Below are 72,089 nucleotides of genomic sequence, written 5' to 3' on the forward strand. Positions count from 1 at the left end.
GCTTGGGAAATGAGGACCAAGACCATTTCTGGTTCGTCATGAAAGCTGTATGGGAAGCTCAGGGCACTATAGATGATAACACGAAGAAGGCAACCCTAGTTAGTGCTCTACTTGATTGCGTGCTAACCTAGAACATCAAGTATACTAATGATAACCCAAATGTTGGAGTGGAAGACATCCAAATCGTGTTGAACAAAGAATTCAGTAGGCCTAAATCTAAAGCACAATCTATTGTGGGGTTCAAGGAAATCACAATGAAACTGGGCGAGACACCTTTGGAATTAGATCAGAGGTTGAAATAAAAAATCCATGAAGCTAATATAGAATTGGCAGATGGACAACATCATGAGTGGTTTGTGGCTTCACTACTGCCACACTTAAGGGTTGCGCTATTGCAACAGAAGATAATGACTCAGGCGGAGGCCTTGGAGACTGCAATGAGACTGCATGAGACCCCGATGCAAGATCCAAATCTGGGGGTTCAACAGATCCATGCACAGTTGAAAAATGTTTGCCTTGAGATGCAAAGTTTGAAGTAGGATAGAACAGTCCAACCAAAGGTGCACGAAGATGTATAGTGTTTAAAATGCAGGAGTCAGGGCAATGACAACGAACATTGTCTAGTCATTGTGAACTATATTACAGGAGGAGGACCAATTCCTTTGAGGCCAGAAGCTCAAGCAGGACCAAATGCGGGGCCTGCATTGCGGTGCGATATATGTCAGGTAGCAGGAAAACATGCCACAGATAACTGTCATTTGTTGCAGAAGTTTGTACAACACCACAACAATTGTTCTACAACTTCTATAGGTCAATAAGGCATGATGAGTGTAATTTTAGAAGTTACGAATTGATGATGGATAGAACTCCCTCCTATAGGGTCCAGGCAGAAACAAGACCCCCTGACCAGAGCATGGGGATGCCGCGTAGAATTTAGGAGGACCTAGCAGAGGTCAGGGATAGTTTATCTGCTACAATTATGGAGGACTAGGACACTATTCTCGTGATTGCACTAACCCAACACATTCGTTGTGCAAGTATTGCACTCTGTTTGATCATGAAACAGAAGACTGCCCTACGCTAATAGCAAGAATATGTGATAAGGGGGCGCTCCCCATTCAGCCAACTCAAAAACTACAGATGATGAGGTCTGAGCCGGCGAAGAGGATCTGAATGTGAATATAGTGCTCCGAAGTGGAATCACAAGAGGAGATGACAAGAGGAAAGGACCCGAAGACAGTGCATGGGTTTGTAAAGCTCTAGCAAAGGAGACTGAGTTTGATTTAGAGCATGCACATGAAACATTCATGGAGGCGAAGAAGAGCTATGCTGAGGCCTCGACCTTAGGAAGCAAGGATAAGCCTAATCAAGAGATGGAGCCTTCTATGCTTACAACTTTCCTGGAGACCTATATGAAGTTACTCTGCGATAGTAAGGCTGTGAAGGGGTTACAAGAGCTCATAAATAGATGCATCGGAATCGCTTTGGGTGAGCCACATGTAGTGTGAAAGATTGGTAAGCATAAAACAAGAATAAGATGAGAGATGAGACTGACCACGCAGATAAGAGAGTATGAAATGGATCGGGTTATTTTGGACCTGGGGTTAGATGTGAACGTCCTACCAAAGCAGACTTGGGAACGGATGGGGAGACCCGTGCTATAATGGTCTCTGATTCAGCTAACAATGGCGAATCAGTAGAAGATCATCCCCACGGGGCTTCTGTAGGGGGAGACTGTAGATATTGAAGGTGAGAGCACGCTGGCTGACTTTGAAGTAATAGAAACTGTGGATGACAGCAACCCCTATGCTGCGCTCCTGGGAATTGATTGGGATACTGATATGAATGGGGCAATCAATCTAAAGAAGTGAAATATGATATTTGAGAAGAAATCGCTCCACATAATAGTACCCCTAGATCCTGCTGAGGGATCGCGTTATACTGAACCAATCTGCGATTATGAGAGGGATGACGATCTGGACTGTATCTATAAGACAACAATGTGAGACAAAGACTAGGTGAATCAAACAGTGGATGGAAAAATTATGTGGGATCACGAGAGTTCATGCACCTCGAACTCTGATGAAGAACTAGAGTGCTGGCAGAATCGGCTGCATGAGGTGACTGCACTGAACTGCAACATGATGACCCAGTCGTTGCACCGTGTGTCGTCAGAGGTAAGAAATATGCCTACTTATGATGGCCTGAATGATGTAGGTATCTTTCTAGATGCATTTGAGAGGGAGGTACTAGAAAAGTAGCACTTCTAGTCATTGGAATGGGCAATGCATGCTATGCCTAGAAGATGGTGGGGTGTGCATTAGGGAAACTTTGATGATTGGTGCAAATGTAGGAGGATCATGAGAACCCACTTCGGGAAGCTGAAGGTATGAATAACTGACAAATATGAGGGGTTGGAGAAGAACTATTCCAAGGTGGAGAAGAACTATTCCACCACGGAGTGTGAAGGGTTAGCTAGGGTATATGCACTCCAGAAGTTTAGGCACTACTTGCTGGGAGGCCATTTTAAGATGTACACAGATCATTCCATGCTGAAGTACCTGGTCAATAACCCTGTGTTGGGGGGGAGAATCTGTAGATGGTTGTTACTGCTCCACGAATATGATTTTGAAGTTATTGTGAAGCCTGGACAACTGAATGCAGGACCAGACCATCTTTCACGCATCAAAACAGGGAAAGGGAAAACTAATTTGGAGGAGCGATTGCCTGACGCGCATCTATTTGTAGTGTGCATCATGGATGGTCATTTTGAGGATATAGTACACTTCCTAATGATAGGAACTTCCCAGGAAGGATACACTATCCAGCAGAAGAATGAATTAGTAGTGTGCGCGGCAAATTTCTTTGTCATTGCTAGGCATCTATACAAAATGGGGTATGATGAGATATTGCGATGATATGTATCTGAGTTTGAAAGAAGCAGCATCCTCATAGACACTCATGGGGGCAACCCAGGAGGACATTATACAGGAAGAGCAACTATGCAGAAGATTCTACGTGTAGGGTTGTGGTGGCCAACGTGTTATCGGGAAAACTAGTGTCCATTCAGAGCTGCTAGTCCCACTAAGACGGGTAGCTATCTTAGAAACAAACAAACCAAAGTTATTTGTGTTTTCCTTTATGAGAGATAGATGAGAGAGAAGTAGAGAGTACCAACCTCAGTCTTTCACTAGTCTCCTTGCTTGTTTCCTCTCTCCCTTGATAGAGCTTTCACCACTCCTTTCTCACTTGTTCCGCTTCAATGAACACCTGTAGAGTCAAAGCAACAAAATACCATCAAAGCATAGAGATCTATAACCATAAGCAATATAGGATTAGATGTACATTAACCATAAAAATGCATATACAAATACAAGATTCATAGATATACAAGTATATGGAGGAAAACTCAAATAGCTTTATTGATAGAAGTAGTAGAAGAGAGGATTACAACCAAGCTATCTGATCCAACATCATCCTCCCAACATCAAAGCCCTCTTCACCTCATAAAAAGCAAGATCAACCAGCAATACAATGTCTCAAAGAGAAACTAACAACACTTCCTTACAAATTACAAAATTCTAGCCTCTGGATCTTTAGGACGAGGGACCCATATATAGATGTTTACAGGAGAGTGATTTAGCTTCTGGGATTTTGATTAGTGTCATTTTACTAATATTTCTTGGTTCCACTTGGAGATTTCATGATCTCTTACTCATCCCTGGGCGAATTCAGAGAGGCAAGTGTCATATGAGCAGTTTCTAGGAGATTCTTTGAGTTTCGACCTAGCAAACTGCCTTTGCCATTTGTTTGCTCTTGCTCATCGCACCCTATAGAAGGGATTTTTAGTATGCATCGCACCCTTTCTGTGTAGCAGGTGAGATGCATTGCACCCTCAACATGGAGTAGTCTGTATGGTCCAGTTTTGACCAGTTCTGAGCAGTTTTTCAGGGAGAACTTCTGGGAAATGATGTAATCAGTTGACCTTGATCCTTTAGGGTATGAAACAAAACTTTTAGGGGTTTGAGAGCCCTTGGTTTATTGACATATGTGATTGTGGTCGCAGTGCCCAAATATTTCTATAACAATTGCCCCCTAAAGCATGAGGTCGTAAATCTTCTGATGTTGGGTGAAATGTTTTATCATGAGGATCCGAGGTTTTTTGAACTAGAAAGTGACCTGTAATAAAATACAATACATTATCTTCATAATATTTTCATGATCTAGCTGAGGCAGGTATTTCCATGCTTAGCTTTATAAATTCATTTTCATGTACATAGGACAGACAATCGTCTATGTGGCAAACTGATGATTCTAGTAGAGCCATCATCCCTTAGCTTGGATGATTATCTGTGCAGTTATGATGTACATTTGATGTCTTTATTTTTCCTGAATATATCGCAGCCCGAATGGATGAAACTAGATTTGGGGTCTTCAAACTCATTCAATCTTCACCTGAAGTACAAGTCGATCCATGTGAAAAGATGTTCTAATGTCGAACATGGAAAGACATCACCTGATTACCAGCCAATGACGTAAGCTGTTAATAGGCATGAGAGGAATCACCGATAATGATGATGACCCTCAAGCTGCTGCAGTAAAATTCACATGGTGTGAATACATCAGTCGATGTCAAACACCACGTAAAATCTTTCAATCGAAGGCCATTGATGTAAACCTGTCACCGAAAGTGAGAAACTTGCCATTGAGGCATGCAAGCTTCAAAGTACTGAAAGGGTTGTTACTAAGTCAACTTCTTCGATAATGAGCTGATGTCGACAAGAAGTGACCCATCATAGGAGGGCCTTAATGAATCCCACATCTACAACACAGAATGGAGAAAATGATTTTGTGGAGGTGAAAATGATCTGATGATACAAGGTTCAGGGTGGCAGTCATGAAAAATGGAGAGTGAAGGTATTGCAGCAGATGAGACGTTAGCTGGGTTGGTGAATTCTCTGAGTGACTTCTCTTGAACATATCAGCAACACTGAAGTGGATTGCTAGCATTAACCCCAAAAATGGATGGTACAGAGGACAAATGGTGATATGACCAGTGAACGGAATAACCTTACGTGACTCAATCATCGTGATGGAGGGAAAGTGTCATGTTCAAGAGCAACCTTCTACCAATGAAGTTATTCAAGTTTTATTCCCTTTTTTCCTAGTCATTGCTAATGAGTACCTCTTTATTTTGTCAAGCTTGAGGAGGATAACATATGGTTGTTCTATAATTTTCCCTTTAGGCAAACCTATCGCTATGTTTTAATGAGCCTAGCGACAGTGAAACTTGCTCTTGTCGGCATGGACAAGTTTGTCGCTATTGTTTTAACGAGTTTAACAACAAAGATAACTCAGTCCTTTTTAGTTTTAGAGAGTTTGAAAAGAGACGGAAAGGAAACTCCAGTAGTCCTTTTTCGTAATATAATCCCTTAAGTCCGAAAAAGTATAAAATAATACGAAAGAGATGACTTTTCAATAGTTTTAATGAGCCGAACAAGACAAACGCTCGATCTTTTTGTGTAATGATCCCTCAAGTCCAAAAATATTAAAATATAGAGGAGGGATGGATCTTCCAATCACTTTAATGAGCCAAAGAGGCCAATTGCTCGACAATCTTTTCATATTTTACGAGTATGAAAAGAGCTTAAAGGAGACTCGTTTTTTGAGGAACGAGTGATGTTTTTGGATAGCAACTGGTTCCAGGTAAGGTTTGGAACCTTTCAATCACAGCAGTGTAAAGAAGGTGGCTAATAGGATCACTCGTTGCAGCTAGTCCTCAAAAGGGTAAACAATCAAATGGAGGCGTATGATTGTCTAAAAAAGAGTGGAGGTGATGGTAAGAACACGACTAAGGTTCAAAAGCTGATATCTATGCGATCACAAAGGTTATTTACTGAAGGTGGGTTCATTGTTTAATGATCTTGAACTCTGGGGGAACATATGCTCATTGCTAGGTTTATTTTTTAACGAGCTTGAACTTCGTGTAAAACTGCTCATGCTAGTCGTATAATAAGGATGTCTCTCATTAGTAGGTTCATTTTTTAGGGAGCTTGCGCCATGCGAAACTTTGCTCCGGAGCCTTTTGTATGCAAGCTAGGAATGACCAACTATTGTCCTATGGGTTAGAGAACTACTAAGGTTAGGGAGGATATTATCTCGGTGGGAAACAATCTCCTTTACTTTGCCAGTGCCATTTGGCCCTTTGCAAAGGTGAATGGTTGATTAGACCAACCACCTAACTTAAGCAGTTGAAGTTAGTAAAAAATACAGGGTTAGAGTTATGCTGGTCACTTTTCACTTGTGTACAAAAGGTTTGCATGCCCCCAGGTATGAAGAAGAGTAAAGTTTCCAGGTTACCATACAGAAGTTCTTGCATTAGCAAGATTGTTTCGTCTGCATTTGCAGACAAAACACTTCCTTGGCTCTGTCTGAAATAGGCAAAGGTGAATGGTGGGAATTTCAAATCACATAACCTTTGATGGGGAAATCCTTTTCCAGTCTAATCCCATTTTCCTAAATGGATAGGTGTGTCAAACTAGTCATATATCCTACAAGGAAACACATCTTATATCTGGGGTTTTCCTTCCGAAGCAGACCAGGGCGCATGCCCCTTGGGTTTAGTCACATTCATCGAATCACTCGCAATCATCAAGTGGATGGACTGGAGATTGATGAGACATTCTTTGTGCAAAAATATCATTTATGGATGGCATTTGACTAGTAGCTATGTTTGAAGTAGGGAATGAAAGTTGGTCAACTAGTTGGACCATTCTACCTTCATACGGAAAACACATCACTAGGAAGAGTGAGGAAACAATAGCTCTCATGCTATAAATGTAGTCACACCCAAGGAGTAGATTGTAATCTAGAGGGCTTGGACTACCATAACGGTTTTCCTTCTCAAAGTTATAGGCAAGTTTGGAAGGATCCCTAAAGGTTGACTGGTTCCTTTGTTGAATCCTGACAAATTTCAAATCTCAGGAAAAAGCGATGGCGAACCAAGTGCTTTCGAAGCAGTTGAGGAAAGGATACTCATAGAAGTTCGTTCATCTATGATAGTACCAGTCATGATCATTCTGTAAGCTTATACTATGATTCGGAATGGTACATTAGATGGTAGGCAGGGTCTCCCTAATAGATTCCAATTGAAGGAAACGACTAGATTGCTTGGAGGAGGGACCAAATAAACGGCCGCATGAATCTCTGATGAACTTCCTTCCTATGGTAAAGGAACGGGTAGATTGCCCCCATGTTCAACGGATTCTGTGTTAACAAAAAGAATTTGAACGGTGTCATTCTCATTCTCTTTGGTGACTCTATCATCCGAAGGTGGACCTTCTAAAGACAAGACTAGGTCGACTGTCATCTTGACCTATTGGCTTTAGTCTGGTGTGGACTCATAGGGTTTATCTTCAATGATAGGTGCTTCGACCGACAACAAAGGTGTGTCACTTGTATTTTCAACTAGAGATGGACTCGGCAAGAATTTCTTGTATCCAGGAGGAAGTCGCTACGGTGAAGCAGGACGATTATCCAAAACTCTTTTAGCTTTGTCCAGGAAAGGACAACGGTGGAGGGCATGATCACCTTCACACAGTCTACAAGGAAATTTAGATCTTCCTTTTTGTCCATTAACTTTGCTTTCACTAGTTGATGGTGTGCTTTCAACATGATCATTAGTAGTTGAAGACACCAGATTGTGCAAGCAGGGAGACCAGTCCCTTAAGGTCTACGGGATGTAAGGACAATCTCGATGATAGTGGTCTCCTTTGAAAATGACACATGGAGATTTAGGTTTTGAAGGTGCAATGTGTGAATTTTTGCCAGATGATGCACGGTTGCCCCCTTTCACTGTTGGCTTCTTCTTCTTCTTCTCCTTCCCTTTCTTATTCTTCTTAGTTACTTGGTTTTTAGTGTTACTAGTTTCACCAAGTGAAGAGGAAGAAGGAGAGGGAGAAACAAACGAAGTAGAAGGTGGGAGAGAAAATTCAGTATCATCTGGTTGCTGAGGATTTATGGTGTTTTAAATGACAGAGGTTGAGAAAAGCCATACTGGCAGGCCAATTGTGAGTCTTGGAAGGAACAATGTAGCCATGTGTGGAGCACCAACATCTCCCCAAGAAGAGAAAGGACTAGGATTTCCCCCAAGGGCAAATCCTTGATTGGTGGACTCCATTTTCTCAACCTAAGACCAAAAAGGGAATAGTGATGTTATTCCGATTAAAATAAATTTTATGACACTTTGACACAACTTTCTTTTTCAATTTTTAAGAGTTGAGAAAAAGCTAAAGATGACTCTAGTCACCTTCGATTTTTAATGAGCCTGAAGTGACGAGTGCTCATATGGACCTTTTCTTTTAAGGAGTCTAAAAAGGAACAAAAGTGACTTCTCTGGAAATCTAGATAGAGGGATTACCAAACAAATCTCAAAACTGCAGAATACTTTTTACGGTACAATAGTCAATCTTCCCGAATGTTGTGTTAAGTGCATTGCAATCGATAGGGCGGCAGACACTGCTTCCTAAGGATAAAGGATATAACATATTATGGTCTCCCAATATATACTTGACGGTACATGGGAGCACAAATCCATACTATCACTTGTCATATCAAAGAGATGGAATCACCCAACCTATGATGAAAACAATAGTTACCAGGCTTTACGACGCCGGAATATGTCTCTAGCCTAGACTTCTATATGTTGTGTGTTAGGTTCCAAAGCGTTTTTATGTTAATTGAGGTTTATTTTATAGTTGATATTTCTTAAGAATTTTTCCTTTAAGGTTCACCATGTGATGTAGATATACAATTCCTAAACATGCAATCTGAGATGATAAACAATTGTTTACTTTCTTTTAGCAATGAAAATCCTAGCTACTAAGGAAAGAGAAATAAAATTCTTTCAACATAGAGCAAAGAGCACACACTAGATGCACTTTTCCTAAATCCGTTTCCGCATGCAGTCTAAATGCAAATGCACATGAATGTATTTGTTTTTTCAATTCTCTTAATGTGAGAATGATAAAAAGAAAACTAAGTACAACTCTGAACTATTTTCTTTCAAAGCAACAATACTAATAATTTTCTCTTTTCGAAATGAAAGGAAGACTAAGACGACAATTTGCAATTTCGAATTTAAAATTGCTTTCGACACTTTAAAGAATTGATTATTCAAATCAAATACAATAGAAAAAGTGTAATCGACTATCGGAAAGAGGATGACTTTACGAAACTCTTTTTCTTGATTGAAAACGACAGTTGCGACACTTTCAAATCAAAAGACGACAGTTCAATTAAGCTACTTTTTGCAAAGGAGAACTGTAAATGATGAAAAATACATAAACAAAATTCACAATTCTTTATAAATGGAGGCTAAATAATGCAAAGGAAGAAGGTTTCAATAGTGATATACTGATCATAGACAACAAAACTACTCAATAAAGCTGAAGAAAATGAAGAAAAAACCAAAATCTGGAGGCAGAAACAGGAACCTGTAACACAGGGAAACATGGATGCATCTCACTCGCAACACAAGGGAGGTGCGGTGCATCCAGATTGCCAATGAGAGATAGTGCGATGGTCCAGGGACGAGACTGAGCTTGGTTTTCACTCACAGTTTGCAGCTAAGTTCAAGGATTTAGGCTGAGCTAATGATAGACAGTAAACACAAAGTATAGGGGCTAATCTAATGAGGTTATTGAGCTACCACCAGGGCACTGAGGATGTTTGCAAGTCAGATGTTCAGTTCATAAACCAACCCAGAGATTGACTAAAGCAGCATTGATCTACATTGCAGTTGCATAGAAAAAGTAGTTCGAAGGCTAGTTGGCTTAACTTCAAGCTCCGTCTGTAGTTTATAAAGCAAACAACAATAACAAAACAAATAAACTATTCGCTCCCCAATGGAGTTTCCATTTTGTTATTGAGAAAACTAGTGTCCATTCAGAGCTTCTAGTCCCACTAAGATGGGTAGCTATCTTAGAAACAAACAAACCAAAGTTATTTGTGTTTTCCTTTATGGGAGATAGATGAGAGAGAAGTAGAGAGTACCAACCTCAGTCTTTCACTAGTCTCCTTGCTTGTTTCCTCTCTCCCTTGATAGAGCTTTCACCACTCCTTTCTCACTTGTCCCGCTTCAAAGAACACCTGTAGAGTCAAAGCAGAAAAATACCATCAAAGCATAGATATCTATAACAATAAAAAATATAGGATCAGATATACATTAACCATACAAATGGATATACAAATACAAGATTCAGAGATATACAAGTATATGGAGGAAAACTCAAATAGCTTTACTGACAGAAGTAGTAGAAGAGAGGATTACAACCAAGCTGTCTAATCCAGCATCATCCTCCCAGCATCAAAGCCCTCTTCACCTCATAAAAAGCAAGATCACCCAACAGTACAATGTCTCAAAGAGAAACCAACAACACTTCCTTACAAAATACAAAATTCCAGCCTCTGTATCTCTAGGATGAGGGATCCATATATAGATGTTTGCAGGAGAGTGAGTAAGCTTCTAGGATTTTGATTAGTGTCATTTCAATGATAGTTCTTGGTTCCACTTGGATATTTCATGATCTCTTACTCATCCCTGGGCAAACTCAGAGAGGATAATGTCATATGAGCAGTTTCTAGAAGATTCTTTGAGTTTCCACCCAGCAAAATTCCTTTTCCATTTGTCTGCGATCGCTCATTGCACCCTACAGAAGGGCTTTTTAGTATGCATCGCACCCTCAACATGGAGCAGTCTGTATGGTCCAGTTTTGACCATTTCTGAGAATTTTTTTAGGGAGAACTTATGGGAAATGATGTAATCAGTTGACCTTGATCCTTTAGGGTATGAAACAACACTTTTAGGGGCTTGAGAGCCCTTGGTTTATTGACATATGTGACTGGGGTTGCAGTGCCCAAATATGTCTATAACAGAACACTCCATCAGGACTCAATAGTGCATTCCAAGGTGTGTGATGTGTGTCAATGGATTGGCAAGTCATCATGGAGGGATGAGATTCCTTTGAATCCAGAGATGACGTTGAAACCCTTTGAGAAATGGGTGATAGATTTTGTGGGACCCATTGAGCCCCAAGGAAAGATGACATTGAGGTACATTATCACCGCGACCGAGTATTTGACTCGCTAGATAGAGGCACAACCTATGAAGGATTGCATAATCATTACTGCTGTAAAGTTCCTCTTTCAGTATATACTGATGTGATTTGGTTGTTCAAAGATCTTGATGAGTGATCGCAATATGCACTTTCTGAATGAGTCGATCAGTGCACTGACGAAGGAATTTGAGTTATATCACCAGAAGAGAATGCCTTATCACCCACAGGCTAATGGGATAGTGGAAGCATTCAATAAAGCGCTGGAGAATACACTGACCTAGGTTTGCAATGCTCAGTGAAGTGATTGGGACATGCGCGTACTTGTAGTACTGTGGGCTTATCGAACAACATGCAAGAAGTTGATAGGACAAACCCCTTTTAGGCTTGTCTATGGTGTTGAACCAGTAATGCCTATGGAATACATTGTGCCTAGTCTATGCATAGCAAAGCTCACAGGTATGATGGATTGCGGAGCGCTAGAGGAAAGGCTCGCACAGCTGGATGAGCTTGAGGAAGAGAGATTTCTAGCTAGATTTCATCAACAGGTCCAAAAGCAGCGCAAAAATGCCTGGAATGATTGACACATTAAGTTGCACACCTTTAAGGAAAATGACCTGGTTTTGTTATATGATAGTAAGTTTGATAACTTTCTAGGGAAGTTTAGGAAGCACTGGTTAAGGTCCTATGTCATTAAGAAGATTACCAACAGAGGAGCAGTATAGGTGGTCAAATTCAATGGAGATCCCTTCCCAGGAAAGCTAAATCGAAGTTGATTGAAACCATACACCGACGGTCTAGCCATGTGCCTAGATGAAGATAGCATAGTCTTAGCACTCCAGGCAGCTGAAAGGAGGCACGAGACTATAAAATACACTGCTCGAGTTGGGGAGCTGTGCGATTGGAGGATTATGTGAAACAAGTGTCACAGGATTCATGGCAATGTAAAGGGGGTTGCGCTACCTAGGAGGAAATTGCGCAGGTTGGCTGAAATGTGACCGTTAAAATCATTGTTCATGATTTGAAAGTTGAGGAGGAAGACATTGAAGACATCTTGATGGACGATGAGGATGTGGGAGTTGAAGTAGAGGAGGTTGAAATCTAGGGTGCGTACCCTATTACTCAGTCTCTGGAGTACGTCCCTCCACACAAGCCCAAGACCAAGGTGGTGAAGGACATCAATGAGAGTAAGACTCCCCTGCAAACCCCTCTGCTGTCGAATGAAATTGTTTTCAACTAACCAAGCTTGGCGCAAGTGCCACTGCTGAAACATGAAGACTTGGACTTGGCCGATCATGAGAAGTTCCCACACCTGGCGATCGAGCAGCTGACGTGTCGTATCATTGATATGAACTCTGGGATGACTGCATTGGAGCGACGGAGGTGACTCCAAGGAGTAGACAAGGTAGGGTTGCTCAACCTTTCCGCACTACAACCGCAACCTGGTGACAGTTTTGTTCATCAAGAAACTATTGTTCTTAGTGCACGATGGGTGTCTATGGCTAGAGAAGCCAATACCCATCATAGATAGACTAATTCGCACGATAACGTGATTGTTGTATACAGGCGAGAATCCAGCCATGATATTTGGCGTAAAAGGTGATGAACAGGCTCTCGCGGAGTTTATGAAGGAAAAATTTAAATTGGTGAAGAAGTCATGCAGATATGTTATATCCAACATCTACGACCCTGCTGTGAAGGTAGCCACACAGATCCTTGCAGGGAAGGTGATGAGGAAATTTCACGCCGAAGAGGTGCCAATGCTTGTTGTCATGCTAGTAGCATGTGTGCTAAAGGAGTCCAATTCAACTAGTCGGACTACAAAATGCAAGATTGAAGCTCCTAAGCAGTGTTCGAGTAGACAGTGGGAGACGCGAAGTAGGTGACTGTACAGTGCACGACTGAGGTTACAGTCATCAAACTTGAGCTAGAAGGGCTTCGTGCAAAGATCTCCATGCCTACTGAGTCACTTGAGGGTGAGTCACGATGTTTGTGTTGGGGGCCTGTTGGGAATGGGATCCCTAATAGGACAGTTTTAGGGCTCAAAGCCCATGTTTTGGTCAAATTTTGTAATAAAATTGTAAAGACTCCACATTTTGTGGTCACAAAGCGTGAAGGTGTCATAAGTCATAAATGGTTGTCCACCCTTAGTTTTGTAAAGTAAAGTTGGCTGTAAGAGATCTACCCATGGTTCACGGACCATGGGATTGTATAAAAAGAGCTAAGCTCTAAGTAGTTAGACAAAATTGATATCATGTGAGAAATTCGTAGCTCTGAAGTAAGAAATCTAAGTTTCGAGTCGTAGCATAGGTAGAGGCTCTGCAGCTGAGTGCACAGAGGCCTAGGGTAGAAGTCTGCAGCTGAGTGTACGGACCCCTATAGCTGTTTGCGCGGGGTGGATAGAGTTTGTAATCACTTGGAACATATCAATAAAGAGAAGTATTCTACAATTTCTGTGTCTTTTTTCTGATTGATTCATCTTGTTATTTTATGTATGAATTTCCTTTATAGTGCTATGTGGTGTGCAAATATGTATGATTATGTTGGATAACTGAACACATATAAGAATATCTATTTACGTAGTGCTAACTGTTAGTATCTAATAAGAGAAATAAGATTCTTAAGATAAATTGACAATCTAAGCAATACGCTGCCTTAGCGGCACAAAAGTAGCAGGATCGAAGCTTAGGGCTGCGCGAAGGTCAGTCATACCCTATCGCGGAGTTATTGAGGGGAGGAATAAGGGGTTAGGTAGACAGAGCCCTAGAACTAAGTAACCTGTGCAAAGGCAGGAATAGAAGGAATAAAATAACATCACGACCATATTAGGGTGCGAAAACTTGGTTCCAACATCCCCCATACTACTTCGGGTGAGACTTTGGTCCGCGCTCTGCGGGCTGATGCCGAAAGGCCTAGTAGTGTAGGGATGTGTTTAGCTAACTAACTTTGAACCTAGGTTAGGCCCCCACAAGCCAACAAATAATGCCAAAATTTTTGCAGCTCGTAGACCATTGACAGTCGTTCGAGCTCTGTAGTGAAATAATTCTTTTAAGGCTCTGATAACTTTTTGCTCATGAAGGATATAAGATGATCAATTTTACCTTATCCTTCATGTGTTAATACCGCACCTAGCATAATGCAAGAGGCATCTACATGGACATGGAATTCTTTCTTCCTATCCTAGATTACCAAAATGGGCGTAGTCACCATCTTTTCCTTCAAGACATCCAGACTATGTTGACATTCTTCATCCCAACAAAACATCACATCTTTCTACAATAATTTTTCCATCGACATGATTATCTAAGCATACATCTTGATAAATTTTTTGTAATACCAGTGTGCTCGAAGGTCACGCACAATTGTTTTACATTTCGGGGAGCTTCCAAATTCATAATCACAGAGATCTTCACAAGGTCCACCATCAATCCTTTGTTACATACTACACGACCAAGCAAAATTCCAAAGGGCATACAAAATATGCACTTTTTCAAGTTTAATGTGATTTGATACCTTCGACATGTATCCAACATAATGGGAAGACTCACAACATGGTGCTTCACCAACCCAAACACAGTCCAATCATCAAAATAAACCTCCAAAACTTTATGAATAAATTCCTTAAACGTCGTGTTCACTACCCGGGAGAAAATTGCAGGTGCGTTCTTCAATCGGAATGGCATTACTATAGATTGAAAGCAACCCCACTCTGTCACAAATTTTGTCTTGATTTGATCTTTCGGCACGATATTTATTTGATGATATCCCGAAAAGACATCAATAAATAAATAAGCCTCCTGTCCTCCAACATTCTCTAATACTTCATCTATAAATGGTGTTGGAAATGGATCGTGCACGCATGCATCATTTAACTTTATTATATCTATGCATTCATGATTTCTCCTGTCTATTTCTTCTCCTAGAAATCCCTTGGGCTCACCCAATCGAATTCCTCTATTGGTTGAATAATACCAACATCCAACATCTTATTGATCTCTTGGCGCACCTTTTATTTATACTTTGGATTTAGCCGATAAGGTCTCTTCTTAATGGGCTTTGCATCGCATTTCAATGTAATCTTCATAACACCGAAATCTCCAATGATCCCCTTTAGATTGACAAACTTTGTGGGAAATAGATCCTAGTATTCACACAACATTTTAGCCACATTATCGACTGTATCCTTGTCCCAATAGTCTCATATCTTTACAAACTTAGGCTCTGCTTCAGATCCAATGTTTATTTGTCGAGTTTTCAAAGGTTCAAAGATATCTGAGTTCTCAACTTTAAGTCCTTCAACTTCGTGTTGTCCTTCTTTATATGGAATGTTAATATTCTGTGGGTCTTCTTCTTCCTCTTCAACGGTCACATTGTAGCATTCTGGCACATCACAAAATAGTATACTGCAATCTGGCTGAGCCCATTCTTCCAGTTCCTTAGGCATTCTGAATATCGTTGCTTTTATATCTTGTAGCACTTCATCAATTCATTCAAACCCATCCTCAAGGCTAAAAGTCAATAATAAGCTCTCTCTTAATATGTCCCATGGTGAAGCTCTATTGCCAAATATGAATTCATTGGAATTGTGCCTAAGGTATGAAAGAAAATGTGCACCCATTCTGGTTGTGGTTCTATCCCCAAGGCTTAGTCCACTATACCAAATTATCATGTGGATCATCCTTCCCACTGTACTTTTCTGTCATCCAGGTATTAGCATACCCAAACCTTTATTTCATCATTCTTTTGTACTCCTTCCATCTAATGAAGCTCTCCTTGTGCGTACCCCACTAATGGAGAGGTGTAGTGCGGAGCATCGACTCCAATGCTTGGAAGAGATGTTCTTTCGGTACTTCCCTTTCAAATTCATCTAAAAACAGATCCACATCAGTCAAACCATCATAATGTGGAAGCTTTCTTACCTAAGTGGAGACACACCATAGTGATTTGGTCATCATATTGCAACGGAGCATAGACTCTTCATGCAACTGATTCTTCGAGTGTTCAAGCTCTTCATCTGAGTCTGAGGTGTATGAGTTGTCTCTGTCCCACGCGATTCATCCATCGGCTGTAGGATTGATCCAATCTTCATTTCATGTTCTGATCTTGTATATTTGGTCTAGGTCATCATCATCTTCCATAAAGTCATGAACAGGTTCAGTATAACGTACTCCTTCAACAGGGTTTAATGGTACTAAAACTCTAAGCGAATTCCTTTCAAACGCCATTTTCTGCTTCTTGAAGTTGAGTACCACATCCATATCAAAATCCCAGTCAATTCCTAGCAGCACAGGGTACGGGTTACTATCATCCACTATTTCAATGACTTCAAATTTAGGCAGTGTTCTTGCGCCCTCAATTTCCACTATTACACCATATAGGCACCCCATCGGAATAAAATTTTGTTGATTTTCCATGCAGAACTAAATAGGAGACCAATGCAGTGTAGGTCTCCCCATCATTTCCCACATCTTCTTAAGTAGGACATTTGCATCAGATCCCATATCCAATATTACCTAGTCCATTTCATATTCTCCTATTTGTGCAGTCAGCCTCATCTCCCTCCCCGTTCACTTCTTATGCTTACCAAATTTTCTCACGGTGCATTTTTCATGTTGGGACAGGGTCCCCTAGGGTCGGTTTTGGGGTTAAAAACCCAATTTTTGGGGTAGAGCCCAAGTTTTTGCATGTAAGGTGTAAAGTCTCCACATTTTGTGGTCGCAGAAAGTGAAGATGTAAAGTTTCATAAAGGGTTTCTTCCCTTCTGTTATGTATGTTGTGTCAGCTTTAGAAGACCTACCCATGGTCCGCAGACCATGGGATTGTATAAAAAGGAGAGTCTTAGAAGAGTCTAAGGAAGATTTGGAGTAATAGATGATGAATGTAATGGGTCATTAGTGAAAAGAGTGAAGAGTCTTAGAGTAGAAGAGAGGCTCTGCAACTGTGTGCGCAGAGGCCTAGGGTAGAAGTCCACAGCTAAGTGTGTGGACCCCTGCAGCTAAGTGTGCAGGGTAGTTAGAGTCTGTAAGAAGATCTGAAGCATTAATAAAGAATATTATTCTAGAATTATCTATGTTTTGATCTATTTACTTCTGTTATGAATGAATGTGATTATGTGATGCTGAATAATGGGTTTATGATTTAATGCTATATTGATGCATGAATCTATATGTTTACATTGTTATCTGTCTACAAATAATAATATCTGTTTACGTGAAGAATATCTTAATGCATGTTGAAGTTGTCAGATACTAAGCCGATTTGGGTCAATACAAAGGTGAGGGTAATTATAGAGGTGCGTAAGCAGATAAATCACCTGTTTAGGGTCTGCGAACAACAGTCGTAGACCTTCGTGAAGGTCTAGAGGCCGGTTAAGGGAAGTATATCGATAAGCCCTAAAGGGCTTATCGATCTGTGCGAAGGCAAAGTTAGGGAAAAAATGACATCACTACTATCTCTAGGTGTGGAAACTTGGTTCCAGCATCCTCTTATACTGCTTTGGTAGAGACTTCAGTCTGCGCTCCATGGATTGATGCTAAAAGGGCTATTAGTGTAGGAATTTGCTTGGCTAATTAATGCTAAACATGGGTCAGGGCCCACTAATCCAACAAATGGTTCCATTGCCGGGACCGGGATCTGCATAAAGGGATGTGTGATGTTGCATCACTAGAATCCTACTAAGAAGGAAATTTAAGATTGGTTGGATAGAAAGATCCACGAATTCGTGACGCGAGAAAATAGAAATTTGTGATTGACAAAAGAACAGTGTTTGGATAGATATTTGTACACAGAGATACATGAAATCTTCTTATGTTCCTTCCCGATTGAATTACACAAGTGGATTTCTAAATTGGAAGATGACCAAGGAAGGTGGAGGCTTGACAGTCTGACAGTGTGGACCCTGGAGTTTGTGCGGAGATTGGAAGCCTCGAAAGATAAGATTGCACACAATGTTGATCACTAGCTTGATTGTATCATAGGAGGGTTCGTGACAGAGTTCGTGGTTGATACTTTGGTCAGTTACAGCAAAGAAGAGCGCTGCTTCTTCAAGGGATCGTGAGGTAAGTATTTAAGGTCTTTAAATACTTGGATTAATATGCTCTTGTGTGAAAAGCGAGTTATGTAGATACCTTGATGTTTGGAGCTACAAGAAGTGGAAAGATCTTTAGGGACAGAGGGAAAACATGCCCTGACTATAGCCCGCTAAATGGACTTCCTCTGAGTGACGACAAGGAAGCAACATAGGCTTCTCCGCAGAGCGCTCTTCAATTGATAAGACAGGGGTTCCCACGAATACCCCATCCACCAACACCACCTCCATCTTCACCTCCAAAACATACACCTTCGCCCACACCACCACCACCTTCGCCATCGTTCAATATGGCGAATGCAGTAAAGTTACCCATTTTCAAGGGTTCAGGAATAGAGGACCCATACCAATTTTGTTTCGTCATGAAGGTCGTATGAAAGGCTCAAGTTATAATGGAAAACTAGATGAAGAAAGCAACGTTGGTCACTGCTTTATAGGAATGTGTGCTGACATGGTACATTAAGTACTACACTGATAACCCGATGGCTTCATTAGCAGACATTCAAACTGCGTTGAATAATGAGTTAAGTCTAAAGCTCAATCAATTGTGGGATTCAAGGAGAACATGATGAAGCCTAGTGAGACACCCTAGGATCTGGATCAGAGATTGAAGTGCATGATCCATGAAGCCAACATGAATCTTATGGATGGGCAGCACCACGAATGGTTTGTGGCTTCACTCTTGTCTCATTTGAGGGTTTGTTTATCGCTGTAAAAGATTGGGATCTAGGCAGAAGCCCTGGAGATTGTAATGATATTGCATGAGATGCCAATGCAAGTCGCTAATTTTGCGGTTCAATAGATTCACGCATAGTTGCAGAACCTTTGCCTAGAGTTTCAAATTTTGAAGAAGGATAGAGTAGTTCGGCTAGAGGTTAACAAAGAAGTTTGGTGCTTGAAATGCAAAAGCCAAGGGCATGACAAAGATCACTGCCTAGTCTTCGCAAATTATGTTGCAGCAGGAGCGTTGATGCCTCTGAGGCCGGAAGCTCAAGCAGGGCCAAGTACAGGGCCCAAGCTATGGTGTGCTATTTGTCAGGTGGCTAGAAAACATGTGACATTCAATTGTCACCTGCTACAGAAATTTTTACAGACACCGCAACAACCCTTCTACAACTTCTATCAATCGATGGGTCATGATGAGCATAATTGTCATAGCTATGAGCTAATGATAAATAGAGCGCCCACATATAGAGTGCAGACAAAAACTCAGCCTCTAGATCAAGGCGCAGGGGGAGCACGAGGAGGATTTCAAGGGCATAGGAGACACCGAGGTGGAGGAGGACCTGGTAGAGGTCAAGGACAGGTGATTTGCTACAACTTTGGGGGACTAGGACACTACACGTGAAAATGCACAAAATTGACACACCTGTCATGCAGATATTGCATTTAGTTTGACCATGTGACAGAAGACTGCCCTGTATTACTAGCTAAGATACGCAAAAAAGGGGCACAGCCTTAGCAGTCTACCCAGAATTTGCAGACGATGAGGGTTGAACCCAACGAATAGGATCCTAATGTGAACATCGTGCTATAAAATCGAATGATGACTAGCAAAGACAAGGGGAAGAAGCGTGAAGAAGGTGAATGGGTCCGCAAAGCCCCAAAAAGGGAGGTTGGCTTACTACTTTCTTAAATACCTGTATGAAGCTATTGTGTGATAGCAAGGCTATGAAAGGGTTATAGGAGGTGATAAATAAGTGTGCTAGGAAAGAAAATGCTTCTGACAGACCACACGTAGTCAGGAAGATTGGTAAGCATAAGGCAAGAACAGGGTAGGAGATGAGATTCACCACATAGATAAGAGAATATGAAATGGACCAAGTCATTCTGGATCTAGGGTCCAATCGAATGTTTTTCCTAAACAGACATGGGAGAGAATGGGGAGACCTATGCTGCAGCGGTCTCCTATTCAATTGAGGATGGCGAATCAGTAAAAGATTATTGCCATGGGGAGATTATAGGGAGTGACAATCAATATCGAAGGCACGAGCACATTGGCCGATTTTTAAGTGATAAGGATTGTGGATTACAACAATCCCTACCCTGCACTCCTTGGGATCGACTGGCCTATCAACAGGAACAGGGTCATTAATTTGAAGAAGCAGACAATGTCATTTGAAAGAAAATCACTCTGCGTAGTAGTACCATTGCACCCTGTAGAAGGACCACGCTACACTGAACCAGTCCATGATTACGAAAGTGATGACGATTTGGACCCGATTTATAAGATAATGACATGAGATCAAGATTGGGTGAATCCAACAGCTGATGGATATCTTGCATGGGACCGTGAAAGATCCTGCACATTAGATTCAGACAAGGAATTAGAACACTGGCAAAATAGATTGCACGCAGTATTTATGCTACGATGTAACATGATGAACAAATTGTTGCACTGCATATCATTGGAGGTAAGAAGTCTGCCTTACTATGATGGTTTAACTGACGTTGATAAATCTCTAGATGCATTTGAATGGGAAGTGTCGAAGAACCATTGCTTCCAAGCCTTGGACTTGGCACTGCGCGCTATGCTTGCAAGATGGTTGAGTACGAATAAAGACAACTTCGATGGATGGCACGAATATAGAAGAATGATGAGAGTGTGGTTTGGTCACCCAAAGGTATGGTTGACAAAGAAATACGATGGAAGGATTGATCCACATGATCACTTAGCCAAATGGATCTATTCTTATGGAACAGAACCATAACAGGAGTGGGTGCACCTGTTCTGTCACACCTTGCATGTAATAGTTATGAATTGGTACTTGGAGACAGAGCTCCGCCATGGCACAGACGAATGGCATATTTTGAGACAAGGATTCTTAATGACATTCAACTTTGAGTATAGATTTGAGTGCATTGATGAAGCACTGAAAGAGGTCAAAGCCGCGATGTACATAATACCACAGGATCTCTTGGATTTTATTCAACTAGATTGGACCACTCAACTGTGCCACGCATTGGAGTGCTACAATGTGATTGCTGAAGAGGAAGATGAGGATCTGAGGAAAATCAATATCCAGGAAATAGAGGGACACTGTGAAGTTGAGGGGCCACAGATAGAAAACCCAGATATCACCCCGCCACTGAAAATAAGACAAGTGAACATCAGGACAAAGGAGGAGCCGAAGTTTACAAAGATAAGGGACTACTGGGATGATGCTATGGTGGATAACGTCGTTGAGTTGCTCCACGAATACCAGGACATGTTCCCTATGAAGTTCTCAGACTTGAAGGGGATAATAGAGCACCTGAGAGTTATGAAAATTACGTTGAAACCAGATGCGAAGCCAATCAAGTAAAGGCCTTACCACCTCAATCCAAAGTATAAAGAAAGGGTACGCTTAGATTTGGATAAAATGCTTGTGGTAGGTATTATTGAACCAGTGGAAGAGTCTGATTGGTGAGCCCAATAGTAGTTCAGGAAAAGAAGCAGAAGGATGAAATAAGGATATGCATAGATCTCAAGAAGCTGAATGACGCTTGTGTGCATGATCCTTTTCCATCTCCATTCATCAATGAAGTGTTGGATAATGTAGGAGGACATGAAGCAGAGTCCTTCACTGATGGGTTCTTAGGGTACCATTAGATCAAGATCACGAAGAACGATAGAAGTAAGAAAACTTTCTCAATCGAATGGGGATGCTTCTGGTATACTGTAATTCCTTTTGGACTGAACAACATGCTGACGATATTTTCGTCCGTAGTCATCGCGACGTTCAAGGACTTCATTCATAATTTTCTGGAGGTAGACTTTGATGATTGGACTGTGTTTGGGTTGGTGAAACACCATGTAGCCAGCCTACGGTTGATGCTAGATACATGTAGAAGGTATCAGATCGCACTCAATTTGAAGAAATATTTGTTCTGTGTTCCTTTTGGAATCTTGCTGGGTGTTGCACAAAATATTGTCACCATGAAATTCTGCAATTAGTGTGAGTCTATCACCACTCATACTTTCCTCCTTTGCAAGTCTTAAACCTCAGTTCTTCAAGTCAAGCCTTGAAAAATAGGAGAAAGCCCTTAAAAATATCTAAAACTTTGGTTTCGCACTTTCTCTTAGCATTACCTATGGTCCCGCACCTATTGGTCATGTCCCCTGCGTACCTGACCATCTGTATCTATGTAATGGGTGTGGACCCCTGTAAAAGTAAAAAAGGCGCAAGTACATTATTAAAAACTCACTTTGGGTTATTTGTAGAAGCTTCTAGAGGGAATCTTGAGGTGGCAAGTTCGCTTCTTTAAGGTTCATGCATCCCATACCTTAAGGAGCTAACCCCTTGATGTGAGAAGCTTATCCCTTTGAAGGAGGACTCTATCCCTTCATAGGTGGACCTGTAACTTCCTTCCTTTGCACTATAAAATGAGGCATTGGGCTGGTTATTGAGGAGGTTGAAAGCTGAATATTTTTGAGGTGAAATGTTGTTGGAATTTAGTCTTCCTAATTGAGCTTGAGAGGAGAGATTACATACCTTTTTGATCTCACTGGGAAGAGTGTGAGGCTTGTCAAAGTAGAGGAGATTCTTACTTGGACCTTGGGAGGAGCTTGTACAACATCAAGGCACCAAAGGTTGTAAAGTTCTTCTGTTTTCAAAGTTAATACAATCAAGTTTATTTTTCTCAATAAGCTGTGTTTTATGGTTTATTTCATGGATTCCTTGATCACCATGATGAATATGCTTTATTATATTAGCTATGCAGATGTTATTTGATGTGTGATTGTTTTTTATTGTAGGTTCTCAAAAGGAAACTCATTCGGGCGGTCGAAGCGTGGCTGCCACAAACTAACATTGGACTTAAGGTAGGGTCTAAAACACCTCTTGGCTTTTATTTATAAATCACAATATATTTAGAGAAAGGTAGATTTGCTTGTATTGCTTGCCGCTAGATATCTGTTGATATTAGGGAGATCGGTATTGTCTGCAAGAACGATTTATCCGGCTAAAAAATTGGCGACTCCACTGGGGACTTGAATTTTGGATTTTTGCTTTTCCTTTTACTTTGACTTGAGAAACTTTTTCTTGTTTCTGGTTTTTGCTTGATGTGTGTGGGATTGGGTAGTTTTTTAGGATCTAGAGTATATTTTGTTTTTTCCAAAATTTTGAAGAGGACCGAACATTCTGTTTGTAACATAGTGCAGACATTCCCGCACTGTTACTTTACTACATAGAGCGGTATCGCATCTGGTTATAACGGAAGCCTATGGACCCTGTTAAAATTTTTGAAAAACTTAAATTGTTTTCATCCAGTTAAGCTTATGATTCACTTTTTTTAGTCTCTACCCAGATATGCATGTGTCCTATCAAAAATTTCTTGTAAGTGAGTTTCATTGGCATTTTGGTTTTAGGTGATTTTCTAGAAGTTTTGCGTGCCTGGTTTGATTTTCTCTTGGTCTTTGTAGTAACTCAGAGATTAGAAGCCTAAGAAACCTCAGATTACCTTGGTCTTTTTGGTCTTCTTGATGAGTTTGACTGATTTGTGAAATCTTCCCTTGGTGAGAAATAGATCTCGTTTTCTCTTAGCAAAGCTTTGAACGAACTTGTTGGAAAGTTTTGAATTTCATTTTTTAAAAAGAAAACATAGCTGGGTGTTTTTTGATTAATTTGTTATTCTAAACAAATTAGTCCTTAGTTTGTTGAAAAACTAAGTAAAACGTCCTCAAAAAGAAATTTTTTAAGATTTTACTTCATTTAGGTTTTTAGAAATTTTTAGATCTCAAGCATAGTTTTTTATAGTTTTGAGTGTTTTCTAGAAATTGTAGAATCTCTTTTGAAAGAAACTGTTTTCTGTAGTTTTTGAGTGTTCAAAAAGAAAGGGATTTTTTCATGAGCATAATTAGTAGTCTCGTTTTGAGTTTATTGAAAAAGGAAAAAAGTTTTTCTTTTCATTTATATGTTGAAAAAAAGATTTGATTTTCAAATAATTTCATTCTCAACTCTTTCTTTAGCTAGAAATTCATTGAAGAAAAAGAATTGTTTATCATCTTAGGTGCATTTTTAGTGTTTTGGAGTTGAGTCTTCACACCATAAAGTTTCATCTCCATTCCTATTGACTTAAGAAACAACCTATAAAAATAACGCTTAAAGTAAAATTGATCTAGCAATCTTTTTATTTCTAGGGCTCTTATCCTCTTAAAGGAGTCAAGCACGAGATCATATCTAAACCAGTGAGGTAATCAATCCTTCTTCATTGGGAACGATAGTAGATATACACATATTAAAAATGGTAAACCTTGGATTGACCACTGCCGAGGAACTTGGGGTCACTTGTTGGTAAACCTTGGATTATGTCAAGGAGCCTTCAAGGGGATTGAGCTTTGTTACTCTGCCCTTGTGTGTGTATCAGATCGTAGACTGTTCCCCCAGGTATATTTGTTTTTGTTGGTAACCTTAGTGGCCATAATCTATAGGATTCTTTCCTAGGGTGATGGTGGAGGGAAGATCCCACTGTACCTGGAGTAGATGTCGACTAGACTCACTTGGACTCTCTGGGGGGTTCTCTTCACTCGAGACGGTTTTGTGAAGAAACTTGTGCTAGTCTGTTTCATTAAGCAGGTTGTCGGGGTAACTGTTCCAACTGCCCTTTCTGTATTGAATTCTGTGATGTTGGATTTCATCACCAACTAGTGTTTTTGGTACAGAAAGTTAATGTTTGTGTGTGGTTTGAACTCTTCTATTTTTTTTAGGCATGTGATTCAATTGTTTGTTTCTTTAGAGACTTTAGGTGGTTTTATTGAGATTTTCTTTGTTTGCGCGTGAAGTAATTAAAATATTTAATTGTGGCTGAATTACCAAGACAATCCCGTAGACTTCGTGGGCAACCTCCCGAGTATTCACCAAGCCAGCTTGAAGGGGTACGAGCTCTTGTAACTCCTAGTGACAGTAGAGTTCGGTCACCAGAAGATGGAGAATCTTCTTTAATTGTTCATCTTGATTATCAAGTTCAAGCAATAGAGTATATTTCTGAACCAATTTCATTTTCCGAAGTTACTGGTAGTATTTCTTCTACTAGTGAATTAGCTGAGGAACCTGAACTTTCTGACCCTGAAACTAAACCTGCTGCTACTCCATCCTCAGGATTTGCTTCTCCAACTTCCAGTGGTCCTGGTTCACCTAGGGTAGGAAGGATCATTACCCAAAATCTTTCTTCGGGAATCATTTCTATTGAAGAATTTGTTAGTCCAGAAGAAGATATAAGTCTCCCTGGAAATCAACCAACTTTAGAACTTAGGGAGCGTGAATCAATTTTCCACAGTCCACCTACGAGCGATGCTTGGAACCTCTCATTGCCCAACTTTTTAGAAAATTTGGGTCTTAGTTTTTCACCACCTCGAATTCCTTTTCATCCAACACCTAGAGGTTATTATCCTCCTTTGAATATGTCGAGACAACCATTCATGTTTTCCCAATCACTAGAAACATTTTTATATGGTGGTCCTTCTGTTCCTTCTAGGTATCAGTCGCTCATTGGTACTTTTTCAGGAGCATCTCCTCAACCCATTGAACATGGGATATCAACTGATAATAACGGAACTCAACCATTGAGTGTAGAAGAAATTCTTATGATGTCTGGTACTATTCCAAATCGCAACCCCAAGGTAGTGAATTACCACCTGGGGGGCAACCTCAAGGTACTCAATTATCACCTGGGGGGCAACCTCAAGGTACTCAATTACTGCCTGGGCATCAACCTCAAGGACAGTACATACCTTCGGGATAGTACATTCCTCAAGGTCAACCCTAGACTTAGTACATACCTCAAGGTCAACCCCAGTATCAATATATACCTCAAGGTCAACCCCAGTTTCCATACGTGCCTCAAGGTTATCAACCTCAAGGTCAGTACTCAACCCAAGGTTTCCAACCACCTTCTGGTCAATCATTTGTACAAGGAGCTGGAAATGTACCTATGAATTATCAGCCTTATGCTCAACTCGGTTATGGTCCTCAATATGCTCAACCTTCTATGGGTCCATACCTCGGAATGAGCATGGTGTGGGATCCATCTCAATCTCAACAGATTTTGCAACCTAATGTGTAGTTTTCATCTCAATATGGACAACCTTAAGTTTCTGGTTCAACGTAGGAACCTGTCCAACCTACTATCCAAACTTCTGCACCTGGTGTAACTCATCAGTTTGGGCATAGTTTGCCTCGAACTCCACCTCAAATGACTGCTGCAAATACTGCAACTTCTGTTCAATCTACCCCACCTACTTCTAGAGTATCAACAGCTCTGGTTTCTACTGTTCCTACAACAACTCCTCAAGCATCTTTACCTCAGTAGGGACCCACAATTCAGACTTCAGTTTAGATGCCTGTAGGGAAACCTAGTCCAAGTACGGCTGTGACAAGTCAACAGTAATTCACTTATCAATCGTACCAATGACAGTACCAATTCGGTCCTGCTGTGTAAATCCCAGCTTACTAGTATCAACCGTACCCTGGATATACTTATTAGCAACCTCAAGAAACCCAGTTTGGTCCGATTAACCCTGGTTTTCGGGGAGGATATAATATCCCAAATGCGATTCCAATTCCAAGTTATCCTGGATATCCTCCTCCTGGGGCTGGTCTTATGACCCAGGGTTTTCGTGACCCTAACCGTCAGTTACCATTTATTGCAACTTTGGACTTGCCTAATTTGTCGTGCCTTATGAATGATCTGATTAATTATCTTCCGTTTTGGCCGCCAATGCCGAATAAGTTTCCCAGTGATATCCCAAAGTTTGAAGGTAAATCAGGAGAGGATCCATCAAACCATGTGATGACTTATCACCTCTGGTGTGCATCTAATTCCATTATAGATGATTCAATTCGCTTACGTCTTTTTCAACGCACTCTGATTAGTCTTGCAGCCAAGTGGTACATTGAGTTACCGCGAGCTTCTTTTTATAATTTTAGTCAGTTAGCCACTTCAGTTGCCTGTCATATATGACAATGGCACGAAATTATCAAGTTCATTAAAATAGTCAACGTCCACGTATATTTCAGATCATATTCATGAATTGTGATGCCGACGACGTTTAATGAAATTTTTTATTCCGGATCAACTTTTAGCAGAATGGTTTGTTAAATCATTATTACCTAAAATCATTGAGGATGTAGCTAAGGCAGGAGTTGTTACTGAAGAGCAAGTAATTTCTCAAGCTCAGTACCTTGACCTCGTTTATGTGGAATTGGGTACTTTACACGAAAAAATCCCTGACCTTTTGAAATAAAATCAAATAACTGCAGCTCCTTCAAGGTCTCATGCCACTGATGGTATGATTGGTTCAGTTAACACCAAAAGCAAGAAGATATCTTCAAAGAATTCTTCTCGTATTATAACTTTACCAGATTCCCCGACAGGAGACTCTTCCGCTGAAATTCTTGTCGATTCTCATGTCATAGAATCATCTACGGCCAAATCAAAATCCCATGGTAAAAAGAAAGGGAAGAAGAAAAATAAACAAAACTCAAAAGAGAAATTAGATAAAACTGAATCTACTGACGAGAAACATAAACCTCGCTATCCTTGTCTCATTTGTGACGAGGAGCATTTTACAAGAGACTGCCCACATCGCGCTGAGGTTGTGAAAATCGTCAAAGGTTCTCAAACGCCTGTTGTCTTGAAGGATCCTTTTCCTAGTCAAGATAGTAAGATGATCGGTTCTTCTTCAAATGCCTCAGAAGAACCCATAATGATGATGTGTCATGTCAGGATTGTGACGCGATCGCAAGATTATGGTAGTAAAAGTCTTGTTGGTGGTAAGGACGCAGAATCTTCTAACTCAAACCCATCAACTTCAACTCCTTTCGGTTCTGATCCGCTACAGATCAAGAAACCTAACCCAGACTTAGTAATGAAACCACCTACTAAAGGTATACTTTGGAAGTCAGCTTTCAATCCGCATGTGAGAGCTACTCAGAATTATAACATTGTTGAAGACTTAGCTATTTCCCCTTCAACAATGTCGACTTTGGAGGTGTTGCAATCATGCCCAACACAGGGTAAATTACTTTTGTCGGCCATAGGAGTTGTTGATATTCAAGATTCAAGCCTTATAATCTTTGATTTATAGAATAGTACACCTCGTCTACCTCATCAAATGGCTTTCTAGATTCCAGTGTTAGTAAAAGACAGACCTTGCTTTAGGATTGTAATTGATGAGGGAGCTTCTACGTGTATTATGTCGATCCAGTGTTGGAGATCGCTTGGTTCTCCTACACTCAATCAATCCCCGACGATTCTAAAAGCTTTTGATGGCCATGGGTTCCATCCTTTTGGAATTCTATAGGATTTACCTATAGGGGTTGAAGGTAAAACTGTTAATCTAGATGTGGACGTGGTTGATGCCCCTCTGGATTACAACCTTCTCTTGGGTCGTAGTTGGTCTTATGCTATGAATGTTGTTGTTTCATCGGTCTTTCAGCTTATAAAGTTTCCTCATAATGGAAAGATCGTAACCATAGACTAGCTGACTTATTTTTCATCTGACCCAGCCTCTTCTGAAAGTATCCAACATGTCGATAAAACAACTATCCCTTATAAGGATGTTGGGGTAGGATTGATTAAAGATTCTAGTTTACTAGGAACTTTTTCCTTTCCTCCTCCTAACGTATCGCATTCTACTGCAACCATTCATATGATTTCATTAAGTACTATTGCTTTTGATGATCCTTGGATCGTTCCTTCCAAATCTGAGGTGGATTCATTCGGTGATGCGATGCCTTTGAGTCCTTATGAAATTGCATATCAGGTTGTACAGTCGTTTTCTGACCCTTGTTCAACCGAAATTGATCTAATGAATGTGGTCCATGGAGAATCACTTTCAATATCAACCTCAGATTCAACAAATTTTTCCAAGCTTGTTCATACTGATGAGCAGATTCGTGAACTTTTGTCTGTTGATGATTTACCATGGGAAGATCTTCATCATCGATCTTCATTTTTACTTGAGCTTGATCATTTTGAAAATGATTTTTCATCTATTTTTACTACTGATTATGTCAAAGAACCACAGAATCCATTGCAACATCCTGATTCTAAGTTAAATTTGGGAAATATCTCTCGAACGGTTCCTATTGACATTTTAGTTAAACCTGGAATTGTTGAAAACATTCATATAGGTGCTTCCTGTACGGACAATGAACTCCAAACTTATAAAGTCCTATTTCAAGAATTCCATGACGTGTTTGCCTGGTCATATGAAGAAATGCCAGGAATCGATCCAGCAATTGTTGTTCATGAAATTAAAAATTACCCGGATGCTAAACCTGTCCGGCAACATTTGCATTAGATACATCCGCAAAAAGCTGTTGCTTTTAAAGCTGAAGTTGAGAAATTACTTCGAGCAGGTTTCATTTATCCAATTCCCTTAATGGATTGGGTATCAAATATTGTTCCTGTTAACAAAAATCAAGGAATGATAAGAATATGTATCGATTATAGTGATATTAATCGAGCTTGTCCTAAAGACAATTAACCAACCCCCTATATCGATCAAATCATTGATGATTGTGCGAGTAGTGAAATTTTCTCCTTTATGGATGGTTTTTATGGTTGCAATCAAATCAACATACTCCCTGTTAATCAACCAAAAATGGCTTTCATTTGTCCATGGTGAACATTTTCTTATTGAAAATTACCTTTTGGATTAAAGAACGTCGAAGCAACTTTTCAAAGAGCTATGTCTTACGCGTTTCATGACATCAAGCACATTCTGCAGCCCTATCTCACTGATTTACCTACCCATTCATTACGTAGAGCCAATCATCTCACTCATTTACGAGCAATATTTATGAGATGTAGGCATTATCGAATTAGGCTAAATCCACGCAAATGTGTTTTCTGTATAGAAACGGGTCGTTTACTGGGATTTGTTGTTTCAAAAGCTGGCATTCATGTCAATCTCTCAAAGGTTGAAGCTATTGTCAAATTGCCTCCTCCTTCGACTCTTCGCCAACTCCAAAATTTGCAAGGGAAGGCAAACTTTTTACGTTGTTTCATTCCTAACTATGCCGAGATAACAAAGGGTTTTACCAGGTTGTTGAAACAGAATACTCCATTCTTTTGGGATGAGATAGCTGACAAATATTTTGATGCACTTAAACATGCGTTGACCCATGCACTGTTATTGCATCCTCCCAACTACAACCAGGATTACTTCTTGTACCTCGCCGCTTCTCATTCCACCATTGGGATGGTTTTAGTTCAGGTAGATGAATTCAACAGTGAACATGTGATTTACTATCTTAGTCGAACTTTGAATCCGACTGAGCTTAAATATTCGCATGTGGAGAAATTGGCCTTGGCAGCTATTCAAGTTGTCCAAAGATTTTGTCATTACATCTTACTACTCAAAACTACCGTAATTGCTAACTGTAACCATATGCTCTATATTTTGACCAAACAATTGCTAGGGGGCAACTATTCCAAATGGATTGTTATCCTGCAGGAATTTGACTTGGAATTTGAAAAATCCAAGGCAAAGAAATCTTTGGTATTTGCGTAACTGATGTGTGGTTTCTCGCGTGCTGATACTAAAACTGTGGTAGAAGAGCCCATTGCGGACGAATCCTTGTTTCTTATTAGTACTCTTGATCCATGGTATGGAGATATCATTGTTTATCTCCAAACCCAATCTTTTCGGCCTAAAAGTTTATGATCTCAATGACGGAAAATACATTTCCAATCCCAACAATACAAAATCATTGGAGATACACTCTATCGTCATGGGGCAGACTCTATTTTCCGACGTTGTTTAACTCATGAAGAAGCTGAAAAGATGCGCGCTGGCTATTGCTGCCTGTCTTTATTTAAATATTGTATCTATGCAGTCTGAAAAGCCACAATTGTCAACATTTTGATCCAAAGATGTGTGCTCCACCTACTCCTCTCCACCCTATAATTTTTGTTGACCCTTTTGCAAAGTGGGGTATCGCATTTATTACATGTAACCCTCACTCGGCCGAGGGGCATGCGTATATCATCCTTGAGGTAGATTATTTTACTAAGTGGGCCGAAGCAATGCCTACATTTTCAGTAGATGGCAAAACTGCTGCAATTTTTGTTTTCAATCATATAATTACTAGATTCGGTGTTCCTCAAGTGATTATTACCGATCATGGGAGTCATTTTCAAAACATCATGATGACTGAACTAACAGATCAACTTGGCCTGTGTCACGATATTTCTACTCCATATTACCCATAGGCTAATGGTCTAGTTGAAGCTATCAACCAGACGATTATGATCCGATGAATCATTGGCATTCATAGGTTGAATTGGAATAACATGTTACTTTTAGCGCTTTGGGCGTATCAAACCTCAATAAAAACATCAACTGGTTCACTCTTTTTCAATTGGTTTACGGTTTGGAAGCTGTGCTACCCACTGAATGCGAAATTCCGTCATTGCAAATAGCCATAGAATTACTCCCAGCCACTTCCGAAGAGGAGAAATGTGTGTTGTACTTAGCTCAGTTAGATGAGAATCGACGTGATGCTGCATTAGCAATTGAAACTCATGCCAAATGAATTAAATCTCAATGCGATCAAAATATTACACCTCGTAATTTTTCAGAAGGAGACCTAGTCTTACTATACGATCAAGCAAACGATAAGCAAGGGGCTGGAAAATTTGTACCTATGTGGCATGGTCCTTATGTTGTTAAGAAAAAGCTGGCAAAAGGGGCCTATGAATTGGTAAATTTTGACAGTGTCTCTTTGGGTGAACTCAGAAATGGTATTTATCTAAAGAGATATTATGCTTAAATCTGATTTTGGAGATTTTAGTTAGATTAGTTTTCTTTCTAGCTGGTGTGTTTTAGATTAGAAAAGTGTGCTTAGTTTAGAGAGTGTTTTTATCATTATTCCTGCTTATCTTGGTTTTACTCTTGATATTGCAGATGTCGACGTCTCTTCAAACATACATTGGTTTCGCTGATGGTGGTTGTCGTAATACACGAAACATTTCTTCCGCAACTTGGGTTATCTATTCACCCTCTGATGAGTTGGTATCTATGCATGCGGTAAGCCTCGGTCAAACAACGAACAACATTGCAGAATATAGTGCAATGATTGAGTTATTATCTGAATCCATCTCATTTGGGATTTGGAGTTTGATTGTTAGGTTAGATTTTGAACTCGTTGTATTGCAGCTTAATAGAGTTTATGCCATTAGAAATCCAGTGTTATTAAGATTATTTTTGAGAGTTCGTCTCTTGGAACGAGAATTTGACTATATTGAATATTAGCATATTCCAAGATATTTAAATGCATTAGCAGACGCAATTGCTTCTCGAATGTTAAATAGACATTTGCAATAATCAAACAGTAAATTTAAAAACATTCCATAACATGTTATACAAGATAGCCAGTAATAGTGATATAGCATAGCATAGAAGTGTGTCAAATATACATCGTCTTCGATCATAGGTTGAAAAACACTTTAGGATCGACAAAAATGATAGTACAAAAATCAAAAATGTTATATGAGTCTACAAAGGTGATCATCCTATCACTGGTGATGATCATGATAAGAAACCATTGCTCGGGCCACCCTACAAAGGAACCTCCTGAAAGGTCCTGGGACCCCAATCACATAGCGCTGTAACCTAAGTGGAATGTCATCTATGCTAGTCTCAGGAATATCTGCTGTCAAATGCTCTAGATGATTTTCCAATTCGGTCAGGGTCTTTGTATATTCATCCCGTGGGGCTGGTACTGCTGCAGCTGGGTGTCTCCTCTCATAGGGCCGGAGAGTGGCTGGTCGCCGTGGACCCACATCTGCATTTGAAACTTCTACTATCAGTTTTGGACGATTTAAAACAAAAAAAATTTAGTTAAAACTTAGAAAATGTTGAAGATGATTTTACCTGAATCATCCCACTGCTCTCCTAGTGGAAGATTCATGTCTGGGTCACCATGATAATCCATCCCAGCATATGGAAAATCCTGAATCACGAAAATTTGGTTCTCCAACCAACGAAAATACTCAAGCGGAAATCAAACAACCTCTAAACCCTCCTCAGGATGACGGGCCATAACTGCAACCCAACGCATCAGCTTAGGCTCTCAGGGAAGTCCAACTCCAACGGAAAGATGCTATGGGACCAACATCAGGACCCTATCTAGACCAAAGCTCACAACTAAGAAACCATATCCAAATTTTTTTAGTTATATGTTCTTTGTTCTAGTTAGTTGGCCTTTTACATTCGCCAACACAGCTTCACACCAGTTGAAGATGGTGCCTCGATAACAGTCTACTACCATTCGCATTTGGGATCCGTTAGCTACATGCAGTGCTACGCTTCCACAGAGTCTGGTGACAGTAAATGCAATCACTTTAAGTTCAAGACAGGAGATAGTTTTCATATCAATCCCTTCGTCCTTTGTTTGGTCATTACAAAACTCTACTCGGAGGCTATCGACAGATTGGCCACCTGGCCTAGTACCGAATAGAGATAATAGTTCACCTCTCTTGGGCAAACCAGTCAGAAAGTAGATGTCCTCTAGCTCAATTTCGAGCCGGTGGCTACCAATAATGAAGCACTGGTCCTGTATATTCCACCTGTCTACCAGCCATTGGAAAAAGTCTACTTGGGCCCTCATGCTGGGTATGGCCCAGAATTTAAATATTCCACATGGTTTTAATGCTTGTATTGAAGGTGGATGAATTAATGTGGCTAGGTCCACATCTTCATTCTCCCGTTCCTGCCAAATGAGCATTTTGTATATCCTACATTGCAAAAACGGTGGATTAGAACATTTTAGTTCAAAAATTTTTGTGCGGAAATGGAAAAAATTGAAGTTTTAAAACCTATTTCGTGGGGTCCGCAAGCGCTAGATAGGGACAATGCGTAGGTCCGCACTCTTCCCAAGTAGAAAGTGCGAGCCCCTGGCTCTTTCCTTTGTAGGAAAGTGTTGGGGTCTGCAGGTTTGGCATGATGCGCTTGTGGACCCCCGCGAGCGGTCTTTTAAACTAATTTTTCCTAAAAAATCAAAATGGAAGCCTAAAAATGAAATTCAAATGGTTGAAATGCAAGATTAAGGTGATGTGGATTACCTAGAGCTGACGATTTTCGTTTCCAACAGACGGATTTTCCGCAATCTTCATAGGAAGTTTCTTACCCGAAAGCTCTCTTTTCTCACTCTGAAGTCAAACGGTAAAAATGAATTTACAAAAGTCCTTTTTATAAGATTTTTTGAATAAATGAATTTTTAATTTGTTTATTTTTCACTTTAAAAAGGTAACTTTTTGATGCATTTTTATTTATTTTAAACAGATATGAGTAATGTTTGAGTTTTTGTGCAGAATATCGGATTTTTTAGGGAAAATTGATCATTTTCAACAAAAAACATTGGAGTCCTCTTTAAGCCCTTTTCTGACTCGTAAAATATGAAAAGATTGCCGAGTTTTTCTTTTTAAGCTCGTTAAAATGGAATTAAAAGGACGGTCCACTAACAGCTCTTTTCTGACCGTATAAACATGAAAAGATTGCCGGGATTTGTCGTTTCAAGTTCGAAATTGGTTATAAAATGATGTGTCATTGATCGCTTTTTTACTTTTTCGGATCAGGGACACTAATTATGAAAATTACTCCTTGATCGTAATGATCAAGTGGTTCTCTCAAGTATTATTTTATACTTTTTCAGGCTTGGGAGACACAAATTTACGAAAAAGGACAACCATGGAGTGTTCTTAAGTTTTTCTTATGACTCCCTAAAATTGAAAAACGCCAAGTTTCTCCTATACTAGACTCATTAAAATTTAACAGTAAAGGACCTATTCAATTTTAAACAAGAACGAACCACTCCTTCTTAGGGTTCGAATTTTAAACTAAGTTGGACTCATCCGAAGGGTGAGCTTATAACCAAGAAAATGTTATCCTCCTCAAGCTTGTCAAAAATAAAGAGGTACTTGCTAGAAATGGTGGGGGAAAAGAGAGAACCTATTTGTTATACTTTGTGTTTTAGAAAATCATTTAACCACTCCTGAACACGACACTTTTTGTTCACCTGGGTTGGGAAATCCTTTGCCTAACAGTTAATCAAACCATATTGAAAGTCTTCAGCTGGTTTTTGGGTATTAGCTTTGGGTCAATTGTCACCAAACCATCTGTAGTGTCGTTATGTGTTCAAGAGGTCAATTCAAATAAACCATTCATCTGCAAAATATCTGTCATCCATCTTGACCATCCCTGAGTTAGTCCTTGCCAAATATATTTCTTCAATCTTGATCTATGATTTCGTGTTGTGGACTTGCCTACGATGGATCGCTTTCTATCGACTTCAGCTCATTATCTAGAAAGATGATCTAGAAATCGTCAGTACCTTGGAATCTGCATGCCTCAATGGCAGGTTTCTCGCCTTCGACGATAGGTTGCATCATTGACCTTCGATCAAAGGATTCTATGACATGTTCGACATCAGCTCATCTATTCACATTTCATGGATTGTACTAAGTACTTTGAGGACCATTGACATTACTGGTGGTTTCTCTCACACTTGTTAACAGTTCACATCATTGACTGGTAATCAAGTGGTTTCTACCATGTTCGACTTCGACACATTCATTCACATGGATAGAATTGTGCTAGTTCGGGAAGCAGAAATGAAGACCCTGGATCTAGTTTCCACCATCTAGGCTGTGAGGAATTTTATTATTCATTATACAGTGGACTATTCATAAATAGATGGTTGCGCCCATACCGTGTCTACATATGTCTATGCTTGTAATGTATTACAAAATCATTCCTATATCAGAGCAGTTTAGTTAGCTTTTCTAGTCAGTTTTGATCTGAGTATGGGAATGCCTACCCCAATGATGATATGTTCACATATATATATTTTGTATTGAATGTTTGTATAGGTTCCAACCAGGCTGTCCATAGGATGATCCTTGAAATGATAAAGTACTTCACTCTTCTTAGATGACAAATACTATCCTCATCTATTACAGACTTTGCACTTTAGGGGGCAATCTGTTGCACAAAATATTGTCACCATGACATTCTGCAATCAGTGTGAGTCTATCACCACTCATAATTTCCTCCTTTCCAAGTCTTAAACCTCAGTTCTTCATGTCAAGCCTTGAAAAATAAGAGAAAGCCCTTAAAAATCTCTAAAACTTTGGTTCCGCACTTTCTCTTAGCGTTACCTGCGGTCCCGCACCTATTGGTCATGTCCCCTGCATACTTGACCGCTCTATCTCTGTGTAATGGGTGAGAATCCATGTAAAAGTAAAAAAGGTGCAAGTACATTCTTAAAAACTCACTTTGGGTTATTTCTAGAAGCTTCTAGAGGGAATCTTGAGGTGGCAAGTTTGCTCCTTTAAGGTTCATGCGTCCCATACCTTAAGGAGCTAACCCCTTGATGTGAGGAGCTTATCCCTTTGAAGGAGGACTCTATCCCTTCATAGGTCGACCTGTAACTTCCTTCCTCTGCACTATAAAATGAGGCATTGGGCTGGTTACTGAGGAGGTTGAAAGCTGAATATTTTTGAGGTGAAATGCTATTGGAATTTAGTCTTCCTAATTAAGCTTGAGAGGAGAGATTACATACCTTTTTGATCTCATTGGGAAGAGTGTGAGGCTTATCAAAGTAGAGGAGATTCTTACTTGGACCCTGGGAGGAGCTTGTACAACATCAAGGCACCAAAGGTTGTAAAGTTGTTCTATTTTCAAAGTTAATACAATCAAGTTTATTTTTCTCAATAAGCTGTGTTTTATGGTTTATTTCATGGATTCCTTGATCAACATGATGAATATGATTTATTATATTAGCTATGCAGGTATTATTTGATGTGTGCTTGTTTGTAATTGTAGGTTCTCAAAAGGAAACTCATTCAGACGGTTGAAGCGTGGCTGCCACAAACTAGCGTTGGACTTAAGGTAGGGTCTAAAACACCTCTTGGCTTTTATTTATAAATTGCAATATATTTAGAGAAACGTAGATTTTCTTGTCTTGCTTGTCGCTAGATATCTATTGATACTAGGGAGATCGGTCTTGTACGAAGAACGATCTATCCAACCGACAAGGCCATGTGGTGTGTAAACAAGGATTAATGGTCGACCCAGCTAAGATAGGAGTTATAATTAATTTGGAGGTGCCAAGAAGTGTGAAACAGCTACACGCAACGTTGGGGCATACGAGATACTATAGAAAGTTCATCAAGAGTTATGCCTAGATTAGTGTGCCAATGGAGAAGCTTTTAAAGAAGGATGCTACATTCTGTTGAAATGAAGAGTGTCAGCAAAGCTTAAATGTGTTAAAGGAATATATGGTCACTGCACCAATCCTAGTATTCTTGGATTAGAAGAAGGAATTTCATGTGCATGTGGACGTGTCATGTATTGCACTCGGGGCAGTACTAACATAGGCCGGTGAGGGAGATTTGGATCACCCTATAGAATTTGCAAGTAGGAAGGGTTCTAAAGCTGAGAAGAACTATTGAACAACAGAGCACGAACGTTTGGCTATGGTGTATGCGCTTGAGAAGTTCAAACACTACTTGCTAGGTAGACACTTTAAGATGTATACAGACCATTCTTTATTGAAGTACTTCGTTAACAAGGTTGTGTTGGGGGGAAGATATGCATATGGTTGTTGTTTCAAGAATATGATTTCGAAGTCATTGTGAAGCTAAGACGATTGAATGCAAGACTAGATCATCTGTTGCACATTGAAATGGGAGAGGAGCCTACTAATTTGGAGGACGGACTACCTGACACATAGCTCTTTCTGGTGTGTGTAGCCGATAATCAATTTGTAAATATTATACACTTCTTGATGATGGGGAATGCTATAGAAGGGTATATTAGTCAACAAAAGAAGGAGCTGGTGGTGTGCATGGTAGAATTTTTTGTCATTGCAAGAAATTTATATAAAATGGGCTCGGATGAAATTCTGTGATGTTATGTACCTGAGTTTGAATATAATAGCATCCTCGCTAAAGCTCATGGAGGAGCTGTGGGAGGACATTATGAGATTTTATGTGTTGGGTTGTAGTGGCCAACACTACATAAGTATTCCAAGGCTTATGGTAAGGCGTGCGATGCATGTCAAAGGATGGGCATGCCATTGTGGAGGGATGAGCTGCCTCTGAATCTGCAAGTGTCCTTATATCCATTCGAGAAATGGGCCAATGATTTTGTAGGCCCGATTCAACCTCCAGGAAAAAATATGGGTGCACGGTATATCATCACCGTGATGGAGTATTTGACCAGATGCATCGAGGCATAGCCCATGAAGGACTATACAAGGGAAACAAAAGCAAAGTTCCTCTTTGAATATGTGCTGACTAGTTTTGGTTGCCTAAATATTTTGATGAGTTATCATGGTACACATTTCCTTAATGAAACGATCTGTGCACTGATGGAGGAATTCCAAGTTTATCATTAAAAAAGCCCGCCATATCACGTACAAGCTAATGGGATGGTTGAAGCATTTAATAAGATATTGGAGAACATGCTAACAAACGTTTTCAATGCACAAAGGAATGACTAGGATGTGCGCATAGCCACGGTGCTATGGGCTTACATAACTACTTGCAAAAATTGACTAGAAGGACACATTTCAGGCTGCTTTATGGCATAGAAGCTGTGATGCCAATCGAGTATATTGTACCTAGTCTACAAATAGAAGTGTTCATAGGAATGGTGGATTGCGGAGCCCTCGAAGAGAGGCTTGTGCAGCTGACGGAGCTTGAAGAAGATAGGTTTTTGGCTATCTTCAACGAGCAAGTTTAGAAGGAGTGCAAAAAGGCATGGCACGATCGACACATCAAACTGCGCACCTTCAAGATAAATGATTTGGTTTTATTATATGATAGAAAGTTTGAAAATTTTCTAGGAAAATTTTAGATGCATTGGCTGGCGCCATATGTCGTCAAAGAAATTAATGATGGTGGAGCAGTTCAACTGGTGAAATTGAATGGAGATCCATTTTTCGGAAAGGTAAATGGTAGCCAATTGAAACCATACATCGGGGATATGACTAGATGACTATATGATGGAAGAATAGTCTTAGCGCTCTAGGCAGCTGAAAGGAGGCTCGAGGCTATAAACTACACTTCCTGGGTAGTAGGGCTGTGTGACTGGGGGACTGCACAGAATGGAAGAATGTCACAACATCAGCAGAAGCACAAGGAGATCAGTACTAAAGGAGGTGAGACCACGTAGGGCAGTGAAAAAGTGACCGTTATGGTCACTATTCATGATTTGATAGCGAGAAAATGGCTAAGAGGAGGGGGGGTGGAATTTAAATGTGAGATCCTTGAAAATCTACCACCAATCTAGAATTTATGAACGGATTTTGTGGGGGAATGGTTGGATTTGAATTTGAATTTTCCTATAAATTATAGATGGTCGCCCAATGAAAAGAACTTTTCATTTTGAGAGTTGAGGTGTTGAGCTATCGGTAGCACATGAACCCTGGGAGTTTTGAGGCTTTGGTGGCTAGTTCAGTGTTTGACAGGTTTCCTAAGGAAACCCAGGCACTCCTTAATAGCCTAATGTCAGTGCCCGTGGAGACTACAAGTGCTGAAGGATCGATGGCATCTGAGGGAACTACCCCTAAAGTTGTAAGTGTGGAGATGCCCGTCGCAATACCAAAATCAGTGAGGTCACCTAGGCTGAAGCCTACACCGGAAAGAGAGGCTTCCAAGACAAATAAGGACAAGCAAAAAGTGACACATCCAGTGCATGAGTCACTAAGAAAGTACCAAAAGAAAGAGAAGCCCACTGCGTAGGAGAAAGGCAAGTGGTCAACCTAGAATCTAACGAGCACACTGAAAAAATTGGTATGAGCGCAAAGGACATTGACATTGAGGGTGCCGACACTATCTCAAAGCTACCAAAATATATTCCTTCACGTTGGGGTAAGGTGAAGATCCCAAAGAACCAAAACGAGTGAAATTTTATGCTTAATACACCCCTACTACCAGAAACAATCGTGTTTGAAGGACCATGCTTGGCGCACATCCCCCACCTAAAACTTGAAGATTGGGACTTGGTGGACACTGAGCGGTTCCCCCACTTGGCTACTAATACTGTCATGTAGAGTGTATTTTATAAGGATTCAGGTGTCACTGCACTGGAACTGGTGAAGTAGATTCATGGGGTGGAGAAGCCAGGATTATTCAACCCGCTATGGGTACCACATTACCAATGCACGCCCATAAACTTGACAGTTATCAAACAATTTATATGCTTGGTGCATGAAAGGTGCCTTTGGTTGGAGGAGCCAATCCATATAATTGATATGCTAACCCATAGGATCACCCGGCTACCCCACTCAGGACTAAATCCGGCCAAGGAATTTGACTAAAAGGTGGGAGAGCGCAAACTCATGGAGTGAATGAAGGACAAGTATAAGCTTGTCAAGAAGCTATGCAGATACTCAATTTCAAGCATAACCAACCCCGCAGTCAAGGTAGCCACCTATATCTTGGTTTGGAAGATAATATAGAAGTGTTGTGCATATGAGGTGTTGGAACCAGTAGTTTCATTAGCAGCCCATTGCGCGGAGGGTGTTCAATTTAATTGGGCATGCTACCTCTGCAGCAAGTTCCTTGCAAACTACGGAGAAGCATAGGATCACAACAAGACATTTCATTACGCATGGTTGTTGTTATCAATTATTTTGGTCACGTAGCAATTTCCAAAGGACAGACAGTTTCCTCTAATCGTGACAGATTTCCCAGAAGAAGGAATTTTTTCTTCATTATGGGCCACGAAGGACGTTGAGTGGATCCACAAGTGCAAGATATTCTGGGTTCTGATGGAGATGAGCATCAATATGGCCATTAACTACAAGCCAAGATTGTCACCAACTATCTTTGAGCAGTTTTCGAGATACGCAGAGTTCAAAGAGGACTTCCATTATATCTCCATCCAGGCATGAAAGGACCCAGAATAGAAATGGTATGATCTTCCATACCTTGCAATGAATGATGCCATAAGAGTGGTCCTCGATCGTTGGCTAGCCGAGTGGCGCACGACCTAAGATTTTCCAGTCGGGTATAGTAAGTCCATAGGAAAGCAGAAGAAGGAAGCGGCCCGGTCAAAAATGTAGTAATTGGCTGAAAAACAGAAAAAGGAGACTGAGGAAAAAGCAAGAGCATAAGCAGAGCACATTGTGAAGGAAAATGAGGAAGAGCATGACACTAACAGAATTCATAAGTCTTCTTCGCCACAGATGGAGGAAGAGGAGCAATCTGAATAGGGTGGTGGAGACCAAGATAGCACCCCCTTCAGGGTGAAGTGGAATCAAGAGTATGAGAAAGAAGGGCTGTGGAAGAAGACCAAGGCTACTAAGTCATCATTCGACTCGATCACCTTGACAGAAGGTGACTTAGATGACATTGGGGATAAGGTGAGGGACACAAATGCATAACTGTTGCAACAGTTTAAGAATTAGTAGAAGCAAGCCTTGGTGGCTATTCAGATAGGTTTGTGTGAGCTATAGATCCAAACTACTCAACTGCATGCCGGTGTAGGCCAAGGCAACACGACATCGACTAGTTTGGCACTGGGGACCACTGGAGCAACAGAGATGGTTCACTCCTTATATCCTCAAGCTGTCATGCTACCCAATGGAACCCTAAGCATGGAGACAGAGGTTGACAAGGCTACTTTAAGGAACATTTTTCTCAACTTGGCCACACTCCAAGGGAATTCCTCCACACGCTGGAAGCAGGTGTGATCGTTGAGCTAAGCGCCCAAGAGAAGCACACGTTGAATGTGATCAGTGAGAAGAAGGTTAAAAACAACCAAAAACATCAGCAATAGAAACCTGGAAGAAGGTCTAGGAGAAGAATGAGCACACCACAATGATGATAGTATAGGTGTGCATAACTGTTCAAGAACTGCACATCCCTGAAGAGGAACTTGTGGAGGACAAGATTTAGAAATTAGCTATAGGTGTGTGTGATGCTTGGACTGAGATAGCTAAGGTTTAGTTTGAGCTGAACATAAAAATTATGGTGCTCAAGTTGAGGGCACAACCTTCAACTCCACCAAACATTAGAGAACATTGCGAGGCAGCTGTCAAGAATGTAGTTGCTGCAGTGGATACCGCAGTGGCAGATTGCATTACGCTCTTCGAGAAATCACTGGAGGTACTTACCAGTCTGTAGGAATATCCTAACCTACAAAGGTTAGCAAGCAAGGCGAGGGAATTGCAGCAGCAATATGATGAGGCAAGAGCGGCGAAACGTCACATCGCTATCACGGAGAAATTGGAAAAGATGTAGGAGGTGAAGGAATTGAAAGAATAGGCGGATGCAACCCAACAAAGATAGGTAGTACTCAAGGCCAGATTAGGGCCTTGGCTAGAGGAGGCTTATGTGCTCACCACCACTATTGAGGAAAATTTGACTAGCCTAGAGACAAAAGAGTAGAAGATCTAGGGACATAACATAGGACCAGCAACAGAGTAACTGGTAGAGCAGGTTAAGCAGGAAACAACACAGTGAACTGCTAAAGTTGCAGTGGTGCAAGTGGAGTTGGGAGGTCTTCGTAGTAAGGTCTTTGCACTAGTAGAGTGACTTGGGGGTGAGTCACCATATTTGTGTTGGGGACCTGTTGAGACAGGGTCCCCTAGGGTCAATTTTGGGGATAAAAACTCAATTTTTGGGGCAGAAGCTAAAGCTTTTGTATGTAAGGTGTAAAGTCTCCGCATTTTTTGGTCACAGAATGTGAAGATGTAAAGTGTCATAAAGGGTTTCTACCCTTCTATTATGTATGCTGTGTCAGCTTTAGAAGACCTACCCATGGTTTGCGGACCATGGGATTGTATAAAAAGGAGAGTCTTAGAAGAGTCTAAGGTAGATTTGGAGTAATAAATGATGAATGTAATGGGTCATTAGTGAAAAGAGTGAAGAGTCTTGAAGTAGAAGAGAGGCTCTGTAGCTGTGCGCGTAGAGGCCTAGGGTAGAAGTCTACAGCTGAGTGCGTAGGGTAGTTAGAGTCTGTAAGAAGATATGAAGAATTAATAAAGAAGATTATTCTAGAATTATCTATGTTTTTATCTATTTACTTTTGTTATGAATGAATATGATAATGTGATGCTGAATAATGGGTTTATGATTTAATGCTATATTGATGCGTGAATCTATATGTTTACATTGTTGTCTATCCGCAAATAAGAATATTTGTTCATGTGAATAATATCTTAATACATGTTGAAGTTTTCAGATACTAAGCCGATCTGGGTCAATATGGAGGTGAGGGTAATTACAGAGGTGCGTAAGTAGATAAATCACCTATTTAGGGTCCACAAGAAATAGTAGTAGACCTTACCGAAGGTCTAGAGGCTGGTTAAGGGAAGTATATCGATAAGCCCTAAAGGGCTTATCGATCTGCACGAAGGGAGAGTTAGCGCACAAAATGACATCACTACCATATCTGGGTGCAGAAACTTGGTTGCAGCATCCCCCCGTACTGCTTCGGGTGAGATTTCAGTTCACACTCAGTGGATTGATGCTGAAAGGGCCAGTAGTGTAGGGATTTGCTTGGATAATTAACATTGAACCTGGGTCAGGGCCCACTAAGCCAACAGTTCATCAGGGATTTTTTTTCTTTATTTGCGCACTTGTTGATTAACCCTTGCAACCCTTCTAATTCTTTCTTATCACATAGTAACTTGATACAGGTGTTCAGAAACATATCTAATACCAAAGGATCTACCGCTTGTGTTGTACTAGTTTCCGACATTTTCTCCTCACTTCCTGAGGTGGAGGCCTCAACGGAGTTCTTATTTGCTTTGATGAAGGTCTCTTTAGCGTGATTAAGGTCAAAATCTATTTCCTTCTAGGCAGCCTTGCACACCCACCTACCAACCTTAGGATGCTTTCCCTTATCTGCACTAGTGGCCATACCACTCCCCGTTACTATATTTATGCTTTGATTTTCTTCGTGGTGCGTTTTCCTCATCATCTGGATGTTTCACGTAGGCTTCTGGGGTTACATCTTATTTTCTTGCATCTTTGCATAAGGATCAGACATTCCTTTATCACATGATCAAACTATCTGCAATACTAACATGATGGATGTGTGGGGTTTGTGCAATCTTGTGCGAAGTGTCCTGCTTCAGCACAGTTATAGAAAATTAGTTTGAGTTCCTTCCCCTCTTCCTCATCCTCTGCCTTGAAATCCTCTGCACACTACTCCTACGCCCTGAACCTGAGGCCGATTTTCTGCCTACATTCGATAGGTAGGGGTTGTTTCAATAATTAGCTCATAACTCCTACAATGGTGTTCGTCATGTCCCACAAATTTACAGAAATTTCAAAACAACTGTTGAGGGGTCTGTAAAAAATTCTGTAGTAAATGGAAATTATCAATTGCATGCTATCCTGTAACCTGACATATATTACACCATGGCACAGCTCCTACATTGGGCCAAACATTACTCTCTGGTTTTAGGGGAACAGGCCATCCGCCAATAAGGTAGTTCTTATAAATCGAGCAATGGTCCTTATTGTGCCCATGGATCTTGCATTTCAAGAACTAGACTTCAACATGCACCTCCGACTAGGCTTCCTTTCCTTTCTTCAGGCTCTGCAACTCGAAGTGAAAGTTTTCTAGCTGTGAGTTAATTTGTTGCACTCCAAGGTTTATATCATGTATGGATGAGGTGTCTAGCCTCATTGCAATTTCTAAGGCTTATACTTGTGTTTCTATCTTTTGTTGTGAAAGAGGCACTCTTAAGTGCGCCAAGAGCGACGCTATATACCAGTCGTGATGCTAGGAATTTGTAATTGCCATATTGGCTTGCCTGATCAGGAATTTCAGCCTTTGAATGAAATCCCAAGGTGTCTCATCTATCTTTTGTCAAATTTCTTTAAATTCAGTCAACAACTACGCCTCTAACTTAGGATTTCTAAACTCCTTGTTAGAGCTTGCTGGGTCTCTGCCAATTTCATGATGGGGTTATCATTGTAGTACTTAATGTACCATGTCAATGCTCAACCTTGTAATGTTGTGACTAGCTGTGCTTTCTTGATGGTAGCATCCGTAATCTGTTGTGTCATCCATATAGCCCCTGCAACAAACCAGAATTGCTTTGGGTCTTCACTCCTAACCCCTTTAAAAACTGACATCTTCATCGCATTTGCCATGTTGAATGGTGGAAGTGGAGGTGGAGGTGGAGGCGAAGGTGTAGGCATATGAGGTGGAGGTAGAGGTGGAGGTGGAGTGGATGGATGAGGTATCCTTAGGATACCCTGCTTAATTAAATGAACTCCACTTCACGGTGTAGTCGGCACCATCCCTTCATTATCACTTGAAGGGGGTTCAATGAGCAGACTGTACTCTAAGCTTGATCCTTCATTTCTTCTAAGGAATCTCCCACTTCGCGTAGTCCCAAATATCAAGGTAAATGCAGAACCCTCTTTTCACATAACAACATTTTAATCCAAGTCTTTAATGATTTCAAGTACTTACCTCACGGTCCCTTAAAGAACCCGCATACTGCTTTGCTATAGCTAATATTCCTATTGATTGCGAACTTAGTCTCAAAACTTCCCAGTGTGAGATCAACCCAATGGTCCACGACTCACACGATATTGCTTCCTAATGCTTCCAGTCGTTTCACTAGTTCTGGAGTCCACACTATAGGGCCGTCAAGCCTCCATGTACCTTAACTATCGACCAATTTATACAACCACTCATGTAATTTGTCAGGGAAGAAACAAAAGAATGCTTCAGTCTCATCTGTGTATAAAATCTTTGCAACCACTGTTCCTTGGATAATTTAGGGCTCCTATTGTCTTGAGCCGCAAACACATGTGCTTTTCGATCAATCCGCTTCTCAATCTCTTTTTGAAGCCAATTTTGGTTTTTGCATCCAGATATCATGTGATATGTATTTTGAAGCCCTTGTAACTCAGATCTGTCTTCGTGAATATTTGTGTCTTCCCATGGTCCACTACTTCACCTCTATCCAAATGGCTTTCTGACCTTCACGAAGGTCTACGATCAGGTTTTTCAAACCTAAAAGAAGCAAACTTACAAATTTCACTTAGTAAATAATAACCCTAGATCTGCCTTCATGTAGATCTACTTGATTCAAGCAAAGATAATAAATGATTTAGTTATTACCTTCATGAAAACGGTTCATTAGTCATTTCATGCATAAACATTAAAGATTCAACAGATTCGCACAGAAGATACACTTTAGTTCATAGAAACAGATCATTAAGAAACAACAGATAAACTTAAACAGAATTAAGAACAAGGCACAAATGCAATAGATTCGGTAAAAAATATGTCTTTATTAGATTCAACATTCAAATTACAGACTCTTCCACCCCATTCACCTAGTTTCAGGGGCCCGCGCACTCAATTGCAGACTTTCCAAGGTCTCCACACACTCAGCTGCAGGAGCCTTCCCCTTTCACCTAAGTACTGTAAATAGAGCTTTCATGGCTTAGCTCCTACCCTTACACTTGTTCTTCTCCAAAGATAGATCATATCGAGACTCGCTATGACTAAAATATTTACAGCCTTTCTATTACAATACCATGGCCTATGGCCTATGGGTGAGTCTCAGAACTAACCTATCACTTATCCATATAAGGGGCTAAAGCCCCTTTGACTCCTACTTAGCTACGCGCTCTGCTTCCACATTTTGTGAAGACTTCACATTCTTTACAAAATTCTACTCAAAAATTGATTAAACTAACCCAAACTTGATCCTAGGGATCATATACCAACAAAGACCATGGAAGCAAGAACCTAATTCACATTTTCAAGCTTATTAATCTCAAAGTGATTGGAACACACTCCTTCCTTAGCAACCTTAGTCATCTCAACCACAAAACCAATCTTGGAAACAAGGTTGGCAAGGAACTTATGGGGGAAATCCATAATATCCTCAACATTCTCCTCAATATCCTCTATACCCAACTCCATGTTATCCATACCATCCACGTCCACCACAACCACAACCTCAACCACATCCATATGAAATATCCACTCCCACTCAACTACCTGTAACACCATTTCCAAACCTGTCGCATGGAATGAGTCGATCTTGCTGACAAGATAAACCTTCCTAGAATCTAAAGAAGACCTAATGACAAGCAAACCAACCACACACTATCTTTCTCTAAATATGCTTCAATAAACAATAGCAAACAAGTGTTTTTAGGGCATACCTTTGGTCCAACGCAAGCTTGTGGATGCCCTCGCTCCTTTGATCCAAATGAGCTCCTTTTCACAAATTTGCAAACACAAACAAGACAAACAAATTAAATAGCACCTGAAAAACCAATTGCATAAAACATATTTAACATGAAAGTCAAGGAGTCCATGAAACAAATAACATAAGATACTTGTTGAGAAAAATGAGTTTGATTGTATTAATTCAAAAGAAGAAGAACCTTACAACCGTTGCCTTGACGTTGTACAAGCTCCTCCCAGGGTCCAACAAGATGTCTTCTCTACTTTGACAAGTTTCACTCACTCTCCAATAGAACCAAGAGGTATGTGATCTCTCCTCTCAAGCTCAACCAAAGAGTCTTAATTTCACCAGCATTTACCCTCAAAATGTTCAGCTTCTAACCTCCCTAGTCCTCACCCCAATGCTTGTATTTATAGTGCAACGGAGGGAAGTTACTAGGTCCTCCTTCAAAGGGATAAAGCCCTCCTTCAAAGGGATAGCTCCTTTAGTCAAGGGATTAGCTCCTTCTCTTCTGGGATGCATGAACCACCTCAGAGCGAACAATCCACGTCAAAATGCCTTCTAGAAAACTCTAGAATTAACCCAAAGTGAGTTTTTTAAGATAAAACTTGCGCCTTTTGACTTTCATAGGGGTCCGCACCTACACCGTTAGGAACAGAGCGGGTAGGTACGCAGCTTTTGTACACAGAAGGTGCGGGACCGCAGGTGACCATGAGAGAAAGTGCAGAACCAGAGTTACATTCATATTTAATGTCTTTCTCCCACTTCTAAAGCTTGATTTGAAGAGCTGAGGTCTTAGACTTGCTTAGGAGGATAGTACAAGTGATGATAGACCTATACTGACTGCAAATAATCATGGTGACGATATTTTTGTGTAACAGATTTCCCCCTAAAGTGCGAAGTGTGTAGTAGATGAGGATTTCATTTATCATATAGGAAGAGTGAAGTACTTTATCATTTCGAGGATCATCTTGTGGAGAGCCTGGTCGGAACCTGTAAAAACATTCAATGCAAGATATATATATGAGATCATATCATCGCTGAGGTAGGCATTCCCATACTCAGATCAAAACTAACTAGAAAACTATCTACTGCTCTGATATAGGAATGATCTTGTAAAACATCATAAGTATAGACTCGTGTGAACACAGTATGGACGCAACCATCTGTTTATGAATAGTCCACAACATAATGAATACAAAATTCCTCGCAGCCTGGATGGTGGAAACTAGATCCAGGGTCTTCATTTCTACTTCCCGAAATAGTACGATTCTATCCATGCGAATAAATGTGTTGATGTCAAACATGGTAGAAACCACTTGATTACCAGTCAATGATGTAAACTGTTAACAAGTGTGAGAGAAACCACCAGTGATGTCAATGGCTCTCAAAGTACCCAGTACAATCCATGAGATGTGAGTAAATGTGTTGATGTCGAACATATCACGGAATCCTTCGATCGAAAGTCAATGATGTAAACTGTCATCAAAGGCGAGAAACCTGCCATTGAGGCATGTATATCTCAAGGTACTGACGATTTCTAGATCATCTTTCTAGATAATGAGCTGATGTCGATAGAAAGCGATCCATCATAGGCAAGCCCACAACACGAAATCATAGATCAAGTTGAAGAAATTTAGTTGCAAGGACTGACTCAGGGATGGTCAAGATGGATGACAGATATTTTGCAGATGAATGGCTTATTGGCAGTGACCTCTTGAACACATAACGACACAATAGATGGCTTGGTGACAATTGACCCAAAGTTAATACCCAGAAACTGGTTGAAGACTTTCAATGTGGTTTGATCAACTGTTAGGCAAAGGATTTCCCAACCCAGGTGAATAAAAGTGTCATGTTCAAGAGTGGTTACAAAGTATGACAAACAGACTCATTTTCCTCTCTTTTCCCCCACCATTTCTGGCAAGTACCTCTTTATTTTTGACAAGCTTGAGGAGGATAACATTTGCTTGATTATAAGCTCATCCTTCGGATGAGTCCAACTTAGTTTAGATTCGAACCCTAAGAAGGAGTGGTTCGTTCCTGTTTGTAATTGAACAGGTCCTTTACTGTGAAATTTTAATGAGTCCAGTATAGGAGAAACTCGGCATTTTTCAATTTTAGAGAGTCTGAAAAAACTTAAGAAGACTCCAGGGTTGACCTTTTTCGTAAATTTGTGTCTCCCAAGCCCGAAAAAGTATAAAATAATACTTGAGAGAATCGCTTGATCTTTTACGACCAAGGAGTACTTTTCGTTATTAGTGTCACTGATCCGAAAAAGTAAAAAAGCGATCAATGACACATCGTTTTTTAACCAATATCGAATTCGAAACGACAAAAATTCGGCAATCTTTTCATGTTTTTACGGTCGGAAAAGAGCTGTAAGTGAACCGTCTTTTAATTCTGTTTTAACGAGTGTAAAAGAAACGCTCGGCAATCTTTTCATATTTTAGGAGTCAGAAAAGGGCTTAAAGATGACTCTACTTGTTTTTTCGTTGAAAATGATAGATTTCACCTGAATAATCCTTTATTCTGCACAGAAACACAAACATTACTCATACCTGTTTGAAATGGATAAAAGCATTGCAAAATACCTTTTCAAAGTGAAACATAAACAAATTTGTGATTTATTTACTCAAAAATCTTATAAAAAGGGCCTTTTTCAATTCATTTTTACCGTTCGAGTTTGGGTGAGAAAATAGTGCTTTTGCTTAGAAAACTTCCCGTGAAGATTGTGGAAAATCCAACCGCCGGAATTGAGCGCCGTCTTCTCCAGGTAACCCACATCATCCTACTCTTCATTTTCAACCGTTTAGTTTTTTGATTTAATCCTTCATTTCATTTTTTGGGAGGGTTTTTAGGCGCAAAACCCGCGCGCGGGGGTCCGCAGGTTTACCATTGCGGACCCGCGGACCCCGACTTTTTCTCCATTGGGAAAAAGCTTGGCGTCCGCACCTTCCGTGTAGACAAAGTGCATACCCACACACTGTGTCTAACTCGGAGGGTGCGTACCCTGCCGCAAGGGTTTTGAACCCAAAATTTCTCAAAAATGGACCAATCAAAATGTTTTCTAGCAATTTAATTAATCTTTATACTTGATGCAGAGAGTATATCATGCTAGATTGGCGTGAACGAGAGCATGAGGACATGGATACTGCCGCATGGAATCATCAGCCTTCACTTGATGCTTTGAGGGCATGCGGACTGTACAAATTCTGGACCATTCCTAGCATGAGGGCTCAGGTGGATTTCTTACAGTGGCTAGTTGATAGATGCAGAATACAGGACCAGTGTTGAACTATCTTGACGTAAACCAAGCTGGCCTGTAAGTTCGTTCATCATAACATTTCAAAAATTATGCCCATGATCAGTGATTATCGCTTGTGGGACACCAAACCTAGCAATTATATGATTGAACACGAAAATTGCAGTTGTCTTGCCGTCTGCCTCGAATGTAGGCATCGCCTCGGCCCACTTAGTAAAATAATCTACCACAAGGATGATATACGCATGCCCCCCGGCCGAGTGAGGGTTACATGTAATAAAATCGATACCCCATTTGGCAAAAGGACCAACGGCAATTATAGGGTGGAGAGGAGCAGGTGGAGCGCACATCTTACGATAAAAAATCTGGCAGTTGTGGCATTTTCATACCACCGTAATACAATCTTGAAACAAGGACAGCCAGAAATAGCCAGCGCGCAATATCTTTTGGGCTGTGGCATACCCAGACATATGACCGCCACATGCTCCAGAGTGACAGTCATTTAGAACCCTTTCAGCTTCTTCGTGAGTTAAGCAACGTTGAAAAATAGAGTCCGCCCCTCGGCGATAAAGAGTATCTCCAATAATTTTGAATTGTTGGGACTGGAAGCGAATTTTCCAACGTTCTGACCTTGAAATTTCTAGCTGAAAGGATTGGGTCTGGAGATAGACGATGATATCCCCATACCATGGATCTAAAGTTCTGATTAGAAACAAAGATTCGTCCGCAATGGGCTCCTCTGCCACAGTTTCTATGTCAGCACGCAGGAAGTCACACATTAACTCTGCAAAAACTAAAGATTTCTTAGACTTAGATTTCTCAAACTCCAAGTCGAACTCCTGTAGGATAACAATCCATTTAGAGTACTTACCCCCTAGCAATTGTTTGGTCAAAATGTAGATCAGAGGGTTGCAATCCGAAATTACCGTAGTTTTACGTAGTAAAATGTAGTGACGAAAACGTTGGACAGCTTGAACGGTTGCCAATGCCAATTTCTCCACATGTGAGTATTTTAGCTCAGTTGGATTTAATGTTCGACTAAGGTAATATATCACATGTTCCATTCCGAATTCATCTTCTTGAACTAAGACCATTCCAATAGTGGAATGGGAGGTGGCGAGATACAAGAAGTAATCGTGGTTGTAGTTGGGAGGATGCAACAACGGTGCATGGGTCAACGCGTGTTTGAGTGCATCAAAAGATTTCTGAGCTATCTCATCCCAAGAGAATTGAGTGTTCTATTTCAACAACCGTGTAAAACCCTTTGTAACCTCGGCGTAGTTAGGAATGAATCGTCGTAAAATGTTTTCTTTCCCTTGCAAACTTTGGAGTTGGCGAAGACTCGAAGGAGGAGGCAAATTGATAATAGCTTTGACCTTCGAGGGATCAACGCGAATGCTGGCTTTCGAAACTACAAATCCCAGCAATCGACCCATTTCTATACAGAAGTGTTACACAGCAATTTGTCACCGTTTGTCACCGTCCCTGTTACCCCTCACCCACACACTAGAGGACTCATTCCGGGACCTGTGAGAAGTGACATGACCTGAAACCACTTGCATCATATTCCTCTAAGTATGAGCTTCATATGCCCTGAAGACATCTCCTGCAAAATACCCATGAAAACAGCTCTTTTTGCATTAGCACGGGTCCACAGTTCACTGCTCGCGCCAATGAGGGAAATCCTCTAAAAAGGGCGTGCCATTGGCGCTCTGTCTCAGAGTCGCACTCGCGCCAACCGAATTGAGTAAAGTTTTTAACCAACAAGCTCCCGAAGGTTCTCTTCAACCCATTCACCAACTGAATCTATGTTGAGCTAGGATGGTTTGGCTTCGAATCGCCATAGAAAGGAAAGTGGGTTGCCACCTTTCATGGAAGTTTCCAAGTGATAAAGCCAATCCCATGAATAATGTGGTTGATCCTATCTCTTTCTTCTCTATCTATAAAAGCTTGCCTCTATGCCTTGAGCTAGCTAGTCACAATAGTCACAAGAATTACAATAGTTCTAGGAGTTTAAGAGTTTGAAGCTACAAGAGCCTTCTTTGCACCCATAAGGCCAAATCTAAGTAAGGAGATTCTTGTCACCCAAAGAGAGAGAGGCTTGTTCCTCATCCCAACAAGCTTTGCAAGACTTGTGTAGCTGATCACCCAGCCAAAGGAGGATTTGACGTCAGAACAATGGTTGTATTCTTCTTTGTTACTTATTAATAATAGATGACTATCATTATGGTTCCACTCTCATTATCTTATGTTTGATGTTGAGTTATATCTTTTCTGACTGATATATAATTCCATCTACTAGATTTTACGCTTGTTTTCATGTTGTTCTTTGCGTGTGCTCCTATCACGGAGATCATGCGGATCGTGACCGGCCAAGGCAAAGGAACGAAGGCGACATCTCTTTGACGAACACTAGCATTGGAATCCAGGTAGGTTCTCACCATCCACTTTGTATTTGCAATTAGGAACTTGCATGATAACATTGTGTGATTGTTGCTAGACCCGGTCTGGGCTAGTAGGGATCGTCTCTGTCCACAGAGAGGATTTACCTCCACAACAAGAAGACACATTTGTGTGGGTTCAACCAAATACGATAATGCCTACACCTCATAAAGATTGCTCGTAAATGGACGAGGTGATCAGCTTGATGTAATGAATGAGCAGGCAAGTCATCGAGATAGGGTTGCACAATGTGCTTGATGTCATGAAACGCATAAGACATCGCCCTATGAAAAGTTGCTCCGGAATTCTTAAGCCCAAAAGGTAATTTGCAATAAGAAAATGTCCCCCATGGACAAATGAAAGCCGTTTTTGGTTGATCGGCAAGTAGAATGTTGATTTGATTGTATCCGGAAAAACCGTCCATAAAGGAAAATATTTTGTTGCCGGCACAATCATCAATGATTTGATCGATATAGGGAGTTGGGTAGTTGTCCTTTGGACAGGCTCGATTAATGTCCCTATAGTCGATGCATATTCTTATTGTTCCCTGTTTTTTGTCAACCGGAACAATATTTGATACCCAATCCGTTAGCGGGATCGGATAAATGAAACCTGCTTTCAACAGTTTTTGAACTTCTGCTTTAATTGTAGCAGCTTTTCGTGGGTGAATCTGACGCAAACGTTGCCGGACGGGTTTAGCGTCCGGGTAGGTCTTGATCTCATGAACAACAATCGCAGGATCAATTCCTGGCATTTCCTCATAGTACCAGGCAAACACGTCGCAGAATTCTTGAAATAGGGCCTTATATAATTGAATTTCGTCATCTGTAAACAAGGCACCTATATGAATGTTCTCAACAATTCCGGGTTTAACCGAAATGTCAATGGGAATAGTTCGAGAGATGTTTCCCAAATTTAACTCTGAATCAGGATGTTTCATTGGATTCTGAGGTTCCTTGACATATTCAGTCGTAAAGATTGATGAGAAATCATTTTCAAAACGATCATCCTCAGGTAAAAACAAAGATCTGTGATGGAGATCTTCCCATGGTAAATCATCTACACATAGGATTTCACGAATTTGCTCATCAGAGTGAACAAGTTCAGAAAACGTAGTTAAATCCGAGGTTGATGTGAAAAGTGATTCCTCACGGACCACATTCATTAAGTCTTTTTTGGTTGAACACGGGTCGACAAAAGACTGCACGGCTTCATAGGCAATTTCATATGGACTCAAAGGCATGGAATTACCAAATGAGTCTATTTCAGATTCAGAAGGAACGATCCAAGGATTGTCATAAAAAATAGTGTCTGATGTAATCATATGAATGGTTGCAAATGAAGATGATGCGTTTATTGGAGGAAAAGGAAAAGTTCCCAGTAAACCGACATCTTTAACTAATCCTACTCCAACATCCTTATATGGGATAGTCGTTTTACCAACATGTTGAATACTCTCCGAAGAGGCTGGGTCGGATGAAAAGTAAGCCAGCTGGTCTATTGTTACGATCTTTCCATTATGTGGAAACTTTATGATTCTAAAGACCGATGAAACGACCGCTGTCCTAGCGTAAGACCAACTTCGACCCAAGAGAAGGTTGTAGTATAGAGGGGCATCAACCACCTCCACATCTAGACTAACGGTTTTTCCTTCAACCCCTATAGGAAAATCCTGTAGAATGCCAAAAGGATGAAACCCATGGCCATCAAAGGCCTTAAGAATTGTCGGGGATTGATTTAGTGAAGGAGAACCAAGCAATCTCCAACACTGTATCGACATAATACACGTTGAGGCTCCCTCATCAATTATAGTCCAATGAGTAGGCCTGTTTTTGAATATCACTGGGATCTGGAAAGCCATTTGATGAGGCAAACGCGGTGTACTATTTTCTAGATCAAAGATTATTAGGTTCAGGTCCTGAACATCAACAGCTCCTATAGCCGACAAAAGTAATTTACGCTGTGCTGGGCATGATTGCAGCACTTCCAAAGCGGACATTGCTGAGGGCGAAACAACTAAATCCTCAACAATGTTATAATTCTGAGCCGCTCTCGCATGTGGATTGAAAGCTGACTTTCGAAGTATACCCTTGGCGGGCGGTTTGATTACTAAGTCTGGATTAGGTTTCTCGATCTGTAGTGGATCGGAACCAGGAGCTGAGGTTGATGGATTAGAATGAGAAGATTCTGCTTCTTTGCCATCAACAGGACTTTTACTACCATAATCTTGCGATCGAGTCGCAATCCTTACATGGGACATCATCAATATGGGTTCTTCATTGGCACTCGAGGAAGAACCTATCATCTTACTGTCTTGACTTGGAAATGGATCCTTCAAGACAATAGGAGTTTGGGAACCTTTGACGATCTTCGCAACCTCTGCTTGATGAGGGAAGTCTCTTATAAAATGTTCTTCGTCACAAATGAGACATGGATAACGAGGTTTGCGCTTTTCATCATTGGATTCCACCTTTTCAGGTTTCTCCTTTGAACTTTTGTCTGTTTTATTCTTCTTCTTTCCTTTCTTCTTCCCATCGGATTTTGATTTAGTCGTAGATGATTCTACAACGTGAATATCGGCGGAAACCTCTGCAGAAGAATCTCCTGTCGGGGAATCAGGCAAGGTTATGATAGGAGAAGAATTCTTGGAAGACTTCTTCTTACTTTTAGTGTTAACCGTACCAATCATACCGTCAGCGGCATGAGATCCCGAAGGAGCTGCAATGATTTGATTTGACTTGGGAAGATCGGGGATCTTTTCATGTAACGTACCTGACTGAGTATAGACCAAGTCAAGGTACTGTGCTTGAGCAATCACTTGCTCCTCAGTAACAACTCTGGGTTTAGCAAAATCTTCAGTGATCCTTGGCAACAAAGATTTTACAAACCACTCAGCCAAGATTGGATTCGGAATAAATACCTTCACTAAACGTCGTCGACGTCTCCACTCATGAATATGATCTGAAATATACGTGGATGTCGATTGTTTTAGTGAAGTTAACAATTCCGTGCCATTTTCATATCAGACTGACAACTGGAAATGAGTTAAAAACGAGGTAGCTAACTGACTAAAATTATAAAAAGTGCCTCGCAGTAACTCAATGTAACACTTGGCCGCGAGACCAATTAGAGTGCACGGGAAAAGTCTAAGACGGATCGAATCATCTGTGATGGAGTTAGACGCACACCAGAGGTGGTAAGTCATCAAAGGGTTCGACGGGTCCTCTCCAGATTTACCTTCTAACTTGGGAATGTCATTGGGCAACTTATTCGGCATTGGCGGCCAAAACAGAAGATAATTAATCGGATCGTTCGTTAGGCGTGACAAGTCTGGTAAGTCCAAAGCTGCGATAAACGGTAACTGCCGATTAGGATCCCTAAAACTCTGGGTCATGAGACCAGCCCCAAGAGGAGGATATCCAGGATAACTAGGAATAGGAATCGCGTTCGGGATATTGTATCCTCCCGGAAAACCAGGATTAACCGGACCGTACTGGGGTTGTTGAGGTTGTTGATAAGTGTACCCAGGATACGGTTGATACTGATAAACTGGCTGCTGGACAGCAGGACTGAATTGGTACTATCCCTGGTATGGTTGATAGGTGAATTGTGGTTGACTTGTGACAACCGTACTTAAACCAGGTTGTCCTACATGCATCTGAACCATAGTTTGAATCGTGGATCCAGACGGTGGTAAATATGTCTGGGGAGTAGATACAGGAACAGTAGAAACCGGAGTTGTCGATACCCCAGAAGTAGGTGGGGTAGATTGAACAGATGTTGCGGCAGTTGCAGCAGTCGTTTGAGATGGAGTACGAGGCGCAGTAGGCCCAAACTGAGAAACTACCGAAGGTACAGAAGTTTGAATATTAGACTGGACTGGTTGCTGGGGTGAACCAGAAACTAAGGGTTGTCCAGTTTGAGATGACAACTGTACATTTGGCTGCAATACCTGTTGAGTTTGCGATGGATCCCACACTATGTTCATTCCGGGGTACTGACCCATAACAAGATGAGAATATTGAGGACCTGTTGATGCCTCGAAAATCGCTGCAACAACATTGGGGATAACCACCCGGTCTGGACCTTAGTACAACTCCTTTTCTGTTTGGAATAGTGGCTCCAACTCGGGATAATGGGACCAGTTTCCCAAAAGTGGATAAACGGGATGAATGGATGATTTATTAACTAAGCTAGTGATGGGCGAATAACTAAATCTATTAACAAGAATACAATAACTATGACCTATCCCGGGAACTTATTGAACTTTAAAGTGCAGCGCTTGATGGTTTGAGTCTATAAACAGGCATATAGATGACTCCATTTAACAGACATGGACATTATTTCATTCATGATTACCATGCTTAAATAGTTAAGCAAAGCGATTAAAGCGATATTACCACACTTATCATTTATATCATTGACATATACATGATTAAAAGAAAGGCACATCATAAAACATCCAATAGTGGAAGGAATGTAGATCCGTTGTTACAACGCATGCATATAATCAATAATAGCAAGGATAATCACATAACAATTCATATGAAAGGAATGAATTCAGACATAGATAGAAATACCATATGAGCTGCTTGACACTCCCAATATCAATCGCTACTTGTAATTCTTCCTTCAACGCAGAAACATTCTCAACAAAGACAATAGTGCACAATTGCATAAAAAGCTTCCTTGTCGAATTAAGAACAACTGGTCCAGTTTCATAAAAGAATATTGACTGAAGCACAATAGTGCAAAATTCAGTCTTTAAGTCTGGTACAAAACTTTACGACCCTTTCCAAAACAATGAAAGGGTCTATAAATACTAAATTAATCTAAATATCTAATAAACTGAAATCCTACTAAATTGGTATCAATAAATCTTGATCCTATTTTCCTTAGCAATCTGGCAATCGGCGGCATGATTCATCAAGTAGGCTGCTTTCCTTTGAATCTGAGCTGACTTATCGCAAGCATTGGCTCTACTTCAGGTGGTTTGTTGAGGCGCGAGCTGAGCTGGGCGGCATAGGTGGCATCTTGAATATCGGGAATAATATACCCGATTGCATCTGTTAGGCACTTGAGGGTGGCTCTCTGTGAATGTGGCTTTACCAAGAAGAACCAATATGTATCCCATGTTAAACTGTTAATCCCAGCGATTAATCTCCCTTTTTCTTCTAGATCTGGATAACATGATTGCTCCAATGTTTTCAAAGTTGTCAACTTTCCTGGTGTACATTGGGAAATGATATCTGGAAGTTGATTTACATCTTGAAGCCGCCCTCTCTGCTTTCATTAACTGGGACTGCCATTCTGTGAAAAGTATATCTTTATGTGGTTCTAGGATCCTGGGAAAATTCGCCGCTTGTCCTTGATCAGAATCTTGCCAGTCAAGAAATGCAGCTATGGTTTCTTCGGCTTGATCCAATTCAGTTCTGGCCTTCTCTACTTGCTTATTTATGGATGCCGTTAATTCACACAGTGGCTCTGCCTGGGCGATTTGTTGACATAGAAGCTTAATTTGGGATATTAATGTAGTGTTTATTTGTAATGCTTCTATTCTAAATTCAGCCACTTGTGGAATGCCCTTTATTTTTTCGAGCTGTGATGACAATTGAGCAATTTGCTCATCTTTTGTTTTCATCATTTGCTCATTTGCTGCCTTTAATTGTGCCAATGCCTCTGATAATTCTTTCTGTTTCTGGATTGCGCTTTGGTCGATCCTTTACTTTTCTGCCTACAATTGTTGAGTTAGTTGACTGTTTAATTGTTGTTGTGTCAACAATTGCAACTCTGCCTGCTCTGCCTTCTCCTTTGTCTCAGCTAACTGCGCCTGTAATGAGAAAATCGCTTGCTCCTTGGTTTTCAGGAGAAGACTTACCTCTGATGCCTTATCAATTGTTGCTGCCGAATAGGCTCCCGCATACTGTGACAGTTTTGTCAGGTCATCGGAGGGGTCAAATTCCTCCTTCCAAACCACATTGCCCGTAACAGTTTGCTCTGGGAAAAGAGAAGGTTGATCAGTCCTTCTTCTTTTCCTTTGTTGTTTAACCACTGCTTTATGCCTTGGGCTGTAGAAGACATCGAGGGTAGGAATATCTTCTACCTGCAAAATGATTTGGTCGGAGGGGTCCTTTGGTATTATCTCAACCTCTTTAGAAATGGGTGGGCCGCTGGTTCCACTCAGAACCTGTGATGAAGTGATGTCCTGTGTATCCGTTGTCTTGGAAGTGTTTGTGTCCTTTGAACATTCCAACCCACTGATGATGGAATCAAATTGCTTCCATTCCTGGAGAAATTTAGGGTCAATATGAGTATCTATATTGACATCAATGGTGGTTTGTTTTTGCTTTTCAGCTTGGGACTCCTTCCGCACTTTTTCTTGCTCTTTCTTCTGCTTTTCTTCCTGCTCTTTCTTTTGCCTTTCCTCCTGCTCTCTTCTCTGTTTTTCCTCCTGCTCTCTTCTCTATTTTTCCTCCTGCGCTCTCTTTTGCTTCTCTGCCTGCTCTCTCTTCTGCTTTTCCTCCTGTTCCTTCTTCTGATCCTTTGTTATAACCAGAGGTTCTTTTGACCGTTGCCGATCAGGCTCGCTTGAAGATGTCACTGGGGTTGTCGCTAGTAAATCTAGAGGCAGAGTTTGCAACCTCTGTTCTCTAAGTTTATTAAATTCAGTCAACCCTTCATCATTATATTTCGCTTTGGCGAATGCTTTAACCTGATTTATTGTCTCAGCTGAAGAGAATAGGTCGTCAAACATATCTTCTTTATGATCAAATTTTGTCAATTTGGCCTGTTCTAGTGCAGTATAGGCAACTTTGTTTGGATCAAACTGCCTATTTGGGAGAGTCGCCAGAGTCAATGATTTAATCTTTGTGGCTTCCTTTTCTGCATGTTTGAGATCATGCAGAGTATAGACACCACATCTCAAGGGAAAAGAGGGCCAGCCCTGCTTCTTATTCTTCTTGAGAGTCTGTGTAACACTCTCAGCCATAATCTGGTAAGAGATTTCTCTTGCCAATAGTTTATCTGGTATGTATAAAGGGAGAACATGAGGATCGGCTTGGCTACCGAAAACTCTTACATAAGTGAAGTTCTCCTCCCCGAACCATCTTCCTATTGAGGTTAAGTCAATTCCGGCTTGATAAGAAATCTTGGGAGCAGGTTTATCAAAAATAGAATAATGAACAGGTAACATAAAACCATTGCAGACTTGGTACAAATGGTGCTTATAAGAGGATTTCCATAACTTCTGATGGTATATGTGAATAGGCATGGGGTCTTGTGGTTTCCACCTCCAGCCGAGCATAGGAAATTCAGAATTAAAACACAAGGTATCTAAGATATAGGCACTGTAATAGAATGGGGGAATTATCCTTTCGGAAACGCGGGTCTTACTCATAAATTCAAGAAGAGCTGAGGCTAGTTTATCTGAGAGAATAGTGGCCCAATCCCTAAGTACACTGTTGCATGCTGCTTCCATTAGGGGAACCATTTCTATGGTAAAATTAGCAGAGTCATGTAATCCCCATAATCTACACATCATTATTCCAGCATAGCAATAAGGAGAAGCTAGGGAATCAACTGAGTACTTACTAGACGACTCATGTTTGTGCTTTGCCGGATTTTGTCTCCAATCCCGGATGGGTTCGGATTCAACTTCATTTTCGTTTGTGAATTTCTCCAGGAAGGCCTTATTATATATCTTCTCTGGCTCAGGCAAATGATACATTTGCCTTAGATCATCCGCCCTGAATGACCCGAAAATTCTCCCGTCTCTGGTGCTGAAGGTTCTATCCAGGATTGGGATTTCTTCAATTGCCCACTGCACTACGTCTGTGTATGGGAGAATTTGTTCCCTAGCTGCTATCCAGTGAAGGAAGGAGTCAGCTAAGTCCTTAAGAGTACCCTCGGATTTCCGAGTTAAATCCACAATGGCTTGTACTATTGTTGCTTCTGGTTCTTCGGCTTCAATCAGGTTGTAGGTGCCTTGCCAAGTAGTTCTGACGAGACCCAAACATGTAGTATCAGATATCAATCCCTTATTTTTGTCAGTGGCAGCTTGTCCTGCAGCTGGCGCAGCGGAAGTGCCTGTGGTCTTCTTGGACTTCTTCCCCATTTTTCTTGAGCTTTTTTCTTGGAATGAATTCTGCACAGAGGCGAAAATAAACGTAACACAGAGAATTCCAATGAAAACTCCAAAGTAATGAGCTATAATGACTGATGCGTAATAAGGGATTGGCTTTTAAAATGGGCGCAGACACAATCCATGGGAGGATTTTAGGACTTACGATCACATTAAATGGCCGTTTAAAACCTGCCCATCTTAAATGCCCATTATATCATTATTCGGCCGAATGACCCGTTTAAGCGTGCTATGGATGTTTTGGCAGTTGGGCGCAGGTGCATCATTGCTTAACAGATTAAGCTTTAAATATGATTCAATCATAATATCCCTCCATTTAACGGCTTTTTTGAAAACTGCACTTTATCGCAATCGGCCATCGGGGAGAGCTTTAACCTCTTGTATTGACACCATTTAAAACCCCCGATAGCCGATATCGCATTGCGTCGGGAGAATAGGGATTATATAAACATATGGATAGCGTACCACTAATCGCTGATAGCGAAATCGCATCGCATCGGGGTGAATGGGCATTACAATGTGCATAGATAGTGTATCGCCGATTGCCGATTGCGATATCGCATCGCATCGGGGGTATGACCTGGGGGCACTCTTTAAAATGTGCATAGAGTATTGCCGATTGCCGATAGCGATATCGCATCAGTGGAAACCAATGTGTTATTTACATATGCTCCTTATGTCATTGTGATATGCGATCTTGCGATTGCTTTATCGCAATGATTAAGAATTGATTTATTTGATCAAAATGGGTTTTTCAAAAAGGTTTTATATAATATTTTCCTTTGGTTTTCGGACCTTTTTAAATAATACAATATTGATACCAATCAAACTCTAAAGGGACCCATTTCATATGATAATTTTGTGAATAAAATGATAAGAAATGGGGGGTTGTTGTAGAGCACAACAATTGGCAATTTGCTGGAAGAAACAGTTATCTCTGAAAAGTATAGTAATACTTAAATTTTTTCAAAATAGAGTTCTAATCAAAAGGGAAAATTCTAATATAACTGGGTATATATGCATTCCGAATGAAATGAAACTATTTTGCTAACTTCCTCTCTTTTTAAAGAAAATAGATACATTCTAAGTTTTAAATAGGCCTTTATTGGTTTATAATGATAAAACATGAAACCTTTCCAAATCAGCTTTTATAGTGAACTCATCTGTCATAGGTAGAGCCTCTGCTGCCAGCAAACGTTTATAGTTTCGACAGGGATACCTTTTAACAATGTTATTGTCCATTGTCCCATCCAATTAAGAGTGTGATTAACAGAATGAATTCAAAACATGTTTTCATATTTTGTATTTCATTTCCTTTTTCTATTATTGATAAGATAAAAAGCCATTGTCCTGGTTTAGTGGCCAGCTATTGACAATGCCATTCACTGGTAGTAATCTAATCAAACAAGTTGGGTCGTGATGAGACCCCTTGTCCTGTAATTCTAGGCCATTACCCTGTTTTGGTATGCAGCATTGGTAATTTCGGTTAAACTATTTCCCTATGAACATGGTAAGCAGGCTTGTAATAAGACCTCTTATCTTTAATATCAGATTTTTTAGAATTACACTCTGAGTAATCATAAACTTTCGTGAATGGGATGAACAATCTTCTCCTTAAGAGTAAATGGATGACAGGGTAAGAGTTGAAGATGCTGAAATTGGATTAGCTTCTATCTTGATATTGATAACCTTTTGAGACCAATTTGAAAACAGACAATGATTTACAATACTTCTAAACTTTGATAGGACTTCACAAAACTTGAAATGTGGTTTCAGAATACAATGATACCTAATTTCCTAGAAATTATCTCTTTTGGTTGTTAGCTCTATTATTTAAAAAGCAAATATCCATACTACTTCTATGGATTAAGTTTTCAAACACAACAAAGGTCAATAGAAGATACCTTACAACATTATTTTCTAAAAATCCTACAAACTACAAAATTCTACCAAGCTAAAAGGAGAAGGGGTTACCTCCTCAATTAAAGAATTTCTTCAAGATAAGGCCATTAACAGGGAGAGAATCTCTCAAACCTGATAAGTCTTGCAATATAAAGGTCGAATGGCCTATCTTTTCACAGATCTGAAATGGTCCAAGCCATATCTTCTAGAACTTGGTGTGTTTACCCTTGTCCTCATGGGCTTTGTCCCATTTCAGAACTAAATCACCGACTTGGAATTGTTTTGAACCGGATGAAACTAAATCAAAAGCTGCTTTGATGATTTGCTGATGTTTGGCATGAGTAACCCTGGCTTTTTCTCTTTCCTCTTCTAATTTTAGAATTTGATCATGTCTAAGCTGAATAGCAGAAGAAGGAGTTTCCTCAATGAACTGTACTAGGGCTAAAGAAGGAAGAACAAGATTTGTGGGTAGTACTGCTTCTTTTCCATACACAAGACTGAATGGAGAAGATCCTATAGAAGCTTTCTATGTTATCCTATTAGCCCATAATGCAAACATTAAGGATTTGTGCCAGTTTTTATGATTCTGTTCGATAGTTCGCTTAATGATCTTAATCAGATTCTTATTAGTAGACTCTGCTAAACCATTACCCTGGGGATAGTAATTAGCAGAATATTTCAATTTAAATCCTCTTTTAATAGCGAAATCAAACATAGCATTGCCTGAGAAATAAGATGCATTATCAAAAACAAGAGCATTTGGGACACCAAACCTGGTAATGATGAATTGATCTATGAATTCAATGATTGCTTCAGAATTTGTTGTCTTCAAAGGAATTGCCTCAACCCATTTAGTAAAATAATCGGTAGCAGTAAGGATATACTTATGCTGTTTGGAAGATGGTGGAGTCTTTTCCCCAATGATGTCCAATCCCCATTGCTCAAATGGTTGTTCAATGTTGACCGGTTGCAGAGGGAAAGCTGGTTTTCGTTGTCTTCCACTAGAAGTTTGACAATTGTGGCATTTCCTTACATACTCGTGGGCATCTCTAAACAGAGTTGGCCAATAGTATCCAGCATGAATAATTTTGTGAGCTGTTGTGTCAGCTCCAAAATGTCCCCCTGCTGGTCCATCATGTAACTCCTGCAAAACCTTTTCCGCTTCAGGTTTCTCAAGACATCTTAATAAGATTGAATCATAATTCTGTCTAAAAAGCACATCATCAATAATTGTGAAATTCTTCGCTTTTAACCTAATGGCCCTTTTGTTTTTGTAAGACAGGTTAGGAGGTGCATAACCATTTTTCAAATAAAATATTAAATCTGCATATTGAGACTCAGAATCAGTAATACTTATCTGGTTGATTTCTTCATTTTGATCTGTATCACCTGATTCTGGGATGTTGGATGCTCCTGCCAATAACCTGCAAAAACCTTGGCCCCTAACAATCTTTGCTGGACTAATTTCTAAGTCATATTCTTGAAGCGCTGTGACCCAATTTGCCCTTTTTTCACCTAGTTCTTTTTGGATTAATAGTTGCCTAACTGCAGGGAAAGGAACTATAACTTTTGTGTGGGTTTTCAAAAGGAAGGGTCTATAATGTTTGACTTCTTTAAATACAGCAAAGGCTTGTTTTTCTACCTCGGAGTAATTCAATTCAGCACCTTGAAGATTTGAGCTAAAAAATGAAACGGGTGCTTCTAGATTGTGATCATTTAGTTGCGTGAGTACTGTGGCATAAGAGAAGTTGGATGCGATGGTATACAATGTAAAATGATTAGAAAAATTTGGAGTATTTAAGGCTGGGGCATTGATTATTGATTGCTTGATTAGATCAAAAGCTTCTTTTTCTGCTGATCCCCACTTAAAGACTGAATTTTTCTTAATCATTGTTTGAAGTGGAAAAATAATTTGAGAAAAATCTGGAAAAAATCTTTTAACAAAATTGATCTCGCCTAAAAATGACTGCATCGATTTTTTATTGTGTGGGAAAGGGATTTCAGAGATTTATTTGATCCGATCAGGATCAATATAAATGCCATCTTTGGACACAATAAAACCCAAGAGCTTTCCTTGGTCAAGAGCGAAGAAATATTTTTTAGGGTTAAGAGAAATACCATATCTTTTGCAACATTGAAAAATTTGATTTAGGTCATGCAAATGATTAGACCTCTCTTTAGAGAATACAGTAATATCGTCTAGATAGATGACCACTGTTCTATTAATCAACCCTTTAAAAGCTATATCCATAGCTCTTTGGAATTTCGCTCCTGCATTTATAAGTCCGAAAGGCATTTTCTGATATGCATATGTTCCCCATTTTGTTCTGAATGTGGTTTTAAGCTGGTCATCACGATGAACCAGGACTTGGTTGTATCCTGAGAAACCATCTAGAAAGGACATCAATTCAGAGCCTGCTACTGATTGAAGTATTTGCTCCATAGTAGGTAATGGGAAATTGTCTTTCAAGCTCGCTTTGTTCAAATTTCTGAAATCAATACAAATCCGAATGTCGCCATTTTTCTTTCTGACTGGCACCATATTGGAGACCCAGTTTGAGTGTCAGACTGGAAAAATAATCTTGGCTTTCAAGAGTTTGTTAAGTTCAGTCTTTATTTGACTCTCTAAACTTGGATGTATTTTTCTTAACTTCTGTTGAATTGGTTTTTGATTGGGAAGCACTGGAATGGTATGCTGGATAATGGATGTATCATAAGTCTTCAAATCATCATATTTCCAAGCAAAAACCTGTTTATTTTTTCTTAACAGTTTAATGAATGCTTCTTTCTCTTCCAAGGAAAGTCCTAATCCTATATTTTGAGGAGCTTGCTCAGTACCTAGATTTATCAATTCAAACCTTAGGGTAGAGCTTTGGAGCTTTGCATTAGTTACAGGTTTAAACATGTCTTTAATATCATAAAGATCCTCCAGCTTTACCACAGGCTTAGGAATTGAATTTTCCTAAGGTGTTTCTCTCATGTGAGAGTCATGCTCACTTTCCTCAATAATTTGATTATCATAGGACTTTTCAGAAGTTAAAAATTGTAAAATATCCTCATCATGGTTGAATACTCTCCAATTAGTGACATTGTCAGGAATTGAGGGCCTAAAAAGCAATTCTACGGAAAATTTGTCTGGGCTGTAGTCTTCAGAAGGTAGGAGCTTGGAAGCTACATTGGCTAGGAGATCGGCTGCCGCGTTTTGAGACCTAGGGATGGAGGAAATGTTGAATGCGGAAAAGTGCGAGGTAAGTTCTTGTACTAGCGATTGATAATGCTTGAGGTGATTTGAAAGACAATGGATTGCATTCCTCACCTGTTTAACAATAATTTCAGAATCACCGAATACTTTTAGATATTTCACTTTAAGACCGATTGCTTTATATAGTCCCTAGACTAAGGCTTCATATTCAGCTGTATTGTTAGTGCATTCAAATTCTAGCCTACAGGACAGCATTTTCTTTTCTCCTTGTGGATTAATCAAAATGCATCCTGCTCCTGAGCCCTCACTAGACTTGGACCCATCGAAATATAAAGACCAAAATAAAGAGGTATTAACAATTGTATTCACAATTTTCTCAGTATCATTGAAACATCTCGATCGATCTGTTTCTGAAAAATTTTCGATCTGAGATGTAGAATGGTCTAATGAGAACGGAGAGGGTTGGGCAACGAAGTTGCCAAAGAATGACTCTGATGAATAATTCCCCAAAATGTTGTTGTTGAATGCTACCGGCTGGTTTTGTTGTTCGAATTCTGTAACTGTATGGGTCATATGTTTTTCCCGGTCGATCCTTATTTGATTTGGCTTACCCCTATAGGGAAGCCACATATGTGACCAATCAGTGGAAATATACCCATGCAATTTCTCAGACCAATCCCTACTCAAAATTAAACCATAAAATTCAGGTATATCGGCTATTAGGATGTCAATCCTTTGTACTACTCTGGGATCAGCAGACAACCTGATAGTTACGGAATTAATTTCTCCCACATCCTGCACTTTGGTCCTGTCCAACTGTACAATATGGATAGCAGACTTCTGGGGTTCAATGTTCAGTTTAGAACAAACTGAAGCTGGCATTATGTTAGAAGATGCCCCAGAGTCAATCAAAAAGTTGTGCAGGTTTCTGTTATAGATCTCATAGGTCAGAAGGAAGGGTGGAGTATGAGAATTTGATCTATCTCCAATCAGAACTGAATCGGTAGCTTCAACCATACTGGGGGGAGGTTGGCCTGAATCATTAGAAGCTTTAGCACTGGGAAGAGGTGTAGAAGTAACAACGTTCAATTCTTTAAGAAGTAATTTTTGCTGATACTTTAATTTACTAAGTTCAAACATAGTAATGTTTGCTTTAGTTTTCTTCATGTCATCAACAATGTTATACTCCATTGAATCGGATATCACTAATGTTTTAGATGTTGAAGGAGTATTAGAAGTTGAAGGCTGGTTTTGGGGAACTGCTACAGGTGATTTCTTTGCAGGTATTTTTTCTTTGGTTGTAGCAGCACCTGAACTCCTTTTCTTTGACGTTACCTGAACATGTTCAGAAGTATTTTTGCTCCTAGTAGTGACCGGGAATGCTTCTTCTTCATTATCGGTATCGGAGTTGGGGAGTATAAAATCCCACATTCCATGACATTCCACTACTTCTTCTTCATCATCAGTTGGTGAGACTATTTCCTCTTCCTCTTCTTCTTCTTGCTCTGAATTTGCATTAGATATGACATTTGGTGGCTTTGATTCATTTCTCTTATAAGTCCTAAAGGGTCTTTTGGTTGAGGTTTCAGCTACCTGTTTTTTTATTTCAACCATTTCATCTGATAAAGTTTTTAGGACCTTTTGCAAACCTTCCATGTCATATGGGTCTTTTGGGGTTTTCTTTCTTGAGTCATCTTTAAAAGAGACTTTTTTGGCTTTTCTATCTTCCAGAGCAGCCTTCTTCTCTAGAGCATTAATGCGTTTTTCCACAGCAAGTGCTTCTCTCATGTTTTCAGCTAAGGTAGGTTTCCCAGCCCTGTCTACAAAAATGGCTATATTGGCAGGTAGGGCGGTGATATACCATTCGCTTCGAATTTGTTCACTTGGTTTGGAGGCTGTAGGGATTTTATTCAGGAGTTTATTGAAGCGGGCATTAAATTCATTAATTGGTTCCCTATGCTCTATTCTCAGATTGGAGAGATCGTTTATTAGGGTAGCCAAAGACCTATCATCTCCATATTTGGTAAGAAACTGCTCTTGGAAAGTGTTCCAACTAGTAATGGAACCAGAGGGTAAAGAAAAATACCAGGATCCTGCTGATCCTTGCAAGGTGTAAGGAAAAAGTCTAACAACAACATCTTGTTCTGTTACTCCTTTCAAGTTGACTGCCAACATGAAATTATTAATGTGTTCCTCAGCCTGGGTCCCATCATCTGGATTAAACTTGGGTAGCCATTTTTCGGGAGAATCTGGTAATGGATGCAATGGTGCAGGCATATTGACTGCACCAGGTCTGGTCCATGGATCTGCCATTATAATAGCAGTAGTGGTTGGTACTACTGTTGGAACTCCAGATGTCTGGGAAGGAAATAATGTTGAGGAGTGAGCAGGTTGGGATGCTGAAGCTCCTAATCCCTGGTGAACAACAATATGTAATGGGGGAGTGGATGGTTGACTTTGTAGAGGAGAAGATGCAATGGAGGATGTGGATGAAGGCTCTTCACTGTCAGATCCTTCAGTATTTTTCTTCGCCTTTTTCCTTTTGGGTAAAGGGAACTCAGTGGGTTCAATACCGAGTTTTTCGCTCTGAAGTCTGGTGAGAGGGTGAGGTAAATTGAACTGCGAAGTCGCACTGCTTTGTGATACCTCAGATTTCTGTGGTGAAATCGAGAAGCTCTGAAGTTTGTGGATAAGAGACTGGACTTCAGGTGATTCAAGACTTAATTGTTCTAGAGTATGATGGGTTTGAGCAGTGGTAGTTGATTCCTCTTCTTCTTGTTTGGATACTGGAGAACCAGCATGCGAATGAGAAGTTCGAGGGGATTCGGAGGTTCAGGCCCTCCTTCTAGCGCCAAAAATGTTGATGCCTCGAAAATCGCTGCAACAACATTGGGGATAACCACCCGGTCCGGACCTTAGTACAACTCCTTTTCTGTTTGGAATAGTGGCTCCGACTGGGGATAATGGGACCAGTTTCCCAAAAGTGGATAAACGGGATGAATGGATGATTTATTAACTAAGCTAGTGATGGGAGAATAACTAAATCTATTAACAAGAATAAAATAACTATGACCTATCCCGGGAACTTATTGAACTTTAAAGCGCAGCGCTTGATGGTCTGAGTCTATAAACAAGCATATAGATGACTCCATTTAACAGACATGGACATTATTTCATTCATGATTACTATGCTTAAATAGTTAAGCAAAGCGATTAAAGCGATATTACCACACTTATCATTTATATCATTGACATATACATGATTAAAAGAAAGGCACATCATAAAACATCCAATAGTGGAAGGAATGTAGATCTGCTGTTACAGCGCATGCATATAATCAATAATAGCAAGGATAATCACATAACAATTCATATGAAAGGAATGAATTCAGACATAGATAGAAATACCATATGAGCTGCTTGACACTCCCAATATCAATCGCTACTTGTAATTCTTCCTTCAACGCAGAAACATTCTCAACAAAGACAATAGTGCACAATTGCATAAAAAGCTTCCTTGTCGAATTAAGAACAACTGGTCTAGTTTCATAAAAGAATATTGACTGAAGCACAATAGTGCAAACTTCAGTCTTTAAGTCTGGTACAAAACTTTACAACCCTTTCCAAAACAATGAAAGGGTCTATAAATACTAAATTAATCTAAATATCTAATAAACTGAAATCCTACTAAATTGGTATCAATAAATCTTGATCCTATTTTCCTCAGCGATCTGGCAATCGGCGGCATGATTCATCAAGTAGGTTGCTTGCCTTTGAATCTGAGCTGACTTATCGCAAGCATTGGCTCTACTTCAGGTGGTTTGTTGAGGCGCGAGCTGAGCTGGGCGGCATAGGTGGCATCTTGAATATCGGGAATAATATACCCGATTGCATCTGTTAGGCACTTGAGGGCGGCTCTCTGTGAATGCGGCTTTACCAAGAAGAACGAATATGTATCCCATGTTAAACTGTTGATCCCAGCGATTAATCTCCCTTTTTCTTCTAGATCTGGATAACATGATTACTCCAATGTTTTCACAGTTGTCAACTTTCCTGGTGTACATTGGGAAATCATATTTGATAAGTAGAGAGTATTATTAACTAGTTCAACTAGATTGCTGGAAGTTGATTTACATCTTGAAGCCGCCCTCTCTGCTTTCATTAACTGGGACTGCCATTCTGTGAAAAGTATATCTTTATGTGGTTCTAGGATCCTGGGCAAATTCGCCGCTTGTCCTTGATCAGAATCTTGCCAGTCAAGAAATGCAGCTATGGTTTCTTCGGCTTGATCCAATTCAGTTCTGGCCTTCTCTACTTGCTTATTTATGGATGCCGTTAATTCACACAGTGGCTCTGCCTGGGCGATTTGTTGACATAGAAGCTTAATTTGGGATATTAATGCAGTGTTTATTTGCAATGCTTCTGTTCTAAATTCAGCCACTTGTGGAATGCCCTTTATTTTTTCGAGCTGTGATGACAATTGAGCAATTTGCTCATCTTTTGTTTTCATCATTTGCTCATTTGCTGCCTTTAATTGTGCCAATGCCTCTGATAATTCTTTCTGTTTCTGGATCGCGCTTTGGTCGATCCTTTGCTTTTCTGCCTGCAATTGTTGAGTTAGTTGACTGTTTAATTGCTGTTGCGTCAACAATTGCAGCTCTGCCTGCTCTTCCTTCTCCTTTGTCTCAGCTAACTGCGCCTGTAATGAGAAAATCTCTTTCTCCTTGGTTTTCAGGAGAAGACTTACCTCTGATGCCTTATCAATTGTTGCTGCCGAATAGGCTCCCGCATACTGTGACAGTTTTGTCAGGTCATCAGAGGGGTCAAATTCCTCCTTCCAAACCACATTTCCTGTAACAGTTTGCTCTGGGAAAAGGGAAGGTTGATCAGTCCTTCTTCTTTTCCTTTGTCGTTTAACCACTGCTTTATGCCTTGGGCTGTAGAAGACATCGAGGGGAGGAATATCTTCTACCTGCAAAATGATTTGGTCGGAGGGGTCCTTTGGTATTATCTCAACCTCTTTAGAAATGGGTGGGCCACTGGTTCCACTCAGAACCTGTGATGAAGTGATGTCATGTGTATCCGTTGTCTTGGAAGTGTCTGTGTCCTTTGAACATTCCAACCCACTGATGATGGAATCAAATTGCTTCCATTCCTGGAGAAATTTAGGTTCAATATGAGTATCTATATTGACATCAATGGTGGTTTGTTTTTGCTTTTCATCTTGGGACTCCTTCCGCACTTTTTCTTGCTCTTTCTTCTGCTTTTCTTCCTGCTCTTTCTTTTGCCTTTCCTCCTGCTCTCTTCTCTGTTTTTCCTCCTGCTCTCTTCTTTGTTTTTCCTCCTGCACTCTCTTCTGCTTCTCTTCCTGCTCTCTCTTCTGCGTTTCCTCCTGTTCCTTCTTCTGATCCTTTGTTATAACCGGAGGTTCCTTTGACTGTTGCCAATCAGGCTCGCTTGACGATGTCACTGGGGTTGTCGCTAGTAAATCTAGAGGCAGAGTTTTCAACCTCTGTTCTCTAAGTTTATTAAATTCAGTCAACCCTTCATCATTATATTTTGCTTTGGCGAATGCTTTAACCTGATTTATTGTCTCAACTGAAGAGAACAGGTCGTCAAACATATCTTCTTTATGATCAAATTTTGTCAATTTCGCCTGTTCTAGTGCAGTATAGGCAACTTTGTTTGGATCAAACTGCCTATTTGGGAGAGTCGCCAGAGTCAATGATTTAATCTTTGTGGCTTCCTTTTCTGCATGTT

This window comes from Pinus tabuliformis, chromosome 5_1, assembly GCF_031772625.1.
Source record: "Pinus tabuliformis cultivar Carrire ecotype Pingquan chromosome 5_1, CPIR1, whole genome shotgun sequence".
NCBI classification, from domain to species: Eukaryota; Viridiplantae; Streptophyta; class Pinopsida; order Pinales; family Pinaceae; genus Pinus; species Pinus tabuliformis.